Source organism: Lactuca sativa, chromosome 7 (assembly GCF_002870075.4).
Source record: "Lactuca sativa cultivar Salinas chromosome 7, Lsat_Salinas_v11, whole genome shotgun sequence".
In the NCBI taxonomy this organism is placed as follows: domain Eukaryota; kingdom Viridiplantae; phylum Streptophyta; class Magnoliopsida; order Asterales; family Asteraceae; genus Lactuca; species Lactuca sativa.
The window spans coordinates 86,346,302-86,418,390 of NC_056629.2; the positions used below are offsets into that span (position 1 = coordinate 86,346,302).

The 72,089-nt window shown below is 37.8% G+C and overlaps 1 protein-coding gene across 1 annotated transcript; it reads right to left on the reverse strand.

Annotated features, from left to right (window-relative positions):
• Positions 1–18,291: 18,291 nt before the first annotated feature.
• Positions 18,292–41,723, reverse strand: LOC128127286 (uncharacterized). Its single transcript, XM_052765739.1, has 10 exons — positions 41,413–41,723; positions 40,921–41,368; positions 40,068–40,359; positions 39,707–39,931; positions 38,968–39,159; positions 38,108–38,237; positions 37,955–38,050; positions 36,865–37,366; positions 18,416–20,281; positions 18,292–18,318 (listed from the first exon to the last, which is right to left on the reverse strand). The coding sequence occupies exons 1-10, from the start codon at positions 41,721–41,723 to the stop codon at positions 18,292–18,294; spliced, it is 4,089 nt and encodes a 1,362-aa protein (XP_052621699.1).
• Positions 41,724–72,089: the final 30,366 nt, after the last annotated feature.

Below are 72,089 nucleotides of genomic sequence, written 5' to 3' on the forward strand. Positions count from 1 at the left end.
AGGGCTTGTTTCTTTGAGCTCTACTTCATGCACATCATGGATTCTGGTGAGTGCTAATAGGATTCCAAAAACATTTACCATTTTACAGTTTGGACTCATAGCCTTTATATATCCAGAAATTCTATATTGGGGTTTTGAAAATGTTGACACCCTTTTTGAATAGTAACGTCTTTTTCTTTGTAGGTTATCGATGAACTTATTTATGAGGATATAAAGGATGAGCTTAGGTTAGAACTTGAAGAAATTGAGGCCAAAAAACAAGAAATTTAGAAGGATATTCTAAAACTTGCCCAACGTTGTAACCTACCCAACTTATTAGGCTTTCACATCTGATTTTTGTAATTTGGTCTTAATACTTTGAAATCGATGTATACATTGACACTTCGAAATAGATGTCTACTCTGACACTTGATTTTCTAGTCTACTATCATTATTTAATTTAGTAGTTTGATTTTAAATTTAATTTGTACATTGAATTTCATCTTGTATCTTTGCATAAGTACATACTAGTCTACTAAAATTACGATTCCTATTTTTTATCCAATCATAAACCCAAGTATCAATGCGCTCTATAAGCATATCCTTATGAAAGGTATTTGGATAAAATATGACACTATTTTGATACAACCATATTACCTAAACTGTTTGTTAAAATGTTGTGATGTACGTCTTAAGCAAAATCGTTGCTCGAATGTACTAAAGGATAGCACAGTGAAGCATAGTTGAATCCACGGGAACACATCCTAAGAGCCAATGTATCTTTGCATAAGCACATACTAGTCAAAAACAGAAAAATATAGAAGGATGATTTTGTTTATTAATTAAAAACTAAAATAGCAGTGAAATAAAGTAAATAAAATTCAGTAATAGAAAACGAATTTAGTTATGTTGCGACTTTTCTAATCATGCAATCAACACAAACCTAGTTATTCAAAATGTGCTCTAAGTCGATACTGAACATCTACTAATAAGCTCTAGTAGGTTTTTTTTACCTAATTAGGTAACTAAAATAAGCTCTTCGGTCAATCTTAAATTTTTACTAACTTAGTTAAATAAGCTCTTAATCAAATTAGAAAAACAACATTATGATCTATGTAAATTCTCAATAATATCCAATATTTCTCACAAGCTCAGTGTAAAAATATGAAATTTCAGTTTATATTAAAATTAAATCCTAACATGGAACCAATCTGATACTTGTTACTTATTACCGGTTTATTAGAACAATTACAGACTCTAATAATTGATTAATTAGAGTGATTTAATACTAAATTAGGTGACTAAGTTTATTAAGAACTAAAATCAAACATTGATTAAGATCAAACTAAAATATCTAGATAGAAACAAAAATCAAAAACCAAATCTAATGATTGATTACATGAAAAGTAGTGTTCTATACAAAACTGAAATAAAAGGTTTAGCTAGACATGGCTAAAAACAAGTCTAGAATAATGAAAAGAGACATTAAATAATTAAACGTTACGAAACTAGATGAATGAGATGATTCACAACCTTCAGTTCTTCAGAATCGATGTAAAAGTGCAGAAATCACCCTAAAAATCCACTCAAAAGGGTTTTTCTTCGTCTAGGAATGTCTAGGATTTAATCTGATAAGAGATGTCGTATTTGTTTTCAAGCTAGAAACTTCCAGAGCAAGAGAAAGAAAAACACGATCATGTTTTTGGAAATCACCATCACATTTTTCATTTGAAGTCTCAAAAAGTCTCGATCAGTGAAGTATGTTGCTATATATCTAACAAAATATGGAAAACACAATCGTGTTTCTTGAAACATAACAATTGAATTTTTGCTTCAAGGTCCTGAAACTTTGATTTTTAGCTTAAAAAAAATGCAAAGGTAAAGCACAATCATATAGGAAAAACATGATCATAATTTTCCTAAAACACACGTTTTTGACGCGAACTCTTCAGTTTTAGCAAATCCAACCTATGTTCCAGCTTCCACAGGTGTTTTAGCTCCACTAAGCTCCTATAATGCATCCAAAGCTGCTCCCAAAGTATGGCTCCACTTGAAATATCTAAAAATGACATAAAAACTTGAGCAGTATAGGAATTTTTACGAAATACATGAGCTGAATATTATTTATACTAATGCACATGAAAAAGCAAAAAATATGATGAAAAATGCTAATAAAAACTACTATAAAAGATGCATAAAATGACATCTATCAAATCTATCCAAGCTTAAACCTTACTTTCCCTCAAGTAGTAAAAATATTAAACATTATAATCATAAAGGAAATATGTAGATGACCTAAAAAGGAACTAAAATAAAATAAAGGAAACTAAAACATTTCACTTTTTTTAATGTGATCAGACTCTACACCGAGGAAGCTCCAATATAATCACTACCTAGACGATAATCACAATACCTTCTGTTGTGACAAGCTCTACAGGGGTTTGGATGTCGGATGATGGATCTGTCCTGGAAGCTTTCCTAAGAACACAACACAGAAGAATCGTTAAAGGACATTCGGGTGTACTCCCGGGACGCCACTCCGACGATCTAGTTATTTTTTTGAGAGAGAACTCTAGGGTAATATTCGTGAGAGAGAAGATGGATCCCTTCCTTAAGGCAGAAGAGATCCTTTTATACCTGTTTCGAATGGATCGTGGGGACCTCGTCCGATGAGAGCAAGACGTGGCCTCCTCTGAATGGGAGGATCACTCCCACTTTAACTAAATGCCTTGTGATGTTAGTTATGGGCATCACCTAATCTTCTTGTCACGTCCTGATTGGTCGTGAGTGAATAAGAAGATCACGGGGGATATTCGTCCCTCGTGGAAGGAAACGAACTGCCACCCTGGTGCTGGATTGCTTGGGCCAAGACCGGGCCTTGGCCAAGGTCCTGACGAGATAATGTCTCGTTTATGCTTTCCATTACGTTTAACGTGGCCGTTCATGGTAACGTTAACAAGTCCCTTAGACCAGTAGGCTTCTGCGTTCGTGACGTAGCAGAGTTGTTCTAGTCTACTCACAAACACATGGCGGGTTGCTATTGATAGATTATGCAGTTGGCAGGATGAAATCGTCATTGTTCGGCGGTTTCATCATGAAAACGGTTTGTTGTCCCTTTTGTGGCATTTAAACCTCTGTTCCTCCTAGCGTTTCCTGCTTACCTTCTACGTTTCTCTCTTTGACTTCTTGTTTCTATGAAGACCCTTTCAAACCTTTCTTCATATTTTTCCATGGCCGCCACTTGTTCTTTGGGAAGGGATCTTACCACTGAAGAATGGGAATATTTCAAGTTCCTATTAGGGTTCGTACCCGAACACGGAGTGCAAATCCCCCTACCCGATGCATCACTTTACTGTCCTCCCGAGGGCAAAGTCGACATCCCAATTGCCTTGCTCGAGGCGGGTCTGCGCTTGCCTACCACATATTTCTTCAACCTGATTATCCGGGAATACAGGTTTTCTGTGAGAGAGGTGACCCCTATCGCTATAAACAAGATAGTGGGTTTTGAGCTCCTCTGTCATGCCTAAGGCCACCTGCCGACTGTTCCGGCTTTCAAGCACTTCTTCAGTACCTCTACTAAGTCGGGGACTCGAACCATTCTCGTCAGCAGGGAGTCCCTACTCTTATCCACAATAAGAAGTCCAAGAAGAACTGGCAGGAGAAGTTCTTATGGGTGAACAACGATTTGGTGGTGCTCAATTACCCGAGGGCTAAAGTGTATGTCGACTGCACTCCAACACAATTTGGTGCTGACAAGGAACTGGATGATGTCTTAGAGAATATCAGTATCAACAGTGAGGATTAGCTTGACTGCTTATTGGCTGCCAGCGAAATGAGCGCTGCTTTGATGGATCGTGAGAAAATACCCGAGTTTTTTTGTTGAGAAAGAGGGTATTTCTCTTGCTCCTCTCCCCCCCTTTTTTTTTAAAAAAAATCGGCAAAGCACATTTAAATCGACATTTTGGTTAACCGTCGTTGTTTTTTTTTTTTTGTTTCCATATGTGGAGGAGGTTTTTTCTTTAGAGAAAGCTCTTCAAGGTCTATTCGACAGTGAGCTTCATTTTCGTGATGTCAATCTTGTGAAGGCTCTTCCACCCCCTATTTCTAGCTGAGGAATCGAGGCAACTGTCAGCTTTGACGGTGTTACTGGCGCCAGCGAGGATCTAGATCTGCAAGACATTGTTGTCACTGATGTTTCTCAGAAGGATCCTACACTTTCTGGGTCCCCGAGGAGTCTTCGTCGTGTCAAGAGGCGTTTTGCTTTCTTGGAAGCATCTTCCGGTGGTCGAACTGAGACGGCTATCACCGGAGCCACCTCTTTGTAGGAAACATAATCTGAGTTTCTTACTGGAGGGTACCAAGGATTCCAAACGTGCCCCCGATGAAAGTCCTCCGAAACTACTGGAGGGGGCACAAATCAAGGCGATTGAACTGCCTTGTGATACGGGAGAAGGAAGCACCGACAAGACCAGCCCGGTTCGCACGAATGGGGGAGCCAAGGCGAAGACTGGATCTTTGCCTTCCCAAGGTCTTGGATCAACCTCTTCTGGTAAAACCGTAACCATCCCCTTCTTGTGGGTTCTCATCCGGATGCCTATAAGCCAGCTTGGAGGCTAACTTCCCAAGACCTTGTCTCCGATCATGACACGGCTCTTGAGTGGTGTCGGCACGCTTTTCCTCCTGCTACCACTGAGGCCTTAACCATCCAGTCAGATGAACAAATGGTGTAAGGCTACGCCGCCGCTTATGTGTCATCTTACTTGGTTGCAGCCGCCGAATGTATCTCCGATATGGAGACCCTTCAATCTGACTATGATAGGAAGAGTATTGAATCAAAGAGCTGAACGCCTAGGTGGAAAAGATAGAAGCCGGAAAGTGCAACTGGGAGGCCAAGCAATAGGAGGTACTGCTTGAGAAGGCAAGCTTGGCAGATCAAGTGGCAAAGCTGGAGGAAGAGGTGAGGCGCCTGAATGATCGCATGGGAGCCCTGAGTTTGGATAACGCCGGTCTGAGCGAGCGGACAACAGAAATGGAGGTCGTTCTGGTTGCTGATAACACTGCAAAAGGAGCACTGGAGAATTATATTTTGTGGATCCTTAGTGACGGGCTCAACCGGGTGGTGGACAGGGTGATCAAGAGCCCTCAGTTTCTTCAGGGTTTGGTTCAGGTACGGGTAGCTTGTGTGGCGGCAAGGGTGGAGCAGGGAAATAGAGTTACTAAAGAGCTGGTGATCGCCAGGGAGTTTAATCTAGAGGTTGAGGTAGACGTGGCCACCAAGACCTAAGAGATGGAAGATGTGCTAGCTGCTTTTACCGAGACAGATTTTGCTGGCTATATTCTCCTTGGTAATCTGGACATAGCCTGGCTTTGTGACCTTTGCCAAGATGCTGAGAGCGATGGATTGGTCCCTGTCCCAAGCTCTTCCCTTAGTGATGGTAACACCCCTTTCCCCAAGTAGTGCTACTTGCTTGATTTGTTGTGATGTAATCTCAGTGAACAATTTTTCTGTTTCTCTTTGTTTTTTTGTCTTTGCTGCCCTCAGAGGCAGCCTGAAAGTCCGAGAGACCGACAATCTGACAATTTCTACTTTTGGTTATTGGGCATGAATTTTTTTCACTACCGCTTATATTCTTGTTGCTTGGTTGCTTTGTGTATGGTTTATGTTGGCCATCACATAGTATTTATGCAGGGTTTGCTTATACCCCTGGTTTGAGTTATATTATTGGTGAACTCTTTATGCTTTAGTAAAGCTGGTCTTTGAGAAATTTGTTCTAATTTGCTGCTTAAAGACCTTAGGTGTAGCTAAGAATGTCATCTTAAGGCTCACCAGATTATGCTTTTCTCATTAGTGGGACGTTATGACCCTTTTACACTCATGTCACATGTTCTTTTTTATGATTGCTAGGTTGTGATTGATGAACATGTTTTGGGAGAAAGGTTATGAGCCTTGTTTAATAAAAACTCCCTGGCCGCCTCCTTGTAACGATTTCGCTCATGTGACGTTGGATGATCAGTCCTTGTTGTCACACGGTAAATGTACACAACCTCTTTGTTTTATTTTTCAAGCTTTCAAATAATGAGCATCTGAATTACCCTTTCTATTTACTCTAGTTTTGTTTAGAGTGTAATAAGACTGAAATTAGTAAAGTAATTATTGTTGATTACATTTACATGTTAAAACTACTACACAATGCCTTTGCTAGCATTGATTCTACTCGTTTTAAGAGTAAAAGGGACGCAGGCTCTGCGCATTCCACATTCCTGGAATGGCATGCCCGTCCTGAGCTTCTAGGACATAAGCACCATTCTTATGGGCTTCCACGATTTTGTACGGTCTTTCCCACGTGACACTGAGTTTCCCCAATGGTTCAACATGGGTAGACTCGTTCTTTCTTAACACCCGTTCTCCAACTTTGAAGTTCTTGACCTGGACTTGGCGGTTGTAATAGTTCTCAGTTCGTGATTTTTATAGTGCCTGGTGCATTTGGGCCGCCTCACACTTTTCATCGAGCATTTCCACGTCCTGGCGTCGCCCCTCTTCGTTGGTTTCTTCCTCGAAACTTTCTGTTCCCAAGGAGCCTGCCACTATTTCTAGGGGAGGACTGCTTCTATTCCATAAGTCAGACTAAATGGGATTTTTCCTATACTTGACCTTGCTATGGTATGATATGACCACAGCACTGTCGGGAGCTCATCCACCCAAGAGGACTTTAATCTAAGTAACCTTTTCTTCAAACCATTAACTATGGTTTTGTTTGATATCTTAGTTTGTCCATTGGCTTGAGGGTGCGCCACTGATGTGAACCGGCGGTGAATTTTCTTGTCCTCGCACCACTCCTTGAACGAACTTCCTTCTAATTGTGTGCCGTTATCGCTTGTGAGGATTCTGGGAGTGCCAAAACGGGCCAAGTTGTTCTTAGTCATAAAATTGATCATCTGCTTGCCAATGACGGTGGCCAGTGGTTCCGCCTCTATCCATTTGGTAAAATAATCCATGACTACCAGCAAAAACTTCATGCCTCCCGGTGCCAGTAGGAAAGGTCCCACTATATCCATCACATTGATGGAAGGGCCAGGGGCTAGTGATGCTAGTTAACGGCATTGTCGGTTGCTTTTGTTAAGAAGCGAATGCTTGGCATTCTTTGCATTTCTTGGTTAGGGTTGCGGCGTCATTGTACATGTCTAGACAATATACCCCTAGGCGGAGTATTTTGCCTGTGAGTGGGGGAGCGCCTTTGTGTGTTGTTGCGTCCCCGAAATGGATTTCTTTGAGGAAAGTCCGCACTTCTCTTTTAGAGATGCACTTGAGCGATGGGCTTAAATATCCTCTTCGTTATAGTTGATTGTCCCTGATTGCAAAATGTGGTGCCCTGATTTTGACTTTTCTCTCCTCCACTAGGTCGTCCGGGAGCACGCCATGACGCAAGTAGTCGACATAGGGTTTGGTCCACTCTGGAGGAGCCGATATTGTATTAACCTTTTGGATTTTGATGCTTCTCTCCGGGAGTACTTCAACTAACACTTTTTTTGTTAGATGATCATATGAAGTAGTGGCCAGTTTGCTGAGAGCGTCTGCCCTTGCATTTTTTCCCCAGGAGATTTGTTTTATTGAAAAACTTTTGAATGTACTGGTTAAGCAACAGACTACATCTAGGTATTTCTGCATCCTGGGATCCTTTTCCTCAGACCTGCTAAGAGTGCTTTGTACACTGCCTTGATGTTTGATACTTGGAAGTCGAATCGTAGTGCGTAAGTGATATCTTCACCCTTGGGGCTTTGTAGGATCAGGCCTGCGCCTGAACCTTCCTTGCTTGTTGCGCCATTGGTGTATAGCTTCCAGAGTTCTTTGTTGGCTTCGGGCTTGAGTGGGTCGACGGGGATCATCATTAATGGTATCTAGAATTTCAACCGGGAAGTCTGCGAGGGCCTATGCCTTGATGCTAGTCCGGGGATGGTAATGGATATCATGTTTGCCTAATTATATGGCCTACTTGGCCATACGCCCATACTTTTCCGGCCTTAGCGACACTTTCTTTATTGGATAACTAGTCAGAACATCCACCTTGTGGGCTTGAAAATACCTCTGTAACCGTTTGACAACATATACCAGGGTGAGGACCAGTTTTTCTAAGGCTAGGTAATTGACGTATGGTCCTTGTAGGTCCCTGCTAACAAAATGGATTGCAACCTACTCGCCTTCATTCTCTACCGCTAACATAAAGGGATAGCTTCTTCGAAAGCTGCTAGATACATCTATAGCGTTTCCCCTGGTAGTGGGTAGGTGAGAGCAGGTAGTTGGTGTAGGTCATCTTTCAGTTGTTGCAACGCCGCATCCGTTTTTTTCTATCCACTTGAACTGCTTTTTGTCTATGCACCCTTTAAGGTGCTATTTGTTTTTTTAAAGCCAAAATGTCTGTAGTCTGCAGACCACATCTGCAAGCCTCTGCAGCAAAAGAGGTGGACCAAATGTCTACAAGTTGCAATAAAAAGGCCGTTTGTTTTTAACGTCTGCAGCTGTTGAAATAAATTGATTTTTCAAACTTAATTTCATATCATAAACATTAAAAATTTATTTTTAGCAAAAAAAAAAAGAAAGAAAAAAAACTACACGGTGGCCCATGTTTTTTTTGTTTAGGCTAAAATGAGGTCTGAAGACCTTTGAAGATAGTGGTCCATGTATGCGCCTGGAAGACCTCGCGCAAACATTTTTTGATATATACACTTCCAAAAAACAAACACTCTGTGAGGACATATATCTGCGCGACGCAGATAAAAGTGGTTGCGCAGATGTTCACAAAAAAAACAAACAACCCCTAAGTGTTTGGTACAGAGGGAGTGCTTTTTCTGCGGATTTGGCGATGAATATTCCCAATGCTGTCAACCTACCGTTGATCTCCTGTATAACCTTGAGGTTGTGAGGAGTTTTCGATTCGAGAACTCCTGGATTTTGGTGGGATTGGGAAGAACTCCTTCCTTGGATATCTAATACCCAAGGAATTGCCTTTCCTCTACTCCGAAAGTACACTTAGTTGGGTTTAACTTCATCGTCGCTTTGGCTATCGTTTGGAAAGTTTCTTCCACATGGTGGAGTAATGCTTCTTCATTGCGGCTCTTAACTACCATGTCATCGACATAGACTTCGATATTCTTACCAATTTGATCGGCGAGTACTTTGTCCATGAGCCTTTGCTAAGTAGCACCCGTATTTTTGAGTCTAAATGACACTTTCTGGTAGTAGAAGGTGCCCTTTTCGGTGTGGAAGGCAGTTTTCGCTTCATCCTCTCATTTCATCTATACTTGATGGTAGACCTTGTAGGTATCAAGGAAACATCTGAGCTGAAAGCCTTCGAACGATTGGACCTTCTGATCAATCTCCGGGAGAGGATAACAATCCTTTAGACAGACGTTGTTAAAGTCCGAGTAGTCAATGCACATTCGCCACGACCTATTGGCTTTCTTTACCATGACGGGATTTGCGATCCATGTTCGGAACATTACTTCCTTGAGGTTGTTGGCATTCACCAGATCGACTACCTCTGTGTTTATGGCCTTGTTTCGTTCTGCTGTCTGGCCCCTCTTTTTTTGTTTAACCGGGTTGCTTCTAGGCATGATATTAAGGCTGTTTTCTATAACCTGTTGATCAACGCCTGTCAGATCTATTGGTTTCCAAGAAAAAATAGTGGAGTATTGCTTCAGGAGTGCTAGCAGTCATGCCCTCGTCTCGTCTGATAAGTGAGCACCAATTTGCATGAGCTATTCCGGATATTCCATGTTTTTCTGGTGTTTCTCGGTGGAACATCCCTCCTTGGACTTCTTTGGTGCCCGCACACGCTCTGGGGCGACTATGATCTAGTGGCAATGTTGTGCCCTGGTCTTTGTGGTGAGGACCATCGCCGATCCCTAGCGTGTGCTAAATTTAACGATGCCATGGATCATCGATGGTACGAGGTGCAGTAAGGAGATTTCTAATCGTCCGAGAAAAATATTGTGTTCTGCTGGGTACCTGATTATAGAGATATCAATTGTTCTTGTGGTTTGGTCCCTCTCATTGTGAATGACCAACGTTAAGGGTAGCTGAATAGTTCCCAATGGCCACAAGCTATGCCACTGAGTCCTACCAAAGGTCCACCGGTTGGGGGCTGTTGCCCCTCCTTCCACGCATCTGATAGTTTCCGGAAGCAATGCTCATAGAGTATATCGGAGCAACTACAATTGTCAATGTATACTCGATGGAATTTCATGTTAAGAATGAATCCAGATATAGGGATTTGGTCTTGGGGATCCCAGTTTGATGGTCTGGGATCACTGCTCGAGAAACTAATGTTGAGTAGGTTTCTTGAGAGTGCCTCTATCTCGTCTTCTGCATAGTGAGGTGTGTTCCTCTTACAAGAGTTACAGATAGTGAGTTCCTTTGTGTCGTCATACAGAGTTTTCCACAACAGATCGAGATGCGATATCGCCGTTTGAGGCAGTGAAACATCCGACGACAGTTGCCAGAAATTGCTCTGGAGTATTGGATTTGCTCTTTCTGCTGTAATCGGCGGGATCTGTGCCATTAGCACCTAGATTGGGGCCTGTATTCTTCACTCGCGGTGGTTGTCGTTGCTTAACGTCACCGGTATTCTGAACAGATCTTCTACTGTCGTCCCAAATGATGTTGGGTTTAGATCACCCTTTTGCAGGGAACCATCATCGTCCTTTGACTTTATCACTCTAAGGATACATCCAGATGGCGCCAAATGTTGTGACAAGCTCTACAGGCGTTTGGATGCCGGATGATGGATCTATCCTGGAAGCTTTCCTGAGAATACAACACAGAAGAATCGTTAAAGGATGTCCGGGTGTTCTCCCGGGACGCCACTCCGACGATCAAGTTAGTTTTATGAGAGAGAGAACTCTAGGGTAATATTCGTGAAAGAGAATATGGATCCCTTCCTTGAGGCGAAATATATCCTTTTATACTTGTTTCTAAAGGATCATGGTGATCTTGTCCGATGAGTGCGAGACGTAGCCTCCTATGACTGGGAGGATCACACCCACGTTAACTAACTGCCAGGTGACGTCAGTTGTGGGAGTCACCTAAGCCTCTTTTAACATCCTGATTGGTCGTGGGTGAATGAGAAGATCACGGGGGATATTCGTCCATCGTGGAGGGAAACGAATTGCCACCCCGATGCTGGACTGCTTGGGCCAAGACTGAGCCTCGGCCAAGGTCCTAACGAGATAACGTCTCGTTTATGCTTTCCGTTACTTTTAACGTGGCCGTTCATGGCATCGTTACGTTTAACGTGGCCGTTCATGCATAAAATGACATCTATCAAATATCTCCAAGCTTAAACCTTATTTTCCCTCAAGTAATAAAAAGATTAAACATTATAATCATAAAGGAAATATATAGATGACCTAAAAAGGAACTAAAATAAAATAAAGGAAACTAAAACATTTCACCTTTTTTTTTAATGTGATTAGACTCTACACCAAGGAAGCTCCAATATAATCACTACCTAGACGATAATCACAATACCTTCCATCTTTCTCAGACTCCCAAATTTAGGAAGAAGCTTGACGGTGTGAACCAATAAACCAACTATAACTTTTATTTAAACTTTATACCTTAATTAACCTTATTCACAAAAATAGCATGTTTCAGAATTTCATGTTCTTATTACTAAATACTTAAGAACCATGGGTTTTCATGAACCACCACGATGTGGTCATGGGGTGCCACGACGTGGCAGCTAACCCTAATCCTTTGGGATTTGAGCCATATTTAAAGCTCATTGTGGCTATGGTTTCGAGGTCATTCAACCTCCATCACCATCTTAAACACTAAGACCCCAACCCTAGCCTCCATCACTCTTGAAAGTTCATTCTTCATACTTTAATGGCAATTTTGAAGGAGATGGAAACCCTTGGTGAGGATTATCATCTTGCAAGCAACATATTCATCTTCTAGCTTCTCTTTTGGACTGGGTGGGTGTTCAAAACTCAATCTTTTCTTTGCTAGGTTGTTAGATTAGAGATTTGGCTCCTTTTGTTCATGTTTGGTGGGTGTTGGAAGGTGAGATCTCATAAAGCTTGCAACTTTATGAATCTATAGGCCAGTTAGAGCATTTAACTCTTTGGATATGAAGTAGACTTGATTTTTGACGCCATGCATGGAATCCTGGCTTGTTTTTCCCTTGTTTTCCCCTAGAAATGGAAAGGGAATGCATTAGACATACATGTCCCTAAAGCTATGATTTTTATGGTCTAGAAGGTGTTGGAATCCCTTCTGGAAACTTTGGAGAAGTAACTCTAAGGATTTAGTGCTTAATGTTAGAAATTGACTTATTGGCAAGGTTTAAAGGATAAAGTTGGAAACTTTATCCATCTAGATTATGGTTTGGACCTAGTTGGAGATTGGGAACTCCTGGAATGGACTAGAAATTAGCTTAAGGAATTAAGTCATTCTGACTGATCCCCACAGCATGGTGGAGACTCACCACGATGCGGTGGTTGGGCTGAGCACGCCTGTTTTGTCGTATTGCGACTATGGCGTGGCCATGGATGGCTACGACGTGGTGGTCAGCTGTAGGTTGACTTTGACCGTTGACTTTGGCCCAAGTTTGACTTAGGGGCGTTTTGGGTATTTTGATTAGTAGTTGAGCTTAAGTAATTGTATTTGTAAATGTGGCCAGTAGAGTCAACATTTGGAGCAATGATCTGTTTAGCTATTTCTTCAGACTGAGAGTTGAGTTTCCCTCATTGTACTCGTGGGTCGAAGGCACCAATGTTGTCCCACTAGGTTACGTATCCTTGTTATAGGATGGTCTTATGCTAGTATATGACTGATTAGTAGATCTGTATGATTATCTGTATTTGCTGGTTATGTGTTTATGTTTATCTGTTATGTATGTCGACATATTGTGGTTGGGTTGAGGTGGTGCAACTTTGAGCTGAATGCCAACATACTTGGGGCGGTATGTATAGGCCGTAGGCCCTGCAAGGTGGTCATGTCATACCGAAGGCCTGTAGTGCGGTCGAGATAGACTGTAAGCCTTACGAGGCGATCGAGTTAGGTTGAAGGCTCATATTTGCATGCTATTGTTTGTTATGTTATGTGATGGTACTTTAGGGGAACTCGCTAAGCTTTGTCTTATGGTTTTAGTTTATTTATTCAGGTACTTCAGAGGATCGTGGGAAAGGGAAGGGTTGATCGTGCACATCTTCCTTTTTTATAACATTGGATCTTGGGATACTATGATTTTGATTAATACTTTTAGAATAATGGGTTTTCTTGTTGACACTCTATGGCTAATGGGTTGTTTTTGAAAAGTTAAAATTTATTGTAATTTTTGGGGTGTTACAAATATGAGAATGATATAGGACTCTCTATTACCGTGAGGGTAACACGTGCCAACAAATAGGCATGTGTTTTTTGGGTCCAGACTTGTCAATCAAGGTTCCTGTTAAACATTCCAAATCAATTAGCTATGAAATTGTTTTATCCTCACTCACATAACGTTTCAGTATATAATTCTTTTTATTTTTTTATAGTTAGCATCTTGGTTCACGATGTTTTATGATCCCTAGTTACGAGAACTATTACTGAACTTACCATTATTGATTCAGTCGCTTCAGACTTTCATTTTCCATCTTTATAGACCTATCGAATGCAAAGAATGTCATTATCTCATGTAACCTTTTCCATATATTTTTTTATTTTCTTTTTGTATGCAGATTATAAACAAAAATTAAATATCTTTTTTTGGGTTTGATGAGACAAAGAATCAAGTATTGAATGAATTAGAGTGTAAATTCAAAGTAGAATTGAAAGATTTGAACACCGAGGTAAATATGATCTGTTTGGCTCTATTATGCTTTTGCAGTTTTACAGAGTACAAAGAATATTCTGTAAAGACTTTGTTTTCAAGACACTAGTAACAACTCCTATTTATAGGAGAGGAAAGCGTACAAAAAATATACGAAGGACTAAACATGATGCTTCGAATATTATGCCCTAGTAAAATACATTACAAAAATGTTCGAAGACACTAAAGACAAACTTCGACTCATTACAACATATCAACTCTAACAATCTCCCCCTTTGTAATCAAAGTCGAAGTCTTCAGTTTGTGAGAAGTGTAATGGAGTATAGCAAAACTCTTCGAACCTCAGTATACCAAGAAATAATTTTCTTCAACTCCTTCTTGTCTCCTTCATTGTTCTTTCTGCAGTGATTCATACGAACGATCAAGTTCGTATATTGAGATGTTGAATATCTCTCCACTTCGCTAGCTTGGAACAAAAACCGCTTCGCTTTTCCAGCTTTATCCTTTCCAGCAAAAACTCTCCCAAATGGCTTAAGAAAAATTTCTCCATCAGCATATTTCTTTAACTCAATCTGAGTCTTTGATGGAGCGATTGAGGGCATTTATCTCCATTTAAAAACGCACACTTCACGTCCATTTGATAAACATCAAAATCTTTGTGAGCTGCATAAGCCAGAAATATTCGAACCGCCTCGAGTCTTGCGACAGGGGCAAAAGTTTCTTCATAGTCGATTCCTTCTGTGAATATCCTTTTACAACAAGTCTGGCTTTGTTTCGAACAATGTTTCCATCTTTGTCAGTTTTATTTTTGAAAATCCATTTTAATCCTACAATCGAAACATTTGCAGGTTTAGGAATTAATCTCCAAACCTTGTTTCGTTCAAATTCAGACAATTCGGATTACATTGCAACAACCCAATCTGAGTGTTCCATTGCATTATTAATTTGCTTTTTTGGTTCAATCTTAGAGATGAAAACATTAAACATGGAAAATTCTTGATGAGTAATCAGTACCTCATTCTTTGCACGAATTTGAGCTCTTGTCATAACTCCCTCTTGTGGATTCCTAATAACTTGATCCTTCAGATGATCTTTTGTCCATTTTTCCATGGGTGGATAAGCTGGATCAAATTCCAAAGGTGCATCTTCGTACATTTCATCATTGTCTGAGCCTGCTATTGAACAAGCATCTTCAACATTGTGCTCCCCCTCAACAACATGCTCCCCCTCAACAATATCGTTTGAATTTTCTTTCTCCCCCTCGAAAGAATGCTCGTCATCATCTAATATATTCAAATCCAAGTGCTCCCCCTCCACTGGACTGTTTTGCATACTTTCGCTTTCTTGTGGAGTTGATGTTGATTCATCAGTTAACTTTGCAAATTCTGGTATGTGATTATCAGGAGCATGAACTTCAGCTTCAACCGCATGATCTGAAATTCCAAAAATCAAATCATAATCAATATCATCCATTTGTATAGATTCAGTTTCAACTTGTGTTTCTTGTAAAATTGGATGATTCGAAAATTTATGCTTATTTGATTTAACGTAGTAATCATCAAATGTGAGATTGAAAGTTTCTTCCACTTTTCGTGTTCGCTTGTTTAACACTCGATATGCAACAGAATTGTGCGAATATCCAAGAAAAATCCCTTCATCAGCTTTTGCTTGAAATTTCGAAAGATGATCCTTGAGATTCATAATAAAGCACCTACGTCCGAAAACATGAAAGAACTTCACATTAGGTTTACGATTATTCAAAATTTCGTATGGTGTAATATTAAAACGATGATGAATGAACGATCGATTTTGAGTGAGACATGTAGTTGAAAGCCCAAAGATATTGAGGTAAATTCACATATGCCAACATGGTTCTAGCTGCTTCACGTAGTGAGCGATTCCTTCGTTCTACAACACCATTTTGTTGTGGTGTGTATGGAGATGAAAAATTATGTGAAATTCCTTTATCCACTAAAAATGAATCAAGAACATTTCTCTTAAATTTAGTTCCATGATCACTCTTGATTTTTCGAACAGTCTTCTTCAACGTGATTTCCATCTTTTTGATAAAGTCAATCATGATTTGTGTAACTTCAGATTTGAGCCTGAGAAAATAAACCCACGTGAATTTGGAAAAATCATCAACAATAACTAAAATGTATCGTTTATTGTTGAGAGTTGAAACAGTCGATGGACCACACAAATCAATATGTAACAACTCCATATGTGTAACAATTTTCGAATCAATTGTGATTGGATTACCTTGTTTATGTTGCTTGCCAACTTCACAAGCTGCAAATAAAGAATCATTGTCAAATTTAAGTACAGGTAAACCTCTTACCAGATCTTGTACCACAAGTTTATTGATGTTTTGAAAGTTGAGATGTGAAAGTCTTCGATGCCATAACTAGCTTAAATCAGATGTAGCTTTCGAAAGAAGACATACTGCTGGTTTTCCTACAATAGGATTGATGTCCAGAGTGAACATGTCACCTTTCCTTTTTGATTTCAGTAATATTTCGTTTGTGTTAACATTCGAAATAACACTTCCTTCTTCGTTGAAAAGAACTTGATTGCCAGTGCCCACAACAAGTTGAGAAACACTAATCAAGTTATGTTGAAGACCTTCAACATATGCAACACGATTTATTGTGAATTGTCCATTTGTGATTTTTCCATATCCCATGACTTGACACTTTTGATTATTCCCAAACTTTACTACTCCAGCATTTTTGAGACTTCGAAAATCTCTTAAATTCTCCTTCTTCCCAGTCATGTGACGAGAGCAACCACTATCATTGTACCACTGGTTATCATATTGCTCGTCACACAATACTTGCAATGAATGGAAATTTGTTGGTACCCAAGGCTTTTTGGGTCCTTGGAAATAAGATTTCAACTTCGAATGTAATGAAGAACTTTTAACCCAATCACAAACTTTAGTTTTGAGGCTATCAATTAAGTTTACTTCATCATCTAAAGGAACTGAAACATAAGTGTTTGATAGTTTTGAATGTTCACTGACATTACCCTTCGCATCTTGAGTTAGTGATTGAAATTTCTTCGCTTTTGTGACTGGTCTCCAAGCTTTGACCGAGATATTCGAATCCTTAGATGATGAGCTGCCATTCGAAGAAGTATTGACATACTTTTCGTATGCTTATTGAATTTGCTCTTTTGAATATTTATTCGACTGATACATTTTTCCTTTTCCTTCAAGCCAATAATCAATGTTTTTTCTTGAAGTCATTCCTTTTTCTCGAGACGTCCTCATAGTTTCTTTCTTTGTGTTATTAGGAAAATTTGGCTTTTGAGGTACAAAATCAACTTTGGGTTTTGTAACATAAGAGTAAGCATAGGATGTATCAATTTTTGATTTAAAATGTTGACGTTGAAAAGCTTTTTGATTTGGATTAGATCTTTTTGAAAAATCTCTTGTTTTGTTAATTTCAGATACTTTCGAAAACTTTGGTTGCTTATGTACTTCAGACCTTGTTTGATTTGATTGAGATGATTATTGAGTTTTTGAAAAAGAAGCATTTTTAGCTTTGAAAACATTTGTAGCTGATTGTGATTCAGACATCTTTTGAGACTCAACATTTTGCCAAAATATTTTCTTTCTGCGTAGGTCTAAGGTAATTCACAGTGCTAGCAGATCAGAAGGAAGTGGGCCCTCACCCTTCTCTAATCTATTAGGGGCAGTGCTACCTATAGAACGGGAATGTTCATCCTCTCTTAAAGTCCGTTATGGATTTCAAGTCGGGAATAGAGCTGTGGTAAGCAATATAGATCGCCCCTGACTCGCTTGTCGTTTTGAAATGTTGTTTTCCTTCGAAAATTTGTCAATTTGATCTTTGAATTCCTTAGAGTTTAATTTGACAACTTTTTCTTTCTCTTTTTTCAATACATATTATTTTCTCTTTTTCAACTTTTGATTTTTTAACCCATTGTTTTTGTGGTTTTTGTCGTTGAAAAATATACGAATTCTTTGTTAAGGTGTTTTCAACTGTGGTTTGATTTACGAAAAAACCTTCTTCAGTTGTTTTTGAATTATCTTCCTCAACCATCTTTTTTAACTCTGGTTTGATATTCTCAACATTTCCTGTAGTTACGAAGACTTGATTTGGAAAAATGACATCATCTGTGCATTTGAAATTTGGAAAAACCACCGTGTTCGTTTCAAGATAATGTGGACCTTTTTCATTCATCACTTCTTCGAACTTTTGTGTATCACCATACACTTGGCCAACAACTATTCGTGGAATTACTTCTTCCTTTGAGGATACTTTTTCTTTCGAAACTTTCTCAACATCTTCATCATCACTATCATCAGTTTGGTAATCTTTGAGATCCACGAAGTTCATTTCACCAACTTTCGAAGTTGAGGGTATATCAGTTTCATTTTGAACTATCAAATCCTTAACTTTTTCTTTCCCTTTAGAATTCGAAGCAACATTAACAATAGTCAACTGAGAACAATCAACATCTTCAAGCTCACTCATTTCACTAATATTGTCAGAGTTATCTTCAATATCAACAAAATTAGATTGAGAATCAGATGTTGAATTCTCAGTCTTTTTCAAAATGTGAATTTTTTCAGATTTAGTCAAAGTATCATTTACAATGTTAACTAAATCATTCGAATCAAGAAATTCATCAACTTTGACAATTCCATATCTATACTTGTCATTCGGAACTTTGTCAAAATCAGCTATTTCTTTTTCACAATCATACAAAATGTTGTCTACCTTAGCCCTTTCATAAGCTAAAAATGGCAACAATTTTCTATGTTGTTCTTTACTGATTTCGCACGAATGATGAAGTTTAGTTATTTTCCCATACAATCTTTTAGTAGCATTATAGTAAATATTTCTTTGTGCTAACAACAGTTTATTATCACTAGATAAATTGTCCCTATCAACCATGATATTAGTTATTTGTAGTTCTAAACAATCTATCCTAGTGATTTTCGAATCTAATTTCTTCTGTGTCTCTAGTAATTGCATTGACAGCTTCTTAGCTTCATTGCTAGCAGATACCACAATCGAATCAAAATAAGTAACAGTTTCATCAAAAGATACTAATTCAAAATTATAAGCATGTACTAGAATATTAAAAGATTCAAGAATGTTTCGTACCTTTGTAGTCATTGGTGATTTGTCAGCAACTTTTGATACGAAGCATCTTCCACGCACTTTGTATGTCTCCTCCTCTGATTCTTCCTCCATTTTTGCAAACATTGCTCCATGAGTTGGATTTCGCATTTCCTCATCATCTGATCCAGATGACCAGATTTGATAAGTACCATCTTCATCATCATTTGCACCCTTAGCAACCAGAGACAAATTTTTGGCTTTCGCGTGAACCACCTCCAACTTATCAGCATAGTACGCCTCATCCTTAACCTTATTCTTTCTTTCATCCTTCTTTCGAAGCATGTAGTCATTCGCAAGGTGATTGTCACCATTGAAATAATGACAATCAATCCCAACATCTCCCTTTAGCTTCTTCTCAGTCTTTCCCTCAACAGGCTTCGTATCTTTCATCTCTTCCTTCTTTTTCTCTTCCCCGACACTTTTACTTAGAAAGTTTCCTTTTGTCTCAGACAACTTTGCCTTCGGATTGAAAGGCTTTTTGAAGAACTTTTTCACTCGGTTTTTTGAATAAAAAGCAATTGCCTCATCATCTGAGTTCATGATGAACCCTTCATCTTCATCCGAAGCGTCTTTCTCAGCATCTTTCTCAGAGATCTTTGAAACCAAAGCTAGTGGACCTCCCAACATAGCCTTCGATTCTTCAGCTATTTCGTTCACCTCGCTTTCATGAGTCTTAAGTTGGTTGTACAAGTCATTCAATGTTGACGTATCAAAGCTCTGTTGATTCTTTACCATCATGCTCACACTATGCCATTCCTTTCGAAGTCCCATAACAAATATCAGATTGAATTCCATGGCTGATCTGGTGATACCATATCGATTGCATCGATAGATCAATTCATTAAGACGATCATAATACACTTCAATTGTTTCACCATCTTTCTGTCTGAAGTCCTTCAGCTCCACTAAGCATTGCTTCACAGAATTAACTTTCGTCTTCTCACTTCCCTGAAAATTTTCCTTTAGATTGTTCCAGATTTCCTTTGCAGTTGTACAACTCCTCACGTAGTTGTAAACAACGGGAGGCAAAGCTCCTCTTAGCTCTCTTACACACCTGTTCTCTAGCTTTTTCAGTCGATCAGATTGATTTTCAACTTCAGAATTACCAGAGGAAGAACCAATTGGTTGAACATTCGACGGTGGATTCAGATTGCCAGTGATGCAATTCCACAGTTCTTCATCCAATCCGTTGAGATAATCCTGCATACGATCAGCCCACTGATCGTAATACTCAGGGATGAGCATAAGAATTTTGGTGGATGATCCTAGAAGATGAGAAAATGAAGTCATGGAATTCAGATTGAAAGACGCCATTGATGTACCGAATAAATCCTAGAGAATTTTTGAAGAAACTTAGAGAATTTGACAACAAACAGTATGATTCAAATCAAAATCACTCTTAGAACACTCGATTCAATGAATTAAGTGCAGAATCGAATCACATACTTAGATCTAAACAATTTTTCACTCTCAAAAAGTGTGGAAACTTTTGAATCAAAAAGTTGATTTAGAAACCTTTTGAACATTGTGAAAATCAGATCAGAGATATGATTCCTGCTCTGATACCAACTGATGAGACAAAGAATCAAGTATTGAATGAACTAGAGTGTAAATTCAAAGTAGAATTGAAAGATTTGAACACCGATGTAAATATGATCTGTTTGGCTCTATTACGCTTTTGCAGTTTTACAGAGTACAAATAATATTCTGTAAAAGACTTCGTTTTCAAGACACTAGTAACAACTCCTATTTATAGGAGAGGAAATTGTACAAAAAATATACTAAGGACTAAACATGATGCTTTGAATATTATGCCCTAGTAAAATACATTACAAAAATGTTCGAAGACACTAAAGACAAACTTCGACTCATTACAACATACCAACTCTAACACATGGGTTTACGGTTTGGGGAGATCATCCCAAAAACTGTAAACACCTCCTAGAGGTTTTTAGATGCCCCTAATGCCTTCTAATGGTTGTGTAATGGGGTAGAACCTCACTTTCATTAACTAGGAATCACAAGAACATGAAATGAAGGGACAAACATGAGTTTACGGTTTTAGAACATCTCCCAAAACCGTAAACACCTTTCCAAGGTGTTTAAGTAGCTTTAACACCTTCCTATGCTCATATAAGTGACTAGAACCTTGCATGCATGAGTTAGAACCCCCAAACAACAAGAGAAATGGACTAACATGAGTTTACGACTATAAAATCATGTGTTTATGGCCGTAAACTCCCAAGGGATTGGTCCCACGACCGTAAACTCCATAAAGTGTCCATTTAAAGCCCCAATCACTTCCATAGCCCTTGATTCGAGTCCAACATAATTCCTTGAGTGATATAAGACCTTCAAACACTCAATGACACCACTTCCATGAGTTTACGGTTGTAAACTCATGGGGGAAGTGGTATGAAAACCACAAACACCCCTAGGTATTACCATTTGAGGAGTAAACTCCAATGGGAGTCCATGCTCTCCTTATATGCAACCCTTAGTACTCCTAACACTAGTAGCAAAGTGTTTTCATGTAGTTGGACATCCTTACTTGCTTAATTAGTTATTAAATGAATAATTAGATACTTAAATGTATCATTACATGTTAAATAGGATCCGAGTGTATATTCAAGTCTGCACTTGACACCTAGCGTCCTATACCGTCCATTCATCCGAATCGCCTACGTCAGGTGAGTTCATACCACCGAATTAACCTTTTAAATGCTTTTAAATGATTTTATGGCGGGAATACAAGTTGAAACATGCTAGTTATCATATCAATCGTATGTGATTTATAACCCGCATGCAAAAGGATTTACTACACTTTCATCGGTTTTACCGAGTATGTTACTTCAAATGGTTTTTTTTTCAAAACGTTGTTACTTGCTTAAATCTTTCTCAAACTATCTTTCATGCTGAATGGTTTCCTTCAAAACCTATTATAGCAGTGTTTCAAACAAAGTTTTTTCTTCAGTTAAACTATTTTATCAAATCATTTTCAAAGCTTGTTTAATAAAATGACATCAAGTTGTAAATTGTTATTTGTAAAGATTTTCCAAAGGCTTTTACCAGAGTTTCCTTCTATAATTTTATTTCGTTAAATGCATGCCTATATTTGTATAGTTATATAAATATTGTTTAAAGGACTTAGAACGGCTAGTTCGCCCTATTTCCCTTTCCTCGTTGGGATGTGGTCTGATGGGTATCGGTTATCCGTCCGAAGGTCGTTTAAATATTAGTTATATATCATGTGTACATGTATAGATATAAAGGTTTCCATCAGCCAGTTTATTTCCCTTGGGTAGCAAGGGCATCCTTTCATTCACCAATCATATACCTAAAACATTAGTAACTATTATAGGAATAGTTAGGTGATTTCTATTTACTATTTCCAGCACGGAAAATTCCAACGAAGTCAGTTCATTCATGAGTCTATATCTTTATTCCAATACCTATAATAGAATTTGAAATACGAGATACATCCTCGGGACAGAGATTCCACCGTTGTCAAGTTGGTAACCAGAGTCTCCTGGAGGGAGAGCGGGCATTGTATGTATAGATCTATACGAGACAGACACTCCCACACCCTAACTGCTAGCTACAGTCCCCGGCCGACCAAGCCAAGGGGTGACAAACGTCACATTCATTCCGACGCCAGCAGGACGTCAAGTATTCGATTGTCAATCAGTATGGTTACAAGTATCTCTATGTTTACCTTATAATTCATGGCTTTAAGGTAACAAGAATTATCACAGTATTTTTGAAACCATATTAACCTAATTTCCTAGTTATATACTAGGTCATGTTATAAACCTTTAAACCCACCCCACTTAGGATTACCAGGTATTTTAGACCTTGCTAGCTGTATCGTTCATTTGATACTGTGTAGGGTCTATGTTTCTTGTTTTAGACCTTGCTAGCTGTATCGTTCATTGGATACTGTCTGGGGTCTGTGTTTTTCTTTGTTCTATACCTTGCTAGCCGTATCGTTCATATGATACCATCTGGGGTCTGTGTTTCCTTGTTCCAGACTGAGCCAGGCGTATTGTTCATTCGATACCTTCCTGGAGTCTATGTTTTACTTATTTTTAGACTTTGCAAGGCATCCGACCTGAAGTCTATGATTTATTTACCTTTAAGCTTTGCGAGGCGTTTTTCCTGGAGTCTAGATTTTATATACTTTTAGACAACAATGTTTTTTGCTGAGGAAAAATACGATTTCACTTTTTATTTTACTTGGGGCTTTTCTCATAACACCTTTAAAAGTAAAAACTATATTTTGATAATGATAGTTCTTTTGGGAAATTACTCCTTGAGCATAAAACAATTGGGCCTTGGTAGAAGGCTGCTTTTATTTAGAAAATATTGGATTTTCTGGAAAGGATTCTAATACTCCGTAGATTCTAAAACACCACCTTTCATGAGGTTATTTTCAATAAAACATGTATTTATACTAACGTCATTAAATACTTATGAACTCACCAACATTATAAAAATGCTGATACTCGCTTTCAAATAACTTGTATTCTCTGGTCATCGATAGACATGTACATCCCAGAAGCTTTTGCGAAGTCAGCCTAGAACCGAGCTGCACCTATGTTATGTTCTGTATTACTTGAATGTTGCTATGAAATGTAACCTATGTAAAATTATTACTATTAATGCAATGGTTGTTGTACTTTGATTACTATACTACATATGTTGTGATACTTGACATGACGTCATCCACCCCAGAACGTTTCCCCCGTTTCGGTTTTGGGGTTTGACAGATTGGTATCATAGCATTGTTTATAGTGAGCTCAGTATATCAATACATAAAAGATATACAACCTATAAATACATCGGGATAAAACACTTTGACCAAGAATTATACTTTAAAATATAACCATATTTTACCAATGTATAAGAACATCCAGAATCTAAACATTCGAACAAAAGTATCACAAGAAGAACAAAATAAAAGTCTTTGGATGTTGACCATTACCGTCAAACCTGGGCAGTTTTGTAATCGTAAGCTGGAATAAATGTAACCTCATCAACTACATTTATTCGAGATGCGATGAATGTGTGCTTGTGACTAATGGTGGTGTTGTAACAGGTCTGAAACTTACCAAATAGGAATGCTAGAGCCAAACATAAAGTTTAAAATACAATGGGAGTATTTTGGAATACTAAAAGACCCACATTAATCCCAGAATCATATTCAGAAGTTAAGAATCAAGCAAGTAATTAAAATACCATAGGGGTATTTTAGGATCCATAGATAACCTTATGTGAAAAACTAAAAAGTCCCTTATTGATATACCTATGATTACAGAGGGTATACTTCCAAGGTTATATATAAAAAGGATCCCATAGACTAAGAATGTGTGGTTTCGCTCTACTTTCTTTTCCTTGTTGGGATGTGGATATAGAGTAGTATCACATATTCGAAGGCCTATCGGATCTAAGTTATATATGATTTGTGTACGCTATGTAATTGTATCAGGGCTCAATAAGGATAACCCAGTGAAATGTTTTAATAATCTCTTAGGATTCTTTAGACATTTCCGTTCTCTCACAAACCCTGTAGAAAACCTTATCCCCTTCAGTGTTCGACAGAAGAGTTGATTCAGACCCATAAGAAGTTCATTGAGAATATTTCTAGTTCGGAAATATATGAACTAGGACGAGACTATTGAAACCACCAAGTACCTATACCTTTTAGGGACATCGGTGGGAAATTTGCCTGAACTTCTGAGATTTCCAGTCATCCATCATGGAGTGATGACACTTAGAGTCAGAATCGGAAGTAAGACGGGGTAGAAATTCAATATGTCCGCCCGAGAAGAGAACCCTAGGTAATTACCCGAAGAAAACCAACGCCGGTCCCAGTGAAGGATAAGAGGTAGACAGAGGGAGCCAATACATGGAACCCGAGAAGTGTCTTTTCCTCGTATTCGCCCCTCTAATACACCCATAAAATAATACAATTTAGTGAGTTAGTGATTACACTACTCACACTATGTGTTAGGTAAATCGCCTTTTCCCGTCGCAAGTAACACGATTAAATCGGATCCCAAAACCTTGATTAAGAGTGTTTAGCCATAAGTCTTCATGAACCTTTCCTTCTGCAGTCTTCGTTCCGAATTGTCCTCAAATCTTTCCAAAGCCGGAAAGCGAACCTCTCCAATTTAAAGATAACTTAGTAGGAACAATTCCCATCTTATGGCTTTCGATATTCTTACCCATATCTTGAAACCCCGACTGCATCATATGGATGTAGGTCGACACTCCGATAACCAATATCCAAGGCACAGGAAAAATTATTGCCTATTATAGTAAGGATAGATACGTCCAGGGTTAACCATCATCTCTCATCAGCTTGTGTTCCTTTTCCATGTAGGAAAATCATGCCTCCAAAGAAGCGTAACCAGTCCGCTGGCAAAACATCACCTCTCTTATTTGATGAAGCTATGTTTCAAGCTGCAGTTTCAGGAGCCGTAGCGGCTGTCATGGCTCACCTGAACGATAACAACGCCAACGTTAGCAAGAGCCCCGTCGAGAATTCCGATCAAAGCAATGGACAGAAGCAACCAACACCTGCATACCCAGCCACCCAAGAACCTCAACCCGATCCACTAAAAAGAAAGTTCAAGAGCGAAGAGGGAAGTACCTCGACTCAAGGGCCTTCCAAAGGGCAATGAGCTGAGGTAGTCAATACCTCTGTCAACCCTCCCGTCCTAACTCCAAGAAGAACATACCTACGAAACTTTCCCGGTTGCAGCAAGTGTAGCTACCATGATCATGGTGTTTGTCGAGAATTCTTTTGTGCTAGGTGCAACAAGAAGGGGCATACCGCTTGTCCCTGCAGAACCCTGGTTGAGTTCATTACATCAACCACCGATGTGGCGACTAGTCCAGTATGCCATCTATGTGGTGAGATTGGGCACTTCAAGCAGGACTGCCCAACTGAAAGAAACGACAAAGGTGCAGGAGGATTCTAACTCTAATACCTAGGGAGAAGCATCAAGGAAGCCGGTAGAAATTTTGGTACGTCTTTCAATCCTAGATAACTAACCGAAAACATTAAAAGGCTAATTATAAATGTAATTACTCTCCCTTTAAGGCAAAATTCGCAGCACTGTTGTAAAATTCAAAATTTCATCAGGTAAACCTATAATGGCTCGATATATACGTTAAAGCCATGTATAATTAAGATGGATAGACCTCGAGTAAGTGATGTTGCCTTATTTCCTATTCCTCGTTTGGTTGTGGATTTAGGGCGGAGTCGCTCAGTCAACAGTCCTTTCCACCCTAATTATACATGACTAGTGTATACTAGGCGATTATAGAGAGGCCTCGTGAGAATCCATTCATGAAAAGTACATTACTCCGAAACCTCAAGACCCTCTATAGTTCTGCGTTGACTCTATCGGTCCAAGTATCCACGACAGTGATACCCTGGATGAAACCCGAGACGCCAAGAACTTGTATGCCCATTCAGCACATGGCCCTATCGACCCTCATTTTATATCATGTCAATGTATTCCAACTTTGACGCCTCTATCAATCATGGTTCGACTTATGGTTCGACTTAGTGCAACCATGTGTAAATCCCTAGTGCTGTGTAAAAAGAACTTTCACCATAGCCATTTCGGCAAATAAAAGATCTTCCGAACTTAATAATAAAACCTAATGCAGTCCGTCGGTCGTCTCTCTTATCTAAAACCTTCCGAAATACCCAGGGGAAGGGTATCGCGCGTTGTTAACCAACCTCTCCTTAGGCAAGATAGAACCTGAAGCGAAAGACACTACCGATATTCCAGAAGACGATAGCCACCCGAAACCCACTCCGTAGATCTCCCAGAAAGACCCCTAGCCCCTCGCAATCAGATTCGAGAATCAAGGGAAGGAACTCATGGGATTAACTTGCTACTACTAAGTACATGCATTATAGTGGTATATAATTTAGATCAATACGATTTAAGATGTGTGCTTCCTCCCTACTCCCTGTTCCCCGTTGGGTTGTGGGTCTAGGGTGGGGCCACACAACTGAACATCCCATCGATCTCAATTATATGCGGCTTGCATACACCAAGTATTAGTGATTAAGTCGAGTATGAGATCTACCACGAATCTTGTAATGAAATCCTTCCTCCTATCCCATAGAATAGGAGTTGGAGTCAAGAGAACCAATGCAGGTTGAGTTACTGAAATGACCACAAATTCAAAAATTTTTGTCATCCCGATTGAGCCAGCCTAGTAGCTAACACCCTCAATTAGAAAAATAACGCAAGACGTAAGAGTCAAAATCGTGACTGCAACCATCCGTCCACGCTTGATCCCACGAATTAAGCGTTTTAGCGGAGATCCCAGGAAAACTGGAAGCTGTGATAAGTTAAACCTTGAGATGAGTGGATGAGGAAATTAGAAGTTTCGAGTGACGGAACCCTATACTCTCTGGATTTAATCTTGATAGAGGAAACTCAGAATCACCGGAAGAGTAATTGCAAAAGATACTCGCAGTACTCAGGCACTTCGTCCATCCCGTTACCGACGAGTAGTGCCTAGGACACCGTCTCCTCATGTGGAAGAAGTCACCGTTGCCCTGTAGACAATAGACTGCATTCTCCGAAGTGTATACTAAAATGCCAAGAATCACAGGATAACCTCCGCAACCAAGAATACCTGAATAAGGTAAGAAAATAGGTTGCGTTAAGCCTTATAACCCAGATCCCGAAAAGATTATAGACTCAACACCAATCTAGGTGTTAGTCGACGGGTTATACAAGAACATGCGCTTCCCGCAAACTGAAAGGAGCCGACACTTTAGAAAATATGGCATGTCTTAGAGATTCGTTGGGCTACTCGGTGTTCTAAAGAATACTATCCCTCAAGAGATAGTAGAACCACCTCTTGAAATAGCCTAACATTTTCAAAAATCTCAACGGGCTAAGTTAGCCCTAATCAAAGACTGTTATCCATGAAACAGCAGAGCGAGTAAGAGCATGATTCTTTCCAGTAGGAATCATACTGTGAAAGCATCCGTCAGACGATGATGAAAATCTAAAACCCTCTAAACAACGTCTGGTAAAACCCTATCTCACTGACTCTGAGAGTTTCCGATAGAAACACCGCAAGAGTCAAAAGTGCAGGTCCATTTTTGCACTAACGAGATAGATGTCTCATAACCAATAGAGGCCAGTATTTAGTCAATACATCCGATGATCCAGAAAACCTCCAAAAGCTAATCAGTAGGAGATGCCAATCCGAGGATAACTCGAGCCCTCTAAGAACCAACCCGAAGAACTACACCCATGGCATGAGAGAACATTTGGAACTTCAAAATGACGATGACGCCAGTGATGATCTCACCATAGAAGTACATTATGATGCTAAGTACTGAAAGCTCTATCTTTCCGAGAGCTTAGGACCATCCGAGATTCTTTATAAGAATTGGTCCAACCCTTGTCAGACCACGACTACTTTCGGAATTCCATAAGTTTCACCACAAATCGATCCACGTCTTAGACTTGAAAAAGTACTTGCCCGACGTAACTCTCGAAATTCCACTTGTCTTGATAGAGATCATTGGGAACCCTAACTTCGTAGAGGAACCTGTAGGAATCATGAACCGAACAAACCAAACCCGCATCTAGTTAGTGAAGGGTCGCTAGATCGGCAAGCGAAGACCTGAGTTCATTTAGGAGCGCGAGGACCAGCCGAATAGGAAGTACCCTCATCTCTTACCCAATTGTTCATGCCTACTTCCTTGCCTAAACTCTAATTTTAGGACGAAATTCCCTCTAACGGGGGGATGATGTGACAACCCGAAATTTGCGTTTGTTTTAACACCATAATTAAGCACGTCAAAAATTTGCCAAATTTATCCCAAAACAATTTTGGCCGGATTTAAGCCCATTGGAATATTTTAAATAATATTCGTCAAGCGAACCAAAAATAAGGAAGTAAAATTTAGAAATTTCCGTGTTAAGCGTAAGTCGCGGAACTCCAAAAATTTGGAATTTACGGACAAAAACACGGAGTTTTTGACCGTTAACCCCCGAGAGTATAAATATGCCACTTAGTCATTTTCTCTCATTTTTCCAACTCCAACCTCAAGAACACCCAAGGATTCTCTCTTAACTATCATAAATTCATCCCGTCTAATCTGCCAAAATCGATCATTCAAGCTCCTATACGTAAGTATACTTCTCCTAGCTAGTTGTTTGATTTGAATACACGTCAAAACCTTGAAGAACACCAAGAAAAAGGTGTTTACAGTCCAAGGTGTTCTTGGACCGTAAACTCCAAATTGGGTGCCAAAGTGTGACTCGGTTCATTCTAAAACTTGACAACTAGCATAGATCCCTTCTTGATGAGTTTAACACTCGAAAATGATCCATTTCCCAAGAAAACATGGGTTTACGGTTTGGGGAGATCATCCCAAAAACTGTAAACACCTCCTAGAGGTGTTTAGATGCCCCTAATGCCTTCTAATTGTTGTGTAATGGAGTAGAATCTCACTTGCTTTAACTAGGAACCCCAAGAACATGAAATGAAGGGACAAACATGAGTTTACGGTTTTAGAACATCTCCCAAAACCGTAAACACCTTTCCAAGGTGTTTAAGTACCTTTACCACCTTCCTATGCTCATATAAGTGACTAGAACCTTGCATGCATGAGTTAGAACCACCAAACAACAAGAGAAATGGAATAACATGAGTTTACGACTGTAAACTCATGTGTTTACTGCTGTAAACTACCAAGGGAGTGGTCCAAGGACCGTAAAATCCATAAAGAGTCCATTTCAAGCCCCAATCACTTCCATAGCCCTTGATTCGAGTCTAGCATAATTCCTTCAGTGATATAAGACCTTCAAACACTCAATGACACCACTTCCATGAGTTTACGGCTGTAAACTCACGGGGGAAGTGGTATGAAAACCGTAAACACCCCTAGGTATTACCATTTGAGGAGTAAACTCCAATGTGAGTCCATGCTCTCCTTATATGCAACCCTTAGTACTCCTAAAACTTGTAGCAAAGTGTTTTCATGTAGTTGGACATCCTTAATTGATTAATTAGTTATTAAATGACTAATTAGATACTTAAATGTATCATTACATGTTAAATAGGATCTGAGTGTGTATCAAGTCTACACTTGACACCTAGCGTCCTATACCGTCCATTCATCCGAATCGCCTACGTCAGGTGAGTTCATACCACCGAATTAACCTTTTAAATGTTTTTAAATGATTTTATGGCAGGAATACAAGTTGAAACATGCTAGTTATCATATCAATCATATGTGATTTATAACCCGCATGCAAAAGGATTTACTACACTTTCATCGGTTTTACCGAGTATGTTACTTCAAATGGTTTTTTTTTTCAAAACGTTGTTACTTGCTTAGATCTTTCTCAAACTATCTTTCATGCTGAATGTTTTCCTTCAAAACCTGTTACAGCAGTGTTTCAAACAAAGGTTTTTTCTTCACTTAAACTGTTTTATCAAATCATTTTCAAAGCTTGTTTAATAAAATGACAACAAGTTGTAAATTCTTATTTGTAAAGATTTTCCAAAGGCTTTTACCAGAGTTTTCTTCTTTGCTTTTATTTCGTTAAATGCATGCCTATATTTGTATAGTTATATAAAAAATGTTTAAAGGACTTAGAACGGCTAGTTCGCCCTATTTCCTTTTCCTCGTTGGGATGTGGTCTGGTGGGTATCGGTTATCCGTCCGAAGGTCGTTTTAATATTAGTTATCTATCATGTGTACATGTATAGACATAAAGGTTTCCATCAGCCAGTTCATTTCCCTTGGGTAGCAAGGGCATCCTTCCATTCACCAATCATATACCTGAAGGATTAGTAACTATTATAGGAATAGTTAGGAGATTTCTATTTACTATTTGCAGCACGGAAAATTCCAACGGAGTCAATTCATTCGTGAGTCTATATCCTTATTCCAATACTTATAATAGAATTCGAAATACGAGATACATCCTCGGGACACGGATTCCACCGTTGTCAAGTTGGTAACCAGAGTCTCTTGGAGGGAGAGTGGGCATTGTGTGTATAGATCTATACGGGACAAACACTCCCACACCCTGACTGCTAGCTACAGTCCCCGGCCGAGCAAGCCAAAGGGTGACAAACATCACATTCATTCCGACGCCAGCAGGACGTCAAGTATTCGATTGTCAATCAGTATGGTTACGAGTATCTCTATGTTTACCTTATAATTCATGGCTTTAAGGTAACAAGAATTATCACGGTATTTTTGAAACCATCTTAACCTACTTTCCTAGTTATATACTAAGTCATGTTATAAACCTTTAAACCCACCCACTTAGGATTACTAGGTATTTTAGACCTTGCTAGCTGTATCGTTCATTTGATACTGTCTAGAGTCTGTGTTTCTTGTTTTAGACCTTCCTAGCTATATCGTTCATTTGATACTACCTGGGGTCTGTGTTTTTCTTTGTTCTAGAGCTTTCTAGCCGTATCGTTCATATGATATCATCTGGGGTTTGTGTTTCCTTGTTCCAGACTGAGCCATGCATATTGTTTATTCGATACCTTCCTGGAGTCTATGTTTTACTTATTTTTAGACTTTGCAAGGCGTCCCGCCTGAAGTCTATGATTTATTTACCTTTAAGCTTTGCGAGGCGTTTTGCTCGGAGTCTAGATTTTATATACTTTTAGACAACAATGTTTTCTGCTGAGGAAAAATACGATTTCACTTTTTATTTTACTTGGGGCTTTTCACATAACACCTTTAAAAGTAAAAACTATATTTTGATAATGATAGTTCTTTTGGGAAATTACTCCTTGAACATAAAACAATTGGGCCTTGGTAGAAGGTTGCTTTTATTTAGAAAATATAGGATTTTCAGGAAAGGATTCTAATATTCCGTAGATTCTAACCCATCACCTTTCATGAGGTTATTTTGAATAAAACATGTATTTATACTAATGTCATTAAATACTTATGAACCCACTAGCATTATAAAAATGCTGATACTCGCTTTCAAATAACTTGTATTCTCAGGTCATCGATAGACAAGTACATCCCGGGAGCTTTTGCGAAGTCAGCCTAGAACCGAGTTGCACCTATGTTATGTTCTGTATTACTTGAATGTTGCTATGAAATGTAACCTAGGTAAAATTATTACTATTAATGCAATGGTTGTTGTACTTTGATTACTATACTGCATATGTTGTGATACTTGACATGACGTCATCCACCCCAGAACGTTTCCTCCGTTCCGGTTTTGGGGTGTGACACCACTACTTCATGGCATGGCAATTTACTGATGTGTCACGTTTTACAACCAGAGTCTCTTGGAAGGAGAGCGTGAATTTGTGTATAGATCTATACAGGATTGCCCAGCCTACACCTTGCTACTAGCTACAGTGGGACCTGTAGGTCTACGGGTGACGAATGCCATACCGTTTTTGACGTCTTTGATCGTCGTGTTATAATAGTCAATCAAGTATGGTTACAAACTCATCACATTTTACCTTAATTAAACAAATTGGTTTAAGGTAGTTAGTACATTGGTAGTTACTTATATACAATACTACAGTACATCTTTATTTTCCCATTGCATTCACATTGTGATCTTCTCACACAAACGGTAATGTAAATTATATTTTGTTAATGATAGTCATACCTGGGAAAAGCATTCACTTTTACAAAAGAACAAACATACAGAACAACCGAGTCTTGGTAGAAGACTACATTTCATAATAAAGTAGAAAATATAGGATTTTCTAGGAGATACAACAATTACATCAAACTATTACAAACATTTACAAACACTTTCATACAAAACTATAACACTAAAATACTTATGAACTCACCAGCTTTAATGCTGATCAACTCTTTCAAAATAATTTGTATTCTCAGGTCACCAGTAGACAGGTACACTAGACCAGGTTTTGAGAAGACGGAGTTCATACAAGACTCATCTTTATTTTGATTATTCATTTTTGGTGTCTTATTTCTATACATAGAACACACATGTATTAAAATATATTATTAATGCAATGGATGATGTTGTTGCTTGATTACTATTATGCATTGATATGATACTGTACATGACGTCCTCCGCCCCAAAACGTTTCCGCCGTTCCATTTTTGGGGTGTGACAGATTGATATCATAGCTTATTTTATAGTGAATTGAGTATATCAACCCATAAAAGATATACAAACTATAAACACAACGGGATTAAAATACTCTGACCAAGAGTTTATACTTTTAAATAATAAAATATTTAACCGTAGTATACATACCTGCATTCATACTAAAATCAGTGTCACTAGGATAGAAAAAATGTAGTGTTGTTGATTATGATGGCATGTGCGGAATTAGAAAAGATCTAGTGAATCATCATGTAAACCCAAGAACACAAGGAGTAAATAAATTTGTGTAAGCTCATATTATATCTAGAAATGATATACAAATGGGTTTGTACAAATTTCTGTCTCTAGTCTAACACTCCAAAATGGTTCCTTTCATAATGAGAGTCACTCACTTCCTATTTATAGGAAAGACTCAACCCATTTACACATACAAGAGGGTAAGCCTAAAACACTACATCCAAGAGTGACTTTGCACCTTAACATTCTCCCCCTCAAAGTTAGGATTGGATGTCCCGACTTCAACCTCCAATGAGCTAGCGCGATCAAGACCAAACTCCCCCTCAAAGTAACACCGGTCTTCAAATCTGCAAATGAATATCCGAGAAGCCCGCTTCAAATACCCATCATTCTCCCTCTTTTTATAATCAAAAAATGATTATACAATCCATTAAGGGTGAGAAGCGCCCGAGGAATGAACAATACAATACTCCCCTTGATGTGTACCAAAAATGAATCACCAAAAATCTTACACGGAAAAACAATCATGAAAAAGCCACAAAAATTTTCCAATTTGTGAAATTTTTTGACTTTTGGGTGAGAGTTGCAGCATTTTCCAAAATCTGGGTAAAAACTTTCAATAACAGAATTCTTCAGGGACCCGTTGCGCCTAAAACAACCTAATATGCAAAACTCTATCCCATTTGAGAAAATGGGCATAAAACGTAAATCCACACTAACTGCAGAGACCAGAACTGTAAAATCTTCAATTTGTCCGAAAAGTAGCCCAATTTCGAAGTTGGGTAATCTCTGTCAACATTTCAAAACTGTAGGGGCTAAAAGAGAAACTTCAGCCTTCTTCAAAAATTGTTTACATCATTTCGAATTTGGACCATTTCTGCCATTTCGTGAAAAGATTAGGGACCCAATTCAAAAATATTTGTTTTCTTCTTCTTAGTTTGTGAATGTTTCACAGTAGACGCCAACGAATGCTTTCATCTTTTCTTTAACGAAACTGATTTGAATCATTTGACCCAAAACTCAGCCTACTCTATCGGTATCACAATAGCAAGCCATTCATTATCAACATGAACAAAACCTGAGTCGAAATTTACTGAATCCACAAATAAAAATTCGATTTTGACTTTTTCTGTTTGACTTTTCGTTCATCAGTTGAACTCGTTGTCTTCATCCAATAATCACAATCGAAATCAATAAACCTTCCCCTTTTGAAATCAACATTCAATCACTTGATTTTCTCAGTCACACATCACAATTACAATACCCACAAATACAGTCGATGCAAAACTCGACCCCAAACCAATGATTTTCGATCAAAATCAACTTCACAAAACTGATTTTAGTTGCAATCGACTCCAAAACAACTTCCAAGCTGATAACGAAATTCGTTTGACCTCCAATTCATTTTCCACTTCATCAGAATCCCAAGTTTGACTCTCGTTAGTTTGACTTTTCGTTCATTTGATGACAAATAACAAATCGAAACTTTTCTAAACAATTTCAGATCAAACCCATTGATTCATCAATAATCAATATGTTCTTCATTGTTCTTCAACTGTTCTTGAGAGTACTTCAACAATCAATCAAAAGTCTTTTAAGATCATAGAACCAATCTGTCGACTTCTTAGCTTTATCATAATCGTTTTTATGTTTGAACAAACTTTATAAAATCGATTCACAAGACCAATTTAACAATCAAAACACATCAAATGTTAAGAATGAGGGATGAAAACGAAGACGAGTCAAGAACAGTGAAACATACAAGCGCTATAGGCGTATGATTATGAATGAACGAACAACGAAGTAAACACGCTTCATAGCTGATTCAATGACTCTTTGGGCTTGTTTTGTTAAAATATTGATCCATGGGCTGAAAATTTTGGGATCTATTTTGGATATGAACAGTAATTCACATACGATGGGCTCCAAATGAACAGTAACGAAAAATGTATGAATTGAAATTAGGCTGATTTACAAATTCGTTTTTGATAAAATAATTTTGGTTTTGATGTTTGATCTAAACAAAAATAATTGGATCGATCAATGGGGTTTGGAAAGGTTTTGATCAAATGAGGCAAATCGATCAAAAATGAAAAACGCAAAGTATGAATCAAAATCATGGACGTTTTGGAATCCATTTGAGAATTTGAGATACCTTTTTGACAAATCGAGTTCCGTTTGTAACGAACGAATCAAATCTAGAAGATCTTGGTTCTTTTGTTGGAATGAGAAAATCTCCAATTAGAACATTGTATCACCCACTATGCGTGATGTACAACTTGTTCTTCGTGTTCTTCAACAAACCAAGAACATCTTCAAAAGAACCACCAACACTTTTAGGTTTTGTCTTCAAATTCAATGCAACATTTGGAGATTGTTGCTTTGGAACCCAAATTTGCTTCACGGATTTCGGCTTCACAACATTTGACAATTTTTGTGAGTAAACCCGCTTTTTTTTGTGTTTAATCATCTTCTTCTTTTTCTTTCTCATACTTTTGCATCTTGAAGACTTGATTTCATGCACAAACCCACCTTCCACAACTTCAACTTTGTGAAGTTGAATCAAATCTTTTGGAGTTTGATACTTGTGATTTTCTTGGATAACCGGCTTTCGATAAGGAATCATTCTTTCAAACGAATCACAAGAACACAATATATCATCGGTTTGAACTCCAATCGAGCAAAAAAAAATTCATCATGAGAATCAACTTGAATCTTCTTATCAAGAACTTTAAGAATGTCAAGAACATCACATTGAACTCCATTGTCTTGAACTTTAACAAACTTAAGGGCTCGAAGATCATTTGGGTTTTCAATTAGAGAAATGTATTTCTTATTAAACAAATCTCTTTCTTCTCCTTCCTTTTGATTTCTACTACGAACTAATATGGACAATGCAATTTTATTCAACCATACAATCTTACAAAGTGGTTGAAAAAGCAAGCTTCCATTATCATCCTTCAAATCTCCATAAGAAACCATATTACGCCATGAAATCAATTTGCTTAACACCAACCCATAAAATTGATCTTCATTCAATTTGTATTCGATATCTTCAATGATCATAATCCAAGAATCATATGGCAAATCCACCATGATCACAAGAACTTGAAAATTTCTAGAGGAAGAAAGTGATTTTGAATGGGTTCTCTAGAGAGAGAAAGTAAAAATCGCTTGAATTCTAGTGAAGAAAATCGAATTATAAATAGAAACAATGAAGAATTCGATTTTGAGAATCCAAAAACTCCGTAAATCACAAAGATCAAAGATCAAAAAGAAGAATCACCAAATCAAGAATGCCACCATGGATAATGTTTCCATCTTTGTCGGTTTTATTTTTGAAAATCCATTTTAACCCGACAATTGAAATATTTTCAGGTTTTGGAATTAATCTCCAAACCTTATTTCGTTCAAACTCAGCCAATTCAGATTGCATTGCAACAACCCAATCAGAGTGTTCCCATTGCATCATTAATTGTCTTTGGTCCATTTTGAAATGAAAACATTAAACATGCAAAATTCTTGATGAGTATTTAATACCTCATTATTTGCACGAAGTTGCGCTCTCGTTAAAACTACATCTTGTGGATTCCCAATTATATGTTCTTTTGGATAATCTTTTGTCCATTTTTCGAGTGGTGGATAAGCTGGATCAAAATCCATATGTGCATCTTCGTATAAATCTTCATTTTCTGATCCTGTAACAGAAAGATTGTCATTAATTTCATGAAATTCATTTAGATCAAGACTTATTATATCACTGTTATTTAGATTCTGTTGCTCCCCCTCAACTAGATGCTCCCCCTCAACATCATCATTCATTCTTCCATTATCCCCCTCGAAAGAATTCTCCCCCTCAATTTGAGTATTCGTTTCCAAGTGCTCCCCCTCCACTGGATTATTTAGCATACTTTTGCCAATTCTTAGAGAATTCGATGTTGAATAAGTGTCATCAGGAATTTGAGTAAGATCTGAACCTTCAATGTTCTTCGAAGAGTCTGATTGATTATTATCATTTGCACGAACTTCAGCATCCATTTCCCTGTCAGGAACACCAAAAATTAAATCATAATCAAAATCAGATGAATTTATAATTTCAGTTTCATCATTTGATTAATTAATAATTTGCTTTTGTTCGAAGATTTTGTCAACTTGTTTAAACTAATAGTCATCAAAAGTAAGATTGTATGTTTCTTCGACTTTTCGTGTTCGTTTATTTAACACTAGATATGCAACCGAATTGTGCGGATATCTCAAAAATACTCCTTCGTCAGCCTTAGATTGAAACTTCGAAAGGTTATCGTTGAGATTCATGATAAAGCACCTACAACTAAACACATGGAAAAATTTAACATTTGGTTTTCGATTATTGATTATTTCATATGGAGTGATATTGAAACGTCAATGAATAAAAGAACGATTCTGAGTAAAACACGTTGTGGATACTGCTTCAGCCCAAAAATATTGAGGTAGATTCGCATATGTTAATATTGGTCTTGCTGCTTCGCAAAGTGACCTATTCCTTCGTTCAACGACACCATTCTATTGTGGTGTATATGGAGATGAAAAATTATGCGAAATGCCTTTTTCAATTAAGAACAAATCCATGACTTTGTTCTTAAACTCAGACCCATTATCTCTCTTGATCATTCGAACACTCTTTTTTAGACTTTTCTCAATTTGCTTAATAAATTCGATCATCGTCTGAGCGAGATCAGATTTTAACCTGAGAAAATACACCCACTTAAATCGTGAAAAATCATCAAAAATAAACAAAATGTACCATTTCTTATTGAGTGTTTCAACAGTTGATGGTCCACAAAGTTCAATATGAAGAAGTTCCAAAGGTTCCACGATTTTCGAATCTATCACAACTGGGTGTCCTTCTCGATGTTGTTTCCCTTGTTCGCAAGCTGCACATAAAGTATCATTATCAAATTTTAAAACTGGTAAACCTCGAACAAGATCTTCAGTTACCAACTTATTTGAATTCCAAAAATTTAAATGAGATAATCGTCGATGCCATGACCGGCTAACATCAGATTTAGCTTTCGAAAGTAAGCAAATTGAAGTTTTCCCAACAATCGGTTTAATATCAAGAGTAAACATATCGCCATGTCTTTTTGATTTCAGCAACACTTCTTTTGTTTCTATCTTCGAAATAATACTGCCTTCTTCGTTAAACACAACTTGATTTCCAGTGCCCACAACTAGTTGCGAAACACTTATCAAATTATGTTTAAGGCCTTCAACATATGCAACTCGATTCACAGTGAATTGGCCATTCGTTACTTTTCCATAGCCTTTGACTTGACATTTATGATTGTTGCCAAACTTCACAACTCTAGCATTATCCAAGATTTGATAATCTCATAAATTGTCCTTTTCGTCCAGTCATGTGACGCGAGCAACCACTATCGATGTACCATTTCTCATCATATTGCTCGTCACATAATACTTCCTATCATTGAAAGAATTTAGGTACCCAAGGCTGTTTGGGTCCTTGGAAATTAGTTTTAAGAATAGAATGAAAAGTAGTACACTTAACCCAATCACAAATTTTAGTTTTGAAACTATCGATTAAGTCCACATCACTAGGTAAAGGACTCGAAACATAAGTTTTCGACAGTTTGGGATTGTTACAGTCATCAACCTTTGTCCTTTTAGATTGCGATTCGGCATTCGTTGCTTTCACAACTACTCTCCATTTCTTTATTGAGACATTTGAATCATTGGACGATGAGCTTCCAGTTGAAGAAGTATTCACATACTTTTCATAAGCATCTTTGATTTGTTGTTGAGAATAATTCCTGGACTGATACATGCGATCTTTTCCTTCAAGAAAATGATCAATATTTTTCGCTTGAGATAAACCTTTTGTGTACGAAACTTTTTGAAAGTTGTTTCACTGAAGGATTTGGAAAGTTCGGCTTTTGTAGAACAAAAACAACATTTGAATTAGGATGAAATTTTTAAGCATAACTTCCATCAAATTTGTTTGTGATACTTGTTTTCGAAATATCTCCTTGTTGAAAAATTTTCTTTTGATTTGAAAAAAGATTTTCAACACTTTGATTTTGAAATTTCTTTTAAAAATGATGAGCCTTTATCGAATATGATATTTTCTTATCTTTTGAAGCCTTGTGTTGATTCAAAATTTTCCTTTTGTCTGAATAAGATGAAAATAGAGTCTTATTTTTAACAAATTGAGTTTTTGGCACTTTGGAGGATTTCATTTTCAAATCATTTTGTGTTTTTCGTGGCTCAATGGTTTGCCAAAAAAATTTCTTTCTTGCTTTCCTTTTTGAGATTTTATTAAATTTTGAAAATTTGTCAATTTGTTCTTTGAATTCTTTTGAATATAATTTGACAAAATTTTCACTTTCCTCAACCTTTTGTTTTAAAACCTCGTTCACAACTTTAGATTTCTCAACCCATTTTCGTTGAGTTTTTTGTCTTTGAAAAACATATGAGTTCTTTGTTAGATTATTTTCGACAATGCTGTGATTGGAAAAGAATCCTTCATCAGTCGTTTTCTTATTATCTTCTTTACTTAATTTCTTGATCTCAGGTTTGACATTCTCAACGTTTCCAGTAGTAACAAACACTTGATTTGGAAATATCACATCATCAGTTCACTTAAAATTTGGATAAACCATGGTGTTAGTTTCCAAATAATGAGCACCTTTTTCAGACAACACCTTTTCGAATTTTTCAGTGTCTCCATACACTTGGTCCACAACTTTTTTGTGAAATTTCATTTTCTTCATCATTTTCATCATCACTGTCATGTGTTTGACTATCTCGTACATCAACCAAATCAGGATCACAAACTTTCGAAGTTGAAGGTTTGTCAGTGTCAATCTCAACTTTCGAATCCTTAACAATTTCTTTTCCTTTATATTTTGATGTGACATTAATGACAGATAACTGTGAACAATCAACATCCTCAAACTCACTGATTTCACTGATATTATCAGAATTATCTTCAATATCAGCAAAATTAGTTTGTAAGTCAGATGTCAAATTCTCAGTCTTTTTCAAAATTTTAAATTGCTCTGATTTGGTCAAGGTTTCATTAAAAATATCAACTTAATCCTTCGAATCAAGACATTCATCTATTTTTACGATGCCATATGCATATCTATCGTCTGAAATTTTATCAAATTCAGCAATTGTTTTCTCATAATCATACGAAATGTTATCAACCTTCTCTCTCTCAAAAGATAGAAAAGGTAATAACTTTCTATGTTGTTATTTGCTAATATCACTAGAATGATGTAAAGCTGTAAGTTTTCCATAGAGTCTTTTTGCAGAATTACAATAGATATTTCTCTGTGCTAATAAGAGTTTGACATCGCTCGACAGAGAGTCACTATCACACATGATGTTTGTGATTTGAAATTCTAAACAATCTATCTTAGTTATTTTGAATCAAGCTTCTTTTGTGTCTCTAACAATTGTAAGCTCAGTTTCTTAGCTTTGTTACTAGCAGACACAACAATTGAATCGAAATAAGCAACAGTGTCATCAAAAACAACAATTTCAGAGTTATACCTTTAAAGGAATATTGAAAGATTCAAGAATAGAACGTACCTTCGTAGTCATCGGAGACTTGTCAGCTGATTTGGATACGAAGCATCTTCCTATGACCTCTTCCTCAGAATCATCTTCGAACTTCACGTACAGAGCATCATGCATTGGATTACGTATTTCATCATCATATGATCCAAAAGACCAGATTTGATAGGTACCATCTTCTTCGTGTTCACCTTTTGACACGAAAGAGATACCTTTCGACTTCACTCTTACTTCTTCCAGTCTCTCCATGTTGTATGCCTCATCCTTCACCTTATTCTTCTTCTCCTTTTTCTTACGAAGCATACAATCATTCGCAAGATCATTGGCCTCGTTGCAACAGTGAATATCTATTCCTGAATCTCCTTTTAATTTCATCTCTCTCTGCTCCTCAACAACTTTCACTTCTTTCTTTTCTAGATTCTTCTTCTCTTCTCCACAGCCTTGTTTAGAAAATTTCCTCTTCCTTCATTTTTCATTGACTTTGGACTAAAAGATTTCTTAAAGAACTTTTTGAATTTATTGTTTGAGTAGAAAGCATTTGCTTCATCATCCGAATTCATTAAAAGTCCTTCTTCAGCATCCGATTCACCACTTTTAACATTTTCTTTTTCAGTAACTTTCGAGAGAAGTGCCAAAGGACCACCTGGATTAAGTTTCGACTCCTCAACCATCTCATTGACCTCAGTTTCGTGAGTTTTAAGTTGATTATACAAATCATTCAATGAAGATGTATCGAAACTTTGCTGATTTTTAACCATCATACTTACGCTTCTCCACTCTTTTTGAAGTCCCATCACAAACATAAGATTGAATTCCATTGCATACCGACTGATACCATATCGATTGCAGCGATATATCAGATCGTTGAAGCGATCATAGTAGACCTCGATTGTCTCATTCTCCTTCTATCGAAATTCCTTCAGCTCCACCAAACATTGCTTCACTGAGTTAATTTTCGTCTTTTCGCTTCCTTGATACTTATCCTTAAGAGTGTTCCATATCTCCTTCGCAATTTTACAACCACGAACATAGTTGTAAACCATCGGTGGCAATGCACCTCTCAACTCCCTCAGATATCGTTTTGTTGGATAAGGTGTCTAAGTCCATAACTATTTCTGGTAAGTACTTGACCTGACCCAGCATGGTCCATTTGGGTTGCATGGCACCATGCAATTGGATAGACTAAATGAGAGAAATAACACTTGGAGATTATTAATATATTATAAGTTCTAATATATTAATAATATCATTTAATTAGTTTGATCAAGAATTAATTAAGTAATCAAAAGATAACTAATTAAATATATGGGTTGATTATTTAAATCATCCATATCTTGTATAGTGGGCTATGAGGCTCCATGGATTATCAAGTTGGGTTCCACCCATAGGATGCTCCATGGATGCTCCATGGGAGTTACAAACCCATGGGTCATGGAAATGAAGAGTCATGACACATTAGGGTTTACATGGTGTAACCCTAGATGTGTCAACACTATATAAGAATCCCATTCTCTACCAAAATCAGCTACACATATGAAACAAGAGGGATAGGCCAATTTTAAGAAGTGTGTGTTCTCTCAAAAGTCTTTCCAAGAGCATTTGGTGTTGTGTGAAGCATTTGAGGCATCACACTTGGGGTGCTAGGCTCACAAGGTTTCAAGGAACATAAGCAACAACAAGGTAAGTTATTCTATCTTTCATTCAAGTTAAAAATTGTTCCCCATGTATACTAGATAGGAATATAACCTTGGAATTTAACTTTGCATGATAATTAGACAAACATAGATCCAAGGTTATTAGGGTTTCATGTACACTTAAGAAGTGTTAGAATGCTCAAAACCCATCAGTGGTATCAGAGCCTAGGCTTGTTTGTTTGTTACTTGTGCAAAATTTTTGAAAAAGGTCAATATTGTGCAATCTGCCTGATGAACTCACCGAGTCCTTGGGGGGACTTGCCGAGTTCATGTGTAGATTCATCCTACTCGCCGAGTAGGTTCGTGCACTCGACGAGTAGGAGCCTCAGAATGCAGATTTTCGACTTTTGTTGCTGGAAATGGACTAGAAACATTACCCTAAGCTGTTTTGGTACTTGAAAACTTGTTTTAGATGGTGTAATGTTCATGCTAATCCATTTACAATGACAATTATGAAAAATACAAAGTTGTAAGTGTAATTTTTGATTCATGAAAGTGTTCATATTCATGTTCTTGATCTTATGATGTTTAGATGATCATAGGAATTGTTTGTAACCTATGTGGTAGATTAATTCATGATCATTATGTGTTTTAATGGAGTCCATAACTTGTCCTAAAGTTATGGAAAACCAAAAGTCACTTTGTTTCAAAACCATTAAAAGAACACATGAGTTATAAAAATGAAGGGTCTTCATTTTTAATACTCTATTAACTCATAAGTTACAAGAAATTAAAAGTTTTTAAAGTTTACAAAACTTGCCCTCAAGTTTTGGAACAAGTAAAGTTTTGATAAAAACTTTAGTTCCAACCCTTAGAATTTGAAAAGTTAAAATTCAATCCTTATACTTTTTAATATTATAAGTTAATAATATATATATATATATATATATATATATATATATATATATATATATATATATATATATATATATGTATGTATGTATGTATGTATAAGAGAAAGTCGTCTTACTGCTAATATGCCTCATTCACGAAGCCGGTCTATAAGGGGGGTATAAGGTTGTTGCCTATAAAATGACAACTTAATGGGTGTCCACTCTCACCCACCGCTTCCTTGATCGGTGGAGGGTCATTAGCCAAACAGGTAGGACAAGGACTTATAAATTCTCATTAAAAGTATGGTGAATATATTAAAGTAACTAAATGTTTTTATTAAATTCCCAGTCTTAGTTACTTTAGGAAAAATGTGAATAAGGTGTCAATCCATGAAATTACACTTTACACTTTGTTTAAGTCGTTGGTGGAGCGTGTGTGGTTAACCGACACACTAACTTGGACTTAACAAGGTAGGTAAAGGGTGACTTAAGGTTTATCATAGTATCGGTGGAGCGTGTGTGGTTTACCGGCACATCGATTGAGTGATAAACTTTAAGGGTACCAAGTGATTTGCATGGTTACTTCACACCTCATTTTGAGATCCTCGGTATCCCAGTTACAAAACTTGGAGGGCACACTCGAGATTGAAACATGCCTTTGAAAAGTTCATTGAATATTAAAAGAATCTAGGAATTTCTAAGAAGAAAACAAAAACCTAATATTTAATATTTCATTTTTCATGGTGGAAATTGGTGAATCGTCATTCACCTACCTTTCAAATATGTTATAGCTTGGATTACGGCATACCTCTTGTAAGTTATAATATATTGTGATTGGATCCTAGCCTTAATATTACATTTGGGTGTTTTATTAAGGACTCTCTTAATATCTAAACTAATCTTGTCCTCTTCCTTTAGATGTCTTCAAACAACGCTGCTTCTGGCTCGAATCCTAATGGCTCCTTTACCCTTATAAACTTCTGTGGGAAAGTCACTTTTGATGGATCCAACTTCAATGAATGGATTAGAAACATCAGGATGATTACCCGCTATGAGGACAAAGAATATGTCCTCGACAAGGAGCTTAAGGAGATTGATGAGACCACTGCAACTCCCCAGGAGATCGCTGACTTTCAGGCACATGAAAGGGATGCTGCCAAAGTGGCATGCATCATGATGGCCATGATGATAGTGGAACTCCAAAAGTCCTATGAGGACTTCTACCCTTATGAAATGCACCAAGATCTGATGGAAAGATACCATCAAAGTGCACGACAAGAGAGGTATGAAATAATCTGCTCCATGATAACAACCATGATGAAGGACGGGGAATCCGTCACGAGCCACATGCAGAAAATGCAAAGGTATGTGGATCGGTTGCTGAAGCTTAATGTGAACTTCCCTGAGGAGCTTGCAATAGATATCATTTTGCACTCCTTACCTTCGTGCTATGATCAATTTCGCATGACATATCACATGAGTATGGACGAGATCACACTCAGCAAACTTCAGGGTCTTCTCAAGACCGCAAAAATAGGTCTTAAGGGGAAGTCGGTTGTTAACACTCCTACTCCAAACTCCGCCCTAGTTTTGGCAATCGGGAAAAGTCGAGGGAAGAAGAGAAAGAGCTCTTCGAAGGGTACCAAGGCTAGGACCCTTGATGGCTCTTCTTCAAGTGGAACCAAGAAAGGTTTTGTCACTCCTTCTTCTGACCCAAAAGAGGTTGAATGCCTCTATTGCCATGAAAAATCACATTGGAAGCGGAACTGCCCAAAATACCAGCAAGATGTGAAGGATGGGAAAGTTAAACCCAACCATGCAGGTACGTACACTGTCTTATCTAATAACTCAACCCGTTCTAACTCTTGGGTCCTTGATAACGGTTGTGGTATTCATATCTGTTCTGATTTGCAGGGACTAAGAAGAAGTGAGAATGTCGAGCAAGGAAGAATAAACTTAATCATGGGGAATAGGAAAGCTTTACCTGTCACCAAGATTGGAGTTTATACTTTATCGCTAAGTAGTGGGTTTAGTTTAGATTTGAATAAGTGTTGGCGTGTATGAAACAGTATCCGTGGTTGATAACTTAGGAAATAATGTATTGTGTATTGATTCTGTTAATAATAACTTGGATAAAGCATCATTATGGCATTGTCGTCTTGGACATATAAGCAAGAAACGCATAGGCCAACTCTAAAATGATGGAGTCTAGGAGTCATTTGACCTAAAGTCAGATGATAATTGCGAATCATGCTTACTTTGAAAAATGACAAAGTCACCCTTCACAGGTTCTTGTGAGAGGGGTGAAGGTTTGTTGGATCTTGTACACACGAAAGTCTGTTGGCCCTTCAAACATGCCACAAGGGATGCTAGTCGTTATTATTTGACTTTTACTGATGATTATAGTAGATATGGATATGTCTACTTAATCAAGCATACGTTAGATACTTTCGAAAAGTTTAAGGAATTTAAACAAGAAGTCGAGAATCAATTGGGCAGGAACATTAAGATGCTTCGATCCGATCGAGGTGGTGAGTATCTTAGTTCAGAGTTCCTTGACTATATTAGGGAATGTGGGATTGTCTCACAATTGACACCTGCCAGGACACCGAAGTTGAATGGTGTGGCTGAGATGCGTAATTGAACCTTGTTGGATATGGTTCGTTCCATGATGAGTCGAGCTTCGCTACCAATCTCATTTTGGGGGTATTCCTTAGAGACTACCACCCATATCCTTAATCTAGTCCCTACAAAGAAAGTTGCCAAAACTCCTCATGAGATGTGGACTGGTAAAGTACCCAAACTAGACCACATCAAGATTTGGGGTTGCGAGGCTTTCGTGAGACGCGAGAGTCATGATAAGCTCGAACCTCGAAGGGAGAGGTGTATTTTCATCGGCTACCTACAACAATCCTTTGGTTACCTCTTCTACAGACCTAGTGAAAATGTGGTCTTTGTAGCTAGGAGGGCTTTCTTTAAAGAGGGAGAGAGAGAGAGAGAGTTCATAAGCCAAGGAAACAGTGGGAGGCAAGTTAGTCTTGAAGAAATTCAAGAGTCAAGCAGTGAAGAAAATTTAATCCCTAGCATTCAACTTGAGGAGGAAACTCCTGTTGAGCCAATTGACAAGTCTGTACCTCTGAGGCATTCCACAAGGGTTAGGAATGCACCTGAGCATTACTATGGATTCTATATTACTGCGGATGGTGATACACTTATCAGTGATGAGACACTGATAGGTCTGGATGAACCTAACAGTTACGCGGAAGCCATGGCAGATCCTGAGTCAGCCAAGTGGAAAGAGGCAATGGACAGTGAAATACAGTCCATGTATGACAATCAAGTTTGGAACTTGGTTGAGAATGTACCAGGTCGTAACAAAGTAGGGTGCAAATGGATCTTCAAGAAGAAGACCGACATGGATGGTAAAGTACACACTTATAAGGCACGACTGGTTGCAAAGGGTTTCTCACAAACTCCGGGAGTTGATTATGATGAGACATTTTCTCCAGTGGCCAAGATTAAGTCTATTAGGGTTCTGTTAGCCATAGCCGCATTTCATGACTATGAAATATAGCAAATGGATGTCAGAACCGCTTTCCTTAATGGAAAGTTGGTTGAGGATGTCTACATGAGTCAGCCAGAGGGTTTTGTCAATACAGAGTACTGTAATAGAGTGTGTAAGCTTGAGAAATCCATTTATGGGTTAAAGCAAGCACCTCGCAGATGGAATCTTTGCTTTGATGAGAAAGTCAATGAATTTGGCTTTTCTAGGAGTAAAGATGAATCATGTGTATATGTTAAGGCTAGTGGGAGTATTGTTAGCTTTTTGGTATTGTATGTGGATGACATACTACTCATAGGAAATGACATCCCAACTCTGCAGGAAGTTAAGTCCTGGCTTGGGAAGTGTTTCTCTATGAAGGACCTAGCAGAAGCTGCCTATATTCTAGGGATAAGGATCTTGAGAGACCGGAGTAAAAGACTAATTGTACTTAGTCAGAGTACCTACTTGGATAAGGTGCTGAAGAGATTCAACATGCAGGACTCCAAGAAAGGAGAGTTACCCATCCAAAGTAACGCCAGATTGAGTAAGACACAAAGCCCTAGTACTGAGGCTGAGATAGCAGAAATGAGTCGAATACCTGATGCTTCGGCTGTAGGATCGATCATGTATGCTATGACGTGTACTCGACCTGATGTAGCCTTTTCCTTGAGCATGTTTAGCCGGTATCAACGGAACCTGTAACAACCCGAAGTTGTTCATCGCCGAAAACCCATTCTACCCGTATAACTCGCCGTATATCGATTTGTTCCGATGTCGTTTTTGGGTTAAATTAATTAAACTTATATGTTTAATTGATGTTAATGAGTGTCCAAACCTCTTAGGAACTCATGAAATTAGCCCAAAATGCTCATTCCAAAAAATTTAGAAACATTTCCGCCGAGTCACGGAAACTTAATCGGGTGCGACCAAAAGCCCCATTTAGTGCCGGTATCGGGTAGAATTCCACCGTGTCCAAGTTTTAGGACCTATTTAAACGTGTTCAAGCTTTCATTTGAAGCTTTTGCTTCATTTCACAACCATCTCTCTCTAACCTCTCTCCTAAATCCAAGTTTAAGGGTCCAAATTAGGGGTGTCAAACGGGTAAAATTTTTGGGTTTTTGGTAGAACGGGTCGGGTAGAACGGGTATTTCCTTAAGAAAATAATACACGATACCCGACCTATATTGTAATTCGTGTTTTCAGGTTTTGGGTATTCGGTTTTGAGGTCGGGTCGGGTAATTATCGGGTATACCCGAAAATTTCTTAAATGACACTTATTGATAATTTTTTTTTCTTTATTTTTTTAGTTTTACATGTTGGTTGGTTTAATAAAAAATCGGGTATGAAAATACTCCATACAATTAAAATGTATATATATAATAACAATATAAATCATTATAATATGTTATGTACTTTTTTAATTCCATTCCGTGCGATAGTGAGAAACTGAGAATTGTGATGACGGTTCAGGACTTTAGCTTCAGCTTCGTATTCCCTTTGAAAGTTTGCGTCGACTGTCGGGTTGTTGTTCATAAGAAGGAAACAAAGGGTTTTGTTTTATTTGAAGTGTGTGTACGTGATTTTATTGTATATTTGGTATTATTTAAAAAACGAATTCGGGTATTCGGGTATACCCGAAAATAAATATTCATACCTAAAACCCGACCTATATTATTACCAGGTTAACCTATTACCCGAATGTTCATACCCGTTACCCGTTCTACCCGACCCATTCTACCCGAATTCGGAACGGGTCGGATGGATAGAACGAGTTTCGGGTTTTTTTGACAGGCCTAGTCCAAATCATCAATTTAATGCTTCAAATCTTTGAGGTAACTTCCCTAACATGCTATACAACCTCTTTAGCCTTCAAATTCGAGTTTAAACCATGAATTAGGACCATTATCATGGGTTTACGGCCCTAGAACTATCCTAGGCCGTAAACTCATTTAAAGGGGGTTTTTGAGCAACAAAACCATTCCAAACCACAACTAGAGTTTAGATATGGCTAAATGACTTCATGGATTGGACTTTGAACGCTTTAGACATATTTTGAGGGATTATAATGAGTTTACGGCCCAGGAAGGTGCCTAGGCCGTAAACACTAAATTAAAAGGGTTTTAAGCCCTTAAACCCTTCCTAGACTCAAACAATGCTTAGATATGACATTTAGAATATTGGTAATGGCCATAGAACATCATAAACATAATTTTTAAGGAGTAAATGGGAGTTTACGGCCAAGGCTCATGCTTGGGCCGTAAACCCCTCAAAAATGGAGAGTAAACTCATTTTAACATGTCCAAATGCCTTCAAACTTAACCAATAGCCTTGTGGTAAATTCTAGAGCCATCTAAAAATAGTTTGGGGACCTTAAACACATCAAACATCCTCTTAATAAGAGTTTACGGCCATAGATCATGCTCTTAGGCCATAAACTCCTAAATGTGAGTTAAATGGTGCCCTAAATTCATAACAAGGCTTGGGAAATTAACTAGAATCACATGTGATTGTTCCTTGTGCCTCAAAATAATTATTCAAAACCATAGGAGAGTTTACGGCCGTAAACTCCAAGTTTACAGCCGTGAACTCCCTTTTGAATGGTATAAGTCCCCTTAAATTAATCCAAGGGATTTTAGAAGTCCATTCTAACATTTCCCATGTCCAATCAAGCCATTAGACACTCAAAATCACACCAACATGAGTTCACGGCCGTGAACTCATGTATGTAGGTGTTTTATGGTTGTAAACACCCTAAAATGTTTACTCTTGGGGAGTAAACTCAAATCCCAAGTCCCTCGTGCCATTACACGTCCGTAGATGTCACCCGGGTCACTCCAAACACTCGTTTTGAGGTGTTTAATCTCATTGGAGTATAATGTTCCATATAATTAGTGATTGTAAATATAATTAGATATATATGGACATTATTTCATTTTACATAGGGACATCCCGAGTAATCAAGCCCCGAACCGACGTTTAGTGTCCGAAACCGTTGCTTTTCCGAGTCCGGTGAGTTCATACCCCTACCCTTTTTCCGTGTTTTCAATGGTTTTTCAATGTTTTCAGGGGGGAATACAAGCAAAAAGTACAAGTGTATTTTGTACTTAAACTGATTTTCGACTCAATGGTTTTACTTACTAAATATCTTGATTTCCAAAGATTTGTGATAACTGACATTTCGAATTGCAGGTTAAACATAGATTTCTTTTAAGAGTGTTATAACTATATTCTCTTTGAATAAGAAATCATACTAATCATATTTAAGATCAATACGAATACGAATACGAATACGAATACGAATACGAATACGAATACGAATACGAATACGAATACGAATCCGAATACGAATACGAATACGAATACGAATACGAATACGAATACGACTACAAATGCGAATACGACTACAAATGCGAAATGACGCCTTTGGTTGACACTAAGATTTCGAATATACAGTTAGTGTACTCCTTGAGTGTCACCAGAGTTTCGAATCTAATACGAAAATACGCCTCTGGACCTCTACTGAGTTTCAAATATATCCGCATCAGAATGTCGACAAAGCATCGAATACACAACTAATATACTCTTTTGGAACTCAGCAGAACTTCGAAAATACTGTAATGTACGCTTCTGTGTGATTCCAAATATTCGTAAATACAACTAAGTTAGTAAATAATAGTCGTTCGAATGTAGAATAGCTAAGGGTTTAGAAAATGTAACTAATACTACCCACATGATAATTACTAGTACTTCGAAATCAGACCTAAGAACCAACTCAACACATAGGAAAATATGGGATTTTCCTGGGATAACATAACAACCAGTAACGAACCTAGATACTAATAGCCAACTTAACACATAGGAAAATATGGGATTTTCCTGGATAATACAACAACACATAAACGGATGAAGTAACAAACGAATAACTAAAACTATAAGGAAAATATGGGATTTTCCTGGAACGATATAACCAACCGTTTTCGACATTGTAACAAAGGATAACCAAACCGTTTTCATAAGAAAATATGGGATTTTCTTGATTAACGACTTTTCCAGAAAGTAAAGGAACTCGTTCTTTTCGAAACTAAACTGCTTATGAACTCACCAGCTTTATGCTGTTTTTCAAACTGCTTGTATTCTTAAGTCAGCGATAGACAGGTACACCGCAACCTTTTGGAGAAGACGGAGCGTCCCGAAGAATCGTCTTTACTTTTGTTTATATTACATATGTAAAACACTTGTACAACTTTACTTTCAAACAAATGTAAACAATATTATGTCATGTAATGTTTTGTGTTTACTGTTTTACTATGTGCATTGGATTTGATACTCAACGTGGAGTCAACCCCGGAAATGTTTCCGCCTTTGGTTTTCGGGGTGTGACAGATTGGTATCAGAGCCCTATTTATAGTGAACTGGTATACCAAAGCTTACATGGTATAAGACTATAAACATTAAAGGGCCTAAGTGCTCTGAACTAAAAGTATACTCTACGAATATAAGTATTTTCTAAAGTATACAAGTATACCGACCGTCGAAATCCTTAACTACAAGTAGAGCAAAATATAAGTAAATGGGTGTTGTACACTGCGGTTAAAGTTGGGCAGTTATGTAGTCGTGTCTAGGATCAATATAGCCTGGCCAACTATATTCATTCGAGAGACGGCCAACATGTTCTTGGGAGTGACTGTGGTACGCATCATACCTAAAACTTACCTAATATCCCAAACAACGAGTCGTCGCTGCAGCGAACCATGAAATACTATGGGAATATTTCTCGAGCCGATCCTTTGTAGATATCCTCGTATACGTGTTGTTCCTTGATCATTCCTTTAGCGATAAAATTTTCTGCCTTGATCACTCTTTCCTACTTTATCGCTTAATATAATGTTATATCTGTCTTGATGAGATATCCCCTGATCCATATCTCATGATTCAATTCAGAGGACTTATGATCCTCTCTTTCCTGATCTTTATAGATCAAGATGCATCCAAGGAAAAGACCCAACTCAAAGAACACCAACAACCCTCCGCCACCACCACCACCTCTTCAAATCGATCTAGAAACACTTCAGGCAACCATTTCTGCCACCATATTAGCTCTCCTACCTCAACTAAACCCCAATGGTTCAGGAGGTGGTTCCCAAAACCAAAATCAAGAAAGTAATCATGGACACTGGAAGGAGTGTTCCTATAAAGACTTTATGAATGCAAAACCCACATTCTTCGATGGCACAGGGGGTGTCATTGCTCTAACTCGGTGGTTAGAGAAAATCAAATCTATCTTCGAGATTTGCGCCTGTTCGGAGTCTGATAAGGTGAAATTTGCCGCCTGTACGCTCACCGATAAGGCTTTGACTTGGTGGAACGGCTGAGTCAAATCCCTGACTCTACCTGTAGCTAATGTTATGGGATGGGAAGTTATGAAGGAACTTCTGCACGCGGAGTATTGCCCTCGGGGTGAGATCCAAAAGCTGGAGCATGAACTCTGGAACTTGAAGATGAAAGGTTTCGATATCGCCGCCTACACATCGAGATTTGATGACTTAGCACTGCTTTGTCCGGGAATGGTTACCCCAGAGAGCAAAAAGGTAGAAAGGTTCATCTGGGGATTAACTCAGAAGACCAAAGGGAACGTTATAACAGCAAAGCCAGATACCTATGACAGCGCCAAGTGTCTGGCACAAACTTTGATCGATCACAATGATGACCAAGAAGAAGCAGACACCACTCCCGAGCCAACATAAAAGAGTGGCGAGAAAAGAAAGTTTTGGAGAAAGAAGAAGAAGAGCCAGTCTTCCCCAGAACCCTCGAAGAAACAACAAATAGTGGCAGTCCACGCTGCCACTATTCCTGCTGCTGTTTCTGTTGTCAATTCCACATCTCAAGTACCTGTCACCGGATATGCCGGTATCCTCCCGTGGTGTGACCGATGTAACTACCACCATCGCATCCATGGCCCTTGTCGTGAAAAGTTCTGTAAAAGTTGTGTCCAGGAGGTCACCTCGCACGAACCTGCAAAACCCCAACCCCGTCAACTAGTCAAGCTTCCGGAGCAGGTATCGGTCAAACCTGCTATAGTTGTGGAGAGGTCGGACACTATAAGTGAAACTGTCCAAAGACAGTAACGTCTGGCAACACCGGGAGAGTCCTAACTATGGGGCAAGAAAGGATAGCCGCCGATCCTACCGTTGCCACAGGTATACTTCTTTTCGATAAATCTTGTGCCCGTAATCCTTTTCGATTCTAATGATGAAAGGATTTGCTAACCATTCATTCAAATATCTTTCTAAATTAAATCCTTCATTAATAATTGAAACGTGCACCGTCGAGATGACTAACTAGTGAGAAAGAAAGCGTTAACGACATACCCTTAGATCGTATCCTCAATTCGGATGGTTATCCCTTTCCATTTGATCTAAAGGTAAACCTTTCATGGAAAGCTTTGATGCAAACTCTGCATGGAATGACTTAGTCTCATTCATGCGGTTAGTCTTGTCTTCGAAAGGGTCGTCTGTTCGTATCTTTCCTTTGACCCAACTCTCATATTCTTCGTACATCAAAGCTTAGAAAGTTTTCCATCCATTCCCCATCCGTATGATATTCGGGAAAACGGGAAGTCTGTAACTCTTTCTCTGATACCTTTCCAAGAATCCTCGAGAATTCCTTCCGAAAGTCGAGTCAAATCTAGTATCGACCTAATGCTTGGAACTACCTCGTAGCCGAACCTCCGGAAGATGATGTATCCAATACAGCAACCAGTACCTGATGTGATCACCACGAGTTCGTAGTGGTACCCTTCGGTCAAATCATTTTCCTTGATCTTGTAGTAAACAAAGCAGTCATACCGTGGGCCCATAACCCACAGGTCCCAGAATTCTCTTTCAGAATCATCAAACCCTTAGTTACTCTGCCACATGAAGATGTACCTTCTTGTTGGAATTTGTTTCTGTTGGAAACCTTATCCTAGGGAAAAACATGAAATGCTTTGGAAAAGCGAAATACTTCCCTCATGGTACATTAGACTCTTCGCGATCCTTGTAGGAATCGATTCCGTAACTTACAAACCTCAATTGCCCTCGGAACTTAGTAGCACCCATCTAATACTTCACGTCTCGGTCTTGGAGAAGTATCTACCTAACGAAATCAACACGCATCCGGATAGTGAGGGTTCGCTGAGACGTCAAGCGGAGACCCGATGCCACTTGGGAGCGCGAAAACCCGACAGCAAATCCATCCGTATCTCATTCAAATTCATGTCTTGTATCGTAATCATTGAATTTCAGGACGAAATTCCCTCTAACGGGGGGATAATGTAACAATCCGAAGTTGTTCATCGCCGAAAACCCATTCTACCCGTATAACTCGCCGTATATCGATTCGTTCCGATGTCGTTTTTGGGTTAAATTAATTAAACTTATATGTTTAATTGATGCTAATGAGTGTCCAAACCTCTTAGGAACTCATGAAATTAGCCCAAAATGCTCATTCCAAAAATTTTAGAAACATTTCCGTCGAGTCACGGAAACTTAATCGGGTGCGACCAAAAGCCCCGTTTAGTGCCGGTATCGGGTAGAATTCCACCGTGTCCAAGTTTTAGGACCTATTTAAACGTGTTCAAGCTTTCATTTGAATCTTTTGCTTCATTTCACAACCATCTCTCTCTAACCTCTCTCCTAAATCCAAGTTTAAGGGTCCAAATCATTAATTTAAGGCTTCAAATCTTTGAGGTAACTTCCCTAACATGCTATACAACCTCTTTAGCCTTCAAATTTGAGTTTAAACCATGGATTAGGACCATTATCATGGGTTTACAGCCGTAGAACTATCCTAGGCCGTAAACTCATTTAAAGGGGGGGTTTTTGAGCAACAAAACCCTTCCAAACCACAACTAGAGTTTAGATATGGCTAAATGACTTTATGGATTGGACTTAGAACAATTTAGACATGGATTTTGAGCTATTATAATGAGTTTACGACCCAGGAAGGTGCCTAGGCCGTAAACACTAAATTAAAAGGGTTTTAAGCCCTTAAACCCTTCCTAGACTCAAACAATGCTTAGATATGACATTTAGAATATTGGTAATGGCCTTAGAACATCATAAACATAATTTTTGGGGAGTAAATGGGAGTTTACGGCCAAGGCTCATGCTTGGGCCGTAAACCCCTCAAAAATGGAGAGTAAACTCATTTTAACATGTCCAAATGCCTTCAAACTTAACCAATCGCCTTGTGGTAAATTCTAGAGCCATCTAAAAATAGTTTGGGGACCTTAAACACATCAAACATCCCCTTAATAAGAGTTTACAGCCATAGATCATGCTCTTAGGCCATAAACTCCTAAATGTGAGTTAAATGGTGCCCTAAATTCATAACAAGGCTTGGAAAATTAACTAGAATCACATGTGATTGTTCCTTGTGCCTCAAAATAATTATTCAAAACCATAGGAGAGTTTACGGCCGTAAACTCCAAGTTTACAGCCGTGAACTCCCTTTTGAATGGTATAAGTCCCCTTAAATTAATCCAAGGGATTTTAGAAGTCCATTCTAACATTTCCCTAGTCCAATCAAGCCATTAGACACTCAAAATCACACCAACATGAGTTCACGGCCGTGAACTCATGTATGTAGGTGTTTTATGGTTGTAAACTCCCTAAAATGTTTACTCTTGGGGAGTAAACTCAAATCCCAAGTTCCTCGTGCCATTACACGTCCGTAGATGTCACCCGGGTCACTCCAAACACTCGTTTTGAGGTGTTTAATCTCATTGGAGTATAATGTTCCATATAATTAGTGATTGTAAATCTAATTAGATATATATGGACATTATTTCATTTTACATAGGGACATCGCGAGTAATCAAGCCCCGAACCGACGTTTAGTGTCCGAAACTGTCGCATTTCCGAGTCCGGTGAGTTCATACCCCTACCCTTTTTCCGTGTTTTCAATGGTTTTTCAATGTTTTCAGGGGGGAATACAAGCAAAAAGTACAAGTGTATTTTGTACTTAAACTGATTTTCAACTCAATGGTTTTACTTACTAAATGTCTTGATTTCCAAAGATTTGTGATAATTGACATTTCGAATTGCAGGTTAAACATAGATTTCTTTTAAGAGTGTTATAACTATATTCTCTTTGAATAAGAAATCATACTAATCATATTTAAGATCAATACGAATACGAATACGAATATGAATACAAATACAAATACGAATATGAATACGAATACGAATACGAATACGAATACGACTACGAATGCGAATACGACTACGAATGCGAAATGACGCCTTTGGTTGACACTAAGATTTCGAATATACAGTTAGTGTACTCCTTGAGTGTCACCAGAGTTTCGATTCTAATATGAAAATACGCCGCTGGACCTCTACTGAGTTTCAAATATATCCGCCTCAGAATGTCGACAGAGCTTCGAATACACAACTAATATACTCTTTTGGAACTCAGCAGAACTTCGAAAATACTGTAATGTACGCTTCTGTGTGATTCCAAATATTCGAAAATACAACTAAGTTAGTAAATAATAGTCATTCGAATGTAGAATAACTAAGGGTTTAGAAAACGTAACTAATACTACCCACATGATAATTACTAGTACTTCGAAATCAGACCTAAGAACCAACTCAACACATAGAAAAATATAAGATTTTCCTGGGATAACATAACAACCAGTAACGAACCTAGATACTAATAGACAACTCAACACATAGGAAAATATGGGATTTTCCTGGATAATACAACAACACATAAACGGATAAAGTAACAAACGAATAACTAAAACTATAAGGAAAATATGGGATTTTCCTGGAACGATATAACCAACCGTTTTCGAAATTGTAACAAAGGATAACCAAACCGTTTTCATAAGAAAATATGGGATTTTCTTGATTAACGACTTTTCCAGAAAGTAAAGGAACTCGTTCTTTTCGAAACTAAACTGCTTATGAACTCACCAGCTTTATGCTGTTTTTCAAACTGCTTGTATTCTCAGGTCAGCGATAGACAGGTACACCGCAACCTTTTGGAGAAGACGGAGCGTCCCGAAGAATCATCTTTAATTTTGTTTATATTACATATGTAAAACACCGGTACAACTTTACTTTCAAACAAATGTAAACAATATTATGTAATGTAATGTTTTGTGTTTACTGTTTTACTATGTGCATTGGATTTGATACTCAATGTGGAGTCAACCCCGGAAATGTTTCCGCCTTTGGTTTTCGGGGTGTGACAGAACCCTGGCAAGGCACACTGGACTGCGGTAAAGAATATCCTCATGTACCTATGGAGGACTAAAGACTGGGTCCTTACCCTCGGTGGGAGTGATGACTTGAGAGTTGTAGGGTATAGTGATGCTAGCTTTCAGACTGATAGGGATAATTTCCGCTCTCAGTCAGGCTGGGTCTTTACTCTAAACGGAGGAGCAATTTCTTGGAAGAGTTCCAAGCAAGAGACAGTGGCTGATTCTACTTGTGAATTAGAGTATATTGCAGCTAGTGAGGCAACAAAGGAGGTGATATGGTTGAAGAACTTCATTGGAGACCTTGGAGTTGTACCAGCTATTAAAGAGCCAATGGAAATTTTCTGTGATAGTGAAAGCGCTGTTGCCTTAGCCAAGGAACCAAGGGATCACGGGAGATCCAGAAACATCGACAGAAAATACCATTTTATCAGACATCGAATAGAAGGACTCCTCTTGGCAAAGAGGGTACCATCGGATGATAATCCACCAGATCCCCTCACGAAGGGACTGACTCGGGTTAAGCATCTCCAGCATGCTCGGAGCATATGGCTGAAGGATGATATTAGATTTAGTAGTTAGATAACCTCGAAATTTGTAAAGTGTAATTGACATTAGATGATCAATAGAAGGTGTTTTATTTATGAGTAAAGTGTTGCTATCTCTTGTCGATCGTTTACTATATTTCTTTTTGCATGTTTTGACTTCCAGAATAATTATGTTTGGTATATCATATTATTCAAACCTCCACAGTCGGTCATATGTCGGAAGTAGGTATGAATCAAGACTGTCATGATTGGTTGTAGAGGTCTAAGGTGTTGGACATGGCTACAACAATCATGAGTGTTCATAAGTTCTGAGCATTGGACTCAACCCACGCTCACTGGAATCACTTCATGGAATTTATCTCGAGTGATCGTGAGACGGTAATATCATATAAGTCTTCAAACATAGAGATATGATTTGTTACTTACTAGTTGGTTATGCATTGATTGTACGAAAACAAATTGGTAACTCGACGTTATAAAATGTGCTTTTGTGTATAATTTAATGAGTGGTAGAACAAACATATGAGTCAAAGTTTATCTGTTCCTTCTTGGATTAGAAGCTGATATCCGGGCCCCTTGATGATTTTGTTTTGACCTATGTACCGGGCCTGGTCAGAACAAAGTTGATGTGTTCAATTAAGTTCTTTGTCAAACAAATCGGAAATCGGGAAACAAACTGCTGGAGGATAAGTAAGACATTGTTCCATGTATTTGTCCGGCTGATATCTAGAACAGAGGATTATATGATCACTTATCTTAAATGGCGTATCATCATCTTCTCAGTTCTGAGAGACCTTGAAAGAGCTAAGATTGCCGATCGGTTCCTGAAGTACTACAATTATAGTTATTAGACTTATCCAAGTGGGAGACTGTTGGATAACGTGTCTAATTCCATAACTATTTCTGGTAAGTACTTGACTCGACCCGGCATGGTCCATTTGGGTTGCATGGCACCATGCAATTGGATAGACTAAATGAGATAAATAACACTTGGAGATTATTAATATATTATAAGTTCTAATATATTAATAATATCATTTAATTAGTTTGATCAAGAATTAATTTAGAATTAATTAAGTGATCAAAAGATAACTAATTAAATATATGGGTTGATTATGTAAATCATCCATATCTTGTATAGTGGGCTAAGAGGCTCCATTGATTATCAAGTTGGGTTCCACCTATAGGATGCTCCAAGGGAGTTACAAACCCATGGGTCATGGAAATGAAGAGTCATGACACATTAGGGTTTACATGGTGTAACCCTAGATGTGTCAACAATATATAAGAATCCCATTCTCCACCAAAATCGGCTACACATATGAAAAAAGAGGGCTAGGCCGATTTTATGAAGTGTGTGTTCTCTCAAAAGTCTTTCCAAGAGCATTTGGTGTTGTGTGAAGCATTTGAGGCATCACACTTGGGGTGCTAGGCTCACAAGGTTTCAAGGAACATAAGCAACAACAAGGTAAGTTATTCTATCTTTCATTCAAGTTAAAAATTGTTCCCCATGTATGCTAGATAGGAATATAACCTTGGAATTCAACTTTGCATGATAATTAGACAAACATAGATCCAAGGTTATTAGGGTTTCATGTACACCTAGGAAGTGTTAGAATGCTCAAAACCCATCAGTGGTATCAGAGCCTAGGCTTGTTTGTTTGTTACTTGTGCAAAATTGTTGAAAAAGGTCGATATTGTGCAATCTGCCTGATGAACTCGCCGAGTCAATGGGGGGAATCGCCGAGTTCATGTGTAGATTCATCGTACTCGCCGAGTAGGTTCGTGCACTCGACGAGTAGGAGCTCAGAATGCAGATTTTCGACTTTTGTTGCTGGAAATGGACTAGAAACATTACCCTAAACTGTTTTGGTACTTGAAAACTTGTTTTAGATGGTGTAATCTTCATGCTAATCCATTTACAATGACAATTATCAAAAATACAAAGTTGTAAGTGTAATTTTTGATTCATGAAAGTGTTCATATTCATGTTCTTGATCTTATGATGTTTAGATGATCATAGGAATTGTTTGTAACCTATGTGGTAGATTAATTCATGATCATTATATGTTTTAATGGAGTCCATAGCTTGTCCTCAAGTTATGGAAAACCAAAAGTCACATTGTTTTAAAACCATTAAAAGAACACATGAGTTATAAAAATGAAGGGTCTTCATTTTTAATACTTTATTAACTCATAAGTTACAAGGAATGAAAAGTTTTGAAAGTTTACAAAACTTGCCCTCAAGTTTTGGAACAAGTAAAGTCTTGATAAAAGCTTTAGTTCCAACCCTTAGAATTTTAAAAGTTAAAATTCAACCCTTATACTTTATAATATTATAAGTTAATAATATATATATATATATATATATATATATATATATATATATATATATATATATATATATATATATATATATATATATATGTATGTATGTATAAGAGCAAGTCGTCTTACCGCTAGTATGCCTCATTCACAAAGCCGGTCTATAAGGGGGGTAGAAGGTTGTTGCCTAAAAAATGGCAACTTAATGGGTGTCCACTCTCACCCACTGCTTCCTAGATCGGTGGAGGGTCGTTAGCCGAACGGGTAGGACAAGGACTTATAAATTCTCATTAAAAGTATGATGAATATATTAAAGTAACTAAATGTTTTTATTAAATTCCCAATCTTAGTTACTTTAGGAAAAATGTGAATAAGGTGCTAATCCATGAAATTACACTTTACACTTTGTTTAAGTCGTTGGTGGAGCGTGTGTGGTTAATCGGCACACTAACTTGGACTTAACAAGGTAGGTAAAGGGTGACTTAAGGTTTATCATAGTATCAGTGAAGCGTGTGTGGTTTACCGGCACATCAATTGAGTGATAAACTTTAAGGGTACCATGTGATTTGCATGGTTACTTCACACCTCATTTTGTGATCCTCGGTATCCCAGTCAGAAAACTTGGATGGCACACTCGAGATTGAAACATGCCTTTGAAAAGTTCATTGAATCTCAACAGAATCTAGGAATTTCTAAGAAGCAAACAAAAACCTAATATTTAATATTTCTTTTTTCATGGTGGAAATTGGTGAATCGTCATTCACCTACCTTTCAAATATGTTATAGCTTAGATTACGGCATACCTCTTGTAAGTTATAATATATTGTGATTGGATCCTAGCCTTAATATTACATTTGGGTGTTTTATTAAGGACTCTCTTAATATCTAAACTAATCTTGTCCTCTTGCTTCAGATGTCTTCAAACAATGCTACTTCTGGCTTGAATCCTAATAGCTCCTTTACCCTTATGAACTTGTGTGGGAAAGTCACTTTTGATGGATCCAACTTCAATGAATGGATCAGAAACATCAGGATGATTACCCGCTATGAGGACAAAGAATATGTCCTCGACAAGAAGCTTAAGGAGATTGATGAGACCACTGCAACTCCCCAGGAGATCGCTGACTTTCAGGCACATGAAAGGGATGCTGCCAAAGTGGCATGCATCATGATGGCCACGATGACAGTGGAAATCCAAAAGTCCTATGAGGACTTCTACCCTTATGAAACGCACCAAGATCTGATGGAAAGATACCATCAAAGTGCACGACAAGAGAGGTATGAAATAATCTGCTCCATAATAACAACCATGATGAAGGACGGGGAATCCGTAACGAGCCACATGCAGAAAATGCAAAGGTATGCGGATCGGTTGCTGAAGCTTAATGTGAACTTCCTTGAGGAGCTTGCAATAGATATCATTTTGCACTCCTTACCTTCGTGCTATGATCAATTCCGCATGACATATCACATCAGTAAGGAAGAGGTCACACTCAGGAAACTTCAGGGTCTTCTCAAGACCGCAGAAACAGGTCTTGAGGGGAAGTCGATTGTTAACACTCCTACTCCAAACTCCGCCCCGGTTTTGGCAATCGGGAAAAGTCGAGGGAAGAAAAGAAAGAGCTCTTCGAAGGGTACCAAGGATAGGACCCTTGATGGCTCTTCTTCAAGTGGAACCAAGAAAGGTTTTGTCACTCCTTCTTCTGACCCAAAAGAGGTTGAATGCTACTATTGCCATGAAAAATCACATTGGAAGCGGAACTGCCCAAAGTACCAGCAAGATGTGAAGGATGGGAAAGTTAAACCCAACCATTCAGGTATTTACACTATCTTATCTAATAACTCACCCCATTCTAACTCTTGGGTCCTTGATACCGGTTATGGTATTCATATTTGTTCTGATTTGTAGGGACTAAGAAGAAGTGAGAATGTGGAGCAAGGAAGAATAAACTTAATCATGGGGAATAGGAAAGCTTTACATGTCACCAAGCTTGGAGTTTATACTTTATCGCTAAGTAGTGGGTTTAGTTTAGATTTGAATAAGTGTTGTTATTCGCTAGAAATGGCAAGAAATATTATTTCCTTTCATGCATTGTATAAACAAGGTTTCACCTTTTCATTTGATAATGAAGTTGGTTCGATTAATGCTTTCTTTAATAATGTTCTTTATTTTAAAGCATTACCTTGATGGCGTGTATGAAACAGTATATGTGGTTGATAACTTAGGAAATAATGTATTGTGTATTGATTCTGTTAATAATAACTTGGATAAAGCATCATTATGGCATTGTCGTCTTGAATATATAAGCAAGAAATGCATAGGCCAACTCCAAAAAGGACGGAGTCTTGGAGTCATTTGACCTAAAGTCAGATGATAGTTGTGAATCATGCTTACTTGGAAAAATGACAAAGTCACCCTTCACAGGTTCTTGTGAGAGGGGTGAAGGTTTGTTGGATCTTTTACACACGGAAGTCTGTGGGCCCTTCAAACATGCCACAAGGGATGCTAATCGTTATTATTTGACTTTTACTGATGATTATAGTAGATATGGATATGTCTAATTAATCAAGCATAAGTCAGAGACTTTCGAAAAGTTTAAGGAATTTAAACAGGAAGTCGAGAATCAATTGGGTAGGAACATTAAGATGCTTCAATCCGATCGAGGTGGTGAGTATCTTAGTTCAGAGTTCCTTGACTATCTTAGGGAATGTGGGATTGTCTCACAATTGACACTTCCAGGACACCGCAGTTGAATGGTGTGGCTAAGAGGCGTAATCAAACCTTGTTGGATATGGTTCGTTCCATGATGAGTCGAGCTTCGCTACCAATCTCATTTTGGGGGTATGCCTTAGAGACCGCCGCCCATATCCTTAATCTAGTCCCTGCAAAGAAAGTTGCCAAAACTCCTCATGAGATGTGGACTGGTAAAGTACCGAAACTAGACCACATCAAGATTTGGGGTTGCGAGGCTTTCATGAGATGCGAGACTCATGATAAGCTCGAACTTCGAAGCGAGAGGTGTATTTTCATCGGCTACCCACAACAATCCTTTGGTTACCTCTTCTACAGACCTAGTGAAAATGTGGTCTTTGTGGCTAGGAGGGCTTTCTTTAAAGAGAGAGAGAGAGAGAGTTCATAAGCCAAGGAAACAGTGGGAGGCAAGTTGATCTTGAAGAAATTCAAGAGTCAAGCGGTGAAGGAACTTCAAACCCTAGCACTCAACTTGAGGAGGAAATGCCTGTTAAGCCAATTGAGAAGTCTGTACCTCTGTGGCGTTCCACAAAGGTTAGGAATGCACCTGAGCATTACTATGGATTCCATATTATTGCGGAAGTTCAAACACTTATCAGTGATGAGACACTGATAGGTCTGGATGAACCTAACAGTTACGCGAAAGCCATGGCAGGCCCAGAGTCAGCCATGTGGAAAAAGGCAATGGACAGCGAGATACAGTCCATGTATAACAATCAAGTTTGGAACTTGGTTGAGAATGTACCAGGTCGTAAGACAGTAGGGTGCAAATGGATCATCAAGAAAAAGACCGACATGGATGGTAAAGTACACACTTATAAGGCACGACTGGTTGCAAAGCCTTGAATCATCATCTAATGCAAGAACACCAAGGGTGCATGGCCGTACACACCTCATATTGCCGTAAACCCTTGTTTGGTGCATGTCTTGGCCTCAAACTCATCTTATGTCTCAACATAGGATCTTGAACACTTAATAGATGTTATATAGGACCATAAACACCCTCATTTGCATGTTCTTCGATGAGTGTATGGTCGTACACTCCATGACCATACACTTAATAGTCATACACCATATTGGATGTACACACCCTGCTATGGCCATAAACCCCTTTGATGCAATCATATGTGATTGTAACACTTCAATCTAAGTGTTTCCTAGTCCCTAAGGTGGTTTCCTTGCATAATTAGTTGTATAAACACTAATATATACATATATGTGTCATTATATGCTTAATAGGATCCGTTTGTGCTCAAGACTTTACTTGACACTCAGCTTCCTGTATCGATCTTACATTCGTATCACTCACTACAGGTGAGTTCATATCCCTTAACTTATCTTTAAAATGATTTTAAATGCTTTTATGGGGTGGAATAGAAGTAGAAACATTATAGTTATTATATTAATCACATGTGATTAATAACTATCAAACAAGACGATTTCTTATGCTTCAAACTATTTTATCAAGCAAACTATTTCAAAACATTTTTATGGTTGACATCAAGCCATCAGTAGCCATTCAAATGGTTAAAACTCTTTTATATGTTAAACTTTTTATTGAACTCTTTTAAACTAATATATTTTCAAAATCATGTCTATATAGATATAGTTATATAAATAAGGTTGAAAGGGCTTGGGACTGAGAACTCATTTTATTTCCTGTTCCTTGTTTGGTTGTGGACTTAGGGTATCCGGTTGTTTGTCCAGGTGTCGTTTGAATCATAATTATATATTATGTATATATGTATAGATATAAAAGTTCTTACATCAGTTCAGCGCCCTTGGGTAGCAAAGGTGTACAAACATACTCATTCATCCAAGCAACAATTCTAGTAAACTATAATAGGTATTGTTTAGGGAATTACTACTCACTATTTCTAGTACATTGAAACATACAAGAGTCAGTTCATTCAAGAGTCAATACAAACATACTAAAATGAGAAACAGAAAGAACATATTATGATGAGAAACTAAGAGAACATACACTACACTATACAAAGAGAACATACTATACACTAGAACAGAGAGAACATACAATACATTAGAACATACAACACAAACACAAGAATACTATAACATTAATGTGAGCCACTACTTCAATGGCTTGGAAATTTACTTTTGTGTCACGTTTTGCAACCAGAGTCTCCTGGAGGGAGAGCGTGAATTTGTGTATAGATCTATACGGGATTGACCATCCTACACCTTGTTGCTAGCTACAGTGGGACCTGCAGGTCTACGGGTGATGAATGTCATACCGTTTTTGACGTCTTTGATCGTCGTGTTATACTAGTCAATCAAGTATGGTTACAACCTCATCACATTTTACCTTAATTAAACAAACTAGTTTAAGGTAGTTAGTACATTGGCAGTTACTTATATACAATACTGCAATACATCTTTATTTTCCCATTGCCTTCACATTGTGATCTTCTCACATAAATGGAAATGTAAACTATATTTTGGTAATGATAGTCATACCTGGGAAAAGCATTCACTTTTACAAAAGAACAAACATACATAACAGTCAGGTCTTGGTAGAAGATTAGATTGCATATTAAAGTAGAAAATACATAACAGTCGGGTCTAAGAGATACAACAATTACATCAAACTCTTACAAATATTTACAAACACTTTCATACAAAACAATGACACTAAAATACTTATGAACTCACAAGCTTTAATGCTGATCTACTCTTTCAAAATTACTTTTATTCTAAGGTCACTAGTAGATAGTTACATTGGACCAGGTTTTGAGAAGATGGAGCTCATACAAGATGGGTCTTTATTTTTATTATTCATTTTTGTTGTCTTATTGCTATACACAGAACACACCTTTGTTAAATTATATTATTAATGCAATGGATGATGTTGTTGCTTGTTTACTATTATGTATGAATATGATACTCTAGATGACGTCCTCCGCCTTAGAGCATTTCCGCCATTCCGGTTTTGGGGTGTGACATGTCATAGGCTTTTCCAAAGCCTATAAATAGGCCGCTTAAAATCCATTATAAAGTTTATTCAAATCTGGTCATTCTGCTCATTTTGCACATTTTACTGCCTAGACTAGTTTTCAGAGAGCCGTTTGAGTGTTTTAGTTTGTTTACCATTCAAACACTTATTAGTAAATCTTTATGAATTTGATACACTTTTGAATCATTGATCTTGAATATAAGAAACATTTTGTTATTAACTTGGTTAATTCACAACTATTTAATTTTCGCATTACTTGCCACTTGATGATTCTAAAACTTTGTTTCACTATTTTCAACACTTGGACTCTGCAATTCTAGTTCCACTGATTGTTTAATTTCTTCAACTATAATGTCTGAAGAATTATTAATGCTCAGATTCCAGATTAGTGTGAGAAAATTCTTAGAGGCAATATAGAAGATGATGTTTCCTTAACAAAAGGGTGTTGAGTCTAAAAACGCCTTCTATAATGTTGATTCTTTAGAAAAGGATTTTAAGAATAGATTTATGAGCTCTTATTTTATAAATCAATCTTTAAATTATACTCATTTCTCTACTAATTCTAATGGTAACACCAAATGTGTTTCTCAATTATCTGCTCTTGATTCTTCCTGCCAACCTTCTCATCGTGAGTATGTTCTTGATTGGTTTTGAGCATTCTAACACTTCCTAAGTGTACATGCAACCGTAATAACCTTGGATCTATGTTTGTCTAAATACATGGGGAACTTTTATCCTAAAAGGATGGCTAGAATTACATACCTTGTAGTTGATTTTGATTCCTTGAAACCTTCAGAGCCTAGCACCCCAAGTGTGATGCCTCAAATGATTCACACAACACCAAATGCTTTTGGAATGACTTTAGAGAGAATGCACACACTATGTAAGTGAATGATAGTTCAAACCCACACTATCAGGAGACATAAGAAACTTACAAACTAACTTGATTACAAGGTCGAACTCTGATATACTGAACGCTTCATGTAGTTCCATATTTACTATTGATGTCAAAAAGGGGGAGTAACTATATGTGAGAAACTAATAAATGTTATTGATTAGAAGAAAGGAGAAATTTGGGGGGGGGGGGGGGGTGGCTTGCTGATATCAATATCCTTTCAGTTCATCATCTATTATTTTGTTGTAACTCATAAATGTTTCATGTACTATTCCTAGTCAACAATTTAAAGTCACATTTCTTAGGGGGGAGCATCGTTAAAGCTAAAGAACTTATTGCTCTTAAGGGGAGCATGAGCTGAAGAATCTATTGATGACTAGTTTTAACATCATCAGATCTGGGGATATTGTAAGGTCACACCTTATGATCTGATGATTCAAACACTCTATACTCTAAACTCTCTATAAGCTATCTGCTAGCACCAGTGTAAAGATCAGCATCAGCACCAACGTCTCAATTCTATCAGTATTAGCGTGTAGATATTTATTCCGTGTAACATTTGTATATTTAGTAATGATACATATAAGTATAGAATAACTATAAAATCCGATATTTTTGTTATGAAGATCAGTTGTTAGTATAGATTGGATACGATCCCTTCAATCAAGGGAAATACTTATATAGATTAGTATATATTCAACATTAGGGTGAAACCCTAATGTAGAATGGCTTAGTGTCATTAACGTCATGGTAACCATCTTTGTGACAAACCTTTCTTGGTGAAAGACAATTTTGTGAATCGTATGTGTTATCTACTTTTATGTTCTTTATTTGCTTAGTAATTATGTTCTTGTTTGTTGTACTTGAGGGGTATCTAATCGGTACAAACCCTGAAGATCGTCAATACTTGGGAGTGCATATCTATTCTTGATCGTCAACTATTCAGCTCTTGGTAGTTGATCCATATTCAGAAGGTTCTATCCTTCTTTTTGACAACTAGCGCCGGGACTCCCCATGGTGGGAAACTCAATCTTATAAATCTTTCATTCAAAAAGCTCTTCGAGTTAACTGGACAACTCTTGCATTTCCAAAGGGGCTAATCGGTAGTGTATTTTTGCCACTGGAGCTGCCCATGGGACTAGGTGAATTCAAAATTTCACTTTGTGAATTGGCGGTAGCCCGAGCAACTCCTCCAATAATACATCGGGAAAATCAAGTACTTCGTAATTCTAGGGGGTTCCATTTCTAGATTCCTAAAGTTAGTGTTGAGAGGTAAGTTAGTTTGTCGGAATTAGCAACATTTGTACTCTCATGGTTGGGTTGTGGTGTGTTAGTCTTCATGTTAAGTGGGACGACAATAACAACACAAATTTCATGCAACTATATATGTATGTGTATGTATGTATGCATATATATATATATATATATATATATATATATATATATATATATATATATATATATATATATATATATATATATATATATATATATATATAATGCTGAAGTTACCAAAACTGGGTGTGGTTAGGGTAGGAAAAGCCCTATGATTACAAAACATACATGTGTAAGTTTTTCCCACTACCATAACCCAAAAGAAAAGCATCCATATCCCTCCTAGCTACCATGCTAGGGTCAAAACAGGAGAAACTAAAAGCCACAGTATACTATAATAAGTGTCATCATTTGGACTAACTATACAAACTCTAGCCAGATATCATAAAGAGAGACTGGAGACTCCATCCTCGCTACCTGGAGATCTAATCGATATGTGTGGCTAATCACCTCCTCTAGCACTTGGCGATGGAACTGGGCCTCCGCTCGCACCTCATGCAACTGATCCTACACGATTAATATCCTCATATCCATCGTATCTCTCTTTTCTTCCAAGTACTGCACCCTCTCCGTGATCTGCATCGAGGCCATCCTCAATAAGAAGAGCTCAATATCCATCGCTCCAATACAGTCTAAGTGATGGGTGGTGTGGGGCACTAGGAGGGAGATGGCCTGCTCCACAGGAGTATCTAGGGTAGGGGTGCATTGGATGACTCTCTCACCTCGAACCTTGAGCCAATTTCCTCCTCCTATGCCTAGGCTTGTATGTAGGGCATCAAAACGGCATCTCATTGAGATTTCTTTGCTTTTGATGGTGATAATGGTAGGGACGCCACCCTCTTCCATGAGGGGGGATCAGCACATTCCTCGGGGTTTGCTTCAGCCGAGTACTTGTGGGTGTCCAATAAGACTGATAGGAAGGAGTAGAGGTGGAAAAGACTGACACAACATGAAACCTGACACAAAATCAACATGAAATAAATGGGTTTGGGTAAGATATTTCAACTCGTTTAATTAAACAGGTTTACACCACGACTTGAAAAATAAATGGGTAAGGTTAGGGTTGAAAATTTCAACTCGAATATGACTAAAAAATGAGCAGTTTATATGTAAGTTTTCTAAGTATTTTGAATAAACAAGAAAGACCAAAAACCAAAAAAAATATGTAAAAGAAAATCATTGGGTTCACTCATTTTTTAATGTGGAATACACTTATCTATCTTAGTCAAGACTTTCATTTTTGGTTTTCTTCTTATCTCCCAAATTATACAATCCCCTCACTCAACCATTCCCTCATCCCCATGATCCCTCCATTCTCTTTCCAACTCATATTCATTCTATTTTGATCTCTAAACTTACTATAACTTTAGTCATTTTGCCTCCCAACTATTACACTTCCTTTCTACCTATCCAAATCATACTCTTTCAACATGTTTAATGTTTCAAACTCACATGCCATGACATATTTTAAGGTACACCACTAACCCAAAACCCGACACAAACTTGACATGAAAATAAATGGGTCGACACGACACATTAATTAAACGGGTCGGGTTAGGGTCAAGCTCTATCAACCCATTTATTGTTTTGACATGACACGAACCCGACACAACACGACATGTTTGCTAGGTCTAGGAAGGAGTGCTGAAGAGTGGTGAGGTCTCTAGTGAGGTGGCAGTGTCCTCTTCATTCTTGACAAGCTTGTACTTGAAACTAAGAAGTTGTAGCCCATCTGGTGTGTAGTCTGGTGAAAGGGTTGGCTCTGATAGGTACTTAGCAGGAGTATACTTTGGCTCAGAGTTATCACCATCCTCCAAGGTATTGACTGAGTCATCAAGTATTATACACTCCTCCTTTGATGAGGAAGCTTACCTCCATGATCTATCGCATTCCATGCTCTCGGCTAACCCTTAACTCCTGAGTCCCCCTCTATATCATAAGTTAGAGGTTTTTAAGACGGAAAATCCTTGAGTGTAGATGTCGTTGAGTTAGCCATCCCCAAAGGTAGAAGTATCTAAGAGAAGCCTATTAGTATAGAATCCTCGCCTAAACATCCAATCTAGAAGTCCTCAAATATTTAGATTGTCAACCACCGTATCCAAGTTCAGTCATGCATCGGTCGAACTATAATAAAATTAGTTGCACATTCTAGGTCTAGTCGCGATATGGCCGTTGTACTATACCAACTATAAATATGGTTTTTAATCTAAAATCTTGAGTTGTGACTTCGTGGGTTCGTATTGTTAGGTAGTATGTATACTTATATGCGTGTGTCTATATCGCTCTTAATCTTTTTTGGGTTGGATGTACTTTAAGGTTTTGTACTCCAAGACTATCAAGTAAGGATCGGCCAGATGAGAGTTATTGGATGGTAGAATCAGTTTATCATATATTCATTCTGAAATCTAGCAACCCGAGCGATAGTTCAAACTAGTCACCTCTCCTGCAAGTAATAAAGAAGTAGGGTAATTAATATTAATAATTATTATTAGGATTTGAGGGTTAAACCTAATCAAAGTGTAGTCTTTGATTATAGTTGCACTTCCTAAGGAATTACTGGTTCTCTATAATCTATAGCTCTGATATCAATCTATCACACCCCTAGCTGGCGGCGGAAGCGCCAGGCTATGCGATGTTAAGTTGTAGTGATTTCAGGCCAAAATATGTGTTGAATAATACACATGATATACTAAACAACATAGCTTATTTATTCATCAAATAAAAGATATTACATAATTACTCAAGGTACAATTAGGTTACAAAAGCAATGTATAAAAACAAATCACATAAGTTTCGGGTTGCATCACTAGGGTTATATCCTCTTTCAGACAGTTTCATTCTCCTGAGAATACATACGGTTTGAGAGCTCAACATAATGTTGGTGAGTCCACTGATTTTATTGTTATAAAATGTGTGTGTGGGTATTTCACTTATTTTTTCTCCTAAACTCTCTTCCTTGTCTTTGTGACTAATATCACTACTTCCATATGTAGGTTCTAGTGGTAGTCTAAGATAGTAAAATGTTGGTTGACCTAAACTCACTTCCTCGAGTTTGTGTTTACTATCACTCCTTAATTGGTTTAGTTCCTAGTAATAGTTTATAATAGCTAGTTTTATTTTTACAACGTTATGACAAGTTCCTACAATCGATCCATGATTATTGATCCCAAAATACCATGATGCTTGATCGGACGTCACTGTGTTTAGAAAGTTATGTCTGCTTCGACTTGCTGTCTGGTTGTAGCTAGCAACCATAGGTGGGAGAGCCGAGCCCGTATAGATCTATACATATCTCTCTCGCTCACTTAAGAATTAATGATTATGGATTTGGTGCTAGCTGAAAATATATCAGTGTGTTGATGAGTTGTGTCTCATCTAACTCTTTTCGTGGGGGTGTCCCCTAGTCAATCGTGTGGTTATTCTCGTTGTATTTATATTATATATTTATTATATATATTATCTGTCATATATATATATATATATATATATATATATATATATATATATATATATATATATATATATATATATACATACATATATATAGGGTTTGGTTCTGGTCAGGACTCTTTTTTCGGTGAGGGCTCGTGAGGACACCTTAAAAAAATTAGAAACAAAAGCAAATCATAAAATCGAGCAGAGTACTATATTGGAGAGAGAAAATTGAAAAAAAAAATGTACCATAAAAATTGAATCATAGATCATAAAATTGATTCGTAATTCAATTTTAATGATCCATAATTTTTTTTCCAATTTTTTTTCTCACTAATATATATATATATACACACACACACACACATACACACACACAAGTAGGCTCATGCGAAATAATAAATATTTTGCAAAAATGTAAAAACAAATTTTATCTTATAAAAATCAAACGGATATACTTTAGAAATTAAATTTATTAACAATATATTAAAGATAATAAGTTTACATTGGAGGATGTTATTGTAATATAGATTGAAATGTGGTTTTAGCAACCGTTTCTCTTTTTTCTACATCCTTTACCACTTTTAAATTGAGGTTTTC

Excerpts from the sequence above, each read along its gene's own strand:
- LOC128127286 (XM_052765739.1), bottom strand. The coding sequence starts at position 41,723 with ATGGAATTCAATCTTATGTTTGTGATGGGACTTCAAAAAGAGTGGAGA. Across the intron at positions 39,160-39,706 it reads AAAACAAAAGGTTGAGGAAA|GAAAAGATCGCATGTATCAG; the intron begins GTGAAAATTTTG and ends ATTTTCTTGAAG. Across the intron at positions 20,282-36,864 it reads AACTTCGTGCAAATAATGAG|GATTTATTCGGTACATCAAT; the intron begins GTATTAAATACT and ends AAAATTCTCTAG.